The sequence below is a fragment of the Oncorhynchus gorbuscha genome, linkage group LG01, assembly GCF_021184085.1.
Source record: "Oncorhynchus gorbuscha isolate QuinsamMale2020 ecotype Even-year linkage group LG01, OgorEven_v1.0, whole genome shotgun sequence".
NCBI lineage: Eukaryota > Metazoa > Chordata > Actinopteri > Salmoniformes > Salmonidae > Oncorhynchus > Oncorhynchus gorbuscha.
The window spans coordinates 74,449,187-74,517,473 of NC_060173.1; the positions used below are offsets into that span (position 1 = coordinate 74,449,187).

General features: G+C 42.7%; 2 protein-coding genes and 1 long non-coding RNA gene across 3 annotated transcripts; 2 read left to right on the top strand and 1 right to left on the bottom strand.

Annotated features, from left to right (window-relative positions):
- Positions 1–4,791: 4,791 nt before the first annotated feature.
- LOC124015900 lies at positions 4,792–12,088 on the bottom strand. Its single transcript, XR_006835254.1, has 3 exons — positions 11,945–12,088; positions 6,215–6,306; positions 4,792–5,953 (listed from the first exon to the last, which is right to left on the bottom strand). It is a non-coding gene; the product is annotated as an uncharacterized LOC124015900 (long non-coding RNA).
- LOC124015806 (C-X-C chemokine receptor type 4-like) lies at positions 6,859–8,838 on the top strand. Its single transcript, XM_046331324.1, has 2 exons — positions 6,859–6,942; positions 7,253–8,838. Exons 1-2 carry the CDS (start codon positions 6,925–6,927, stop codon positions 8,306–8,308), a joined length of 1,074 nt encoding a protein of 357 aa, XP_046187280.1. The 5' UTR covers positions 6,859–6,924; the 3' UTR covers positions 8,309–8,838.
- A 9,145-nt stretch (positions 12,089–21,233) lies between the features above and the next one.
- LOC124042002 (aspartate--tRNA ligase, cytoplasmic-like) lies at positions 21,234–49,384 on the top strand. The gene is made up of 18 exons (XM_046360259.1): positions 21,234–21,387; positions 28,901–29,003; positions 29,215–29,244; positions 29,417–29,474; positions 30,128–30,220; positions 34,045–34,147; positions 37,201–37,303; positions 37,596–37,676; positions 42,215–42,274; positions 44,166–44,277; positions 46,089–46,223; positions 46,891–47,038; positions 47,234–47,380; positions 47,550–47,592; positions 48,195–48,275; positions 48,381–48,492; positions 48,655–48,726; positions 48,901–49,384. The coding sequence occupies exons 1-18, from the start codon at positions 21,365–21,367 to the stop codon at positions 48,990–48,992; spliced, it is 1,596 nt and encodes a 531-aa protein (XP_046216215.1). The 5' UTR covers positions 21,234–21,364; the 3' UTR covers positions 48,993–49,384.
- Positions 49,385–68,287: the final 18,903 nt, after the last annotated feature.

Below are 68,287 nucleotides of genomic sequence, written 5' to 3' on the forward strand. Positions count from 1 at the left end.
TTGCCAATATAACTGAGCTGAGTTTTCCACAAATTGCACCTCATGAAACAATTAACCAACCAAAGAAGAAGCTCTGACACATTGAAGGGCTATGTTTGTGTTCCATAAAAAGACATGTTGATGTTCAATGAGCAGTAAACCATCATTTACCTCCTGTTTTAAATGGCCTAACTTACCCCTATTAAATCATCAACCAGGTAGACAGGACACTGGTCAATGAGCAGTGAAACCAAATGTATTATTTACACCAGATCTATATTTAGTCAAAAACAATCCTCGAAGGATTCAGGGGAGCAAGCAAGGAAAATAAACCCTCCATATCAGCAAAGGGATCTTAAGTATTTAGCAAGAAAATATTTCTATTGTGCCTCAAACTCTGGGAAAATAAACCAAAAGCCAGCAGATTACAAAGCCCTCGGGCCCAGAGTGAGATCCTTTAGGATCTGTCCACAGAGACTACAGAAGGAGGAAACTATACCACTGGGGGAGGGAGGGTTGTTTACTTTGCTTAAAAACCCACCAATTGTATTATTCCCAAGGGAAACTACCTTAATCTTCAAGAAAAGTGTTGTATCATCCCACTGTGCATTTCTGCTAGTTTGAGATCAAAAGAGGACGCCTAAAATCAACTGTCGCATTCACATCAAAAATGTTTTTGTGAAATAATGAACATTACCAATAATCAGTCTGAGGAACTGCTTTTGTTCCTCCTCAAACACAAACCCCAGCTGGCAACCGATTCCTACTGGCTCCTTGGGAGCACCAGACGACTGAACGCACTATAATTAGGAGTACAGTTTCACTTGGGGGCTCATAATTATTGCTCACTTCCTGTGAAAGAGAGCAGAAACGAATCAGGTGCCTGTTTTACTTTCTATTACCCTTTCCTAGAGACAACAGGAAAATAAAAATAAAACAACCATTTGTTTTGTTCTCGCTTCAGGCAAGAAGGACCGTCTGTGTCGTGTTTCAGACTTTTAAGGCACCAGAGCAGAAGTAAAAAGTGTCTCTCTAGCTAGGCTGATATCCATCCTTTGGTTCTTTGTTTTCTAGTATTTGGGACAGATCCATGCCATAACATAGTATATTCCAACTATCTTCTCATTGAAAGGGTCATGCCTTGACAGGAATTATCATACTGTATATGTTGCATTTCCATCAGAGTTAAATAGTTAATGGGCTCAGTCCGACCGTGATGAGTGGAGCTATAAATCAGGCCTAAAAGCAAATGCCAGAGGTGACAGATCTGATGTAACGTTGTGTCTTTGCAGAGAGGATTATTAAAAATGCTCCATCTACGTAACATTTATAAAGCTAATGAAGATCTCATCTTCATGTGAAACAATTTGCTAATAGTCAGATGTATCCATGCTCACCACATGATTCCCATGTTTTAAAGCTAATTTTGTTCTCATCCGAGAGAAAGGAAAGTGACAAGCAATCTTAAATCAAAACACTTTTTTTGAAATAAAAAATGTTCACTCTGCTATACTGAAATACATCTATTCCCTTTTCAATTAATAAAGCATCATTTGATGTATTGTGTAACAATACACCAATTAATAATGAAGATGTGAATGTGCTCAATAGTGAGCCTTATCTGCATGTTGATGTCTCACTGAGTGCTAATACAGGGGATTTGAATTAAGTCTGGATTAACAGAAGGTTTATGACTTGATCTCCTCAGACTGTCTATAAACCTTATCTACTGTCATCTGGACTATTGTTCCTCTTATCTAAGTAGATCAGGGCAGTGCTGACCTGCCTATACATTGGATGGGGCCTTCCCTCTCTTCTAAAAGCTACCCGGGCCATATGGATATCTCAGACCAGTGAAAGCTTGAAGGGCAGCCTGTGGTGATCCCTTTCGTTGCCTTCTGTCACAAATAGGTGCTGCAAAGAGCTCTCCTGCTGCCCATGGAAAGAGGAGCACTGAAGGAGAATCACTCAGACTGATGGGGAGCTATTGAATTATATGCTAAATCACCTGTCCTTCATTAGCAGTGGTTCTCAATCCTGGTCCTGGGGACCCAGAGGGGTGCACATTTTTGTTTTTGCTCTAGCACCACAAACCTGATTCAAATCATCCGTTTTTAATTTGAATCAGCTGTGTAGGGATAGGGCAAAAACGAAAAATGTGCAGCCCCAGGACCAGGTTTGAGAATCAGTGTTCCAGACAAAAATAACTAAATTATAATTATTTTATAAACCACTGAAATTAATATTTACATAGAGAGGGATAGGCCTAAATGCAGAATTATTTGAGCTGCATGGTCTATTTTTGTAATATCAACTGTAGTATTTGAGATCTCACAAAAGAAGACTGGGTGTTGGTTAAGGCTATTGCACACCGCAAACCACAGTTTAGCCGTTAGGAACAAAGGAAAGGGAACCCGTGTTGCATTTATCATGGACACACATGAAAAACACCCTTCCCTTATAAAACATAGCACTACATTTCTCAACCACTGCTGTGGCTTATACTTGGGCTCCAAGCCAATTGGATATACACTTCCCCAACAGCCTCACGGGAAGTGACACCTATTTCAATTTTATTGGCTCATGCCTTTTTTCAAACTTCTACTACTCAGTGAACCCATGTCAGGTCACATTTGTGTCAACAAGGTTTAGTTAATTAGAATCCATTAGCTACAACACATGCAGCAGCTACTCTTACTAGGGTCCACACAAAATGTACAAATACATGATAAAGTACAGAACAGTAATAGACAAGAACAACATACATTATGTCACAAAATTCAATAAAATAAAAAAAGACTTAGATATACAAAAGACAGCAAGAAACAACAAAAATACTATTTACACAGTATTCATATACACATACTCGTATTCTTGTATACAGTACAGTTAAATTAGATATTTAGAAAGAGGAGTGGTACTGTGATACGATATATTTTTTATTTGTTTTTTAAAACTAAACTTGCTTTTTGCCTGAGTAACCTCTGGTGGCAGAGCATTCCACAAGGGCTTGTCTCTATACAGAACTGATAGATGTAGAGGAAGAGATGTTCTGAAAACCTACCACTTCCTGTTTGACCCCACCTTTACAGAGGAAGTTGTGTTTGCTGACTTTATACAAGCCTCTTTATATTTCTGTATGAGAAGCGCTAAATGACCGCGTATAAGCATGAAGCGAAGGATGGACACAGTCATCACTTGACCTTTCACTGCCAGTTCTGATGTAGGCACCTGCTATCACAGCAAAATGCAGTAATGCAGTACTTTTCAACAATGAGTTACGCCGACTGCGTTAGTTTATTTCCAGTGAGCTCTTTCACCAATATGTTGCATATTACCGATTTGTAGATTTAAACAATGAATCAGAGGCCGTCTTTGATTTGAAGTAGACTGTCAACTCTGTGACAGGAACCATGCTAAACATCAGCTAAGAGCCTGTCTGGCTGTTCCTTGGCCAGCAGCAACAACGAGCTGGCTTGTAAGAATTATATACTGTTAGACAGGTCTCACCCTAAACAGGTGGTGAAACGAAAACCTCTTTTTGTTCAGACAAGTTTGGGTGCGTTCCTCCTGTCACAAAAAGTCTGTTGTTCATAAAACAGCAGAATACGGCAGAATACATTTTTTTTTCTAAAGAGAATCTGCTCTATTGATAAAACAGAACTTCACATGCAGAGTCTGTGATGTAGCTGTAAACAACCCCCCAGCTCTAACCACACATATGCATCTCCCCACCGGAGACCGGGGTTCTTCTATCCTCATCCTCCCACTATTTCTCCCACCTGCCCGTGTCTCACCCTCTTGTTTCACAACTGTCTGAAACATTCCAATTCATACCTAAGGTTTAAGTTGTTGTTTTTCTTCAACAGAACTTCAGAAATAAGTGATGTTTCTGACAGACAGGTGGTTCATATACTGCAAAGGCCCTGCTGACCAGCATATTGTGACCAATGATGTCAGTGGAGGAGCTTTCCTAAAGTCAATACAGTCACCCCACACCCAAGTAGGACGTTTCTGAAGGTGCCTTCCTCAGATAAGGACAACCTTTGTCCTTAAAGCGGGTCTATTGTTTACATTTTTAGGGCTTTCTATAAACACAAGCATTCAAACATGCATTCCGGAAGCTTTCTGAACAAAAAAAATTCTACACAAGAAGAATGTAATCTTTAAGATATTTCAAAGTGCCAATTACATTTTTTTGCTGGCACCCTCCTACATGAATTCCGATTAACTTCAGCTACTTGGAGCTATGTAAAGCCAAACATGTTTGTTTTTATGACTAATTGTCTACATCACCACTGTTCATATGGGTGAGGTGTCACCTACTCAGGTGTCAGGTTCTATTCACCCCATCTCTCTTTACAAGGAGACAAACGTTTGCACAAAAGCACAGGGAGCAGGCCAAAACAAGCACGAGGAGATCTCTCATCCCTACTACCTCCTACTAGATGGCAAACAGCTTCCCCCTCCCCCAAGACTCCACAGACCATGAAGAACACTAGTACCCCGATAAAATCATTTTAGATACTGGAGTTGTACATTCCAATAGGAATACTGAGAATGCCTTAATGTTCAGACATGTTGAAACGAACAACAAAATAAACCAGAGACTTTAACAGATGTTGTACGTTGGTAAATCAACCTATCGGAAAAGAGAACACGAATAAACAGAGAGAGGAAAGCTCTGTAAGCTCTGTATTCCTAATGTTTCAGTATAGGAATCGAATGGGTATGTACTTGCATTCGAGACAAATATCCATAGAAGTACCATATTGCGTAATTAATCAAAACACTTTTATTGAAGACCCACCCATTTAAATATGCTGCAACCAGTTGGCATTCCTTACAGACAGATGAAAAGCATATTTCAAAAACTCCTTATTTTTGGGGGAAACCCAAAAGTCAACAACAAAAGGGTGTACCTCCTTTTCTATGTGGTAACAAAAATGGTGAAGGTGATATTGGAGTGCTTCAATCATGCTGAAAATGTTCTCTGCTAACTTGCTGTGGGCCATGGATGAGTTGTGACTGGAAAACAACCATTGTTGACTCAACCTCTACAAGACTCTGCTTATTCTTCTATTTATCTCCCCTGCATTCTTACTTCATTTTAATACCCATTCTTGACTGAAGAGCCCTCTTACGGCTGTTCACACTTCTGATTTGCATTGTAAGTAGCTCATAGGTATTTTGTATTCTGATTTCCGAATGCTATCTACAAGCTCCTGCAGCTTACATTGGGGTTTGCAGACCTGCAGACTTTTCCGCAGTCTTTTGGAAGAGAAAAACATTAGAGATTGTGCAAAAAAGAAAAGTGCACGCCAATAGAAAACAACAAAGAGAGTGAAAATATCAACTACATTTCTATTTTTTTAAAGGATCTAAACAAACATTATATCTCTCAATCTAGCATTAGGGTCTCTAAAACCAAAGTGGTTTGATTTACATTCAAGAGTCACTAGAAACAATGTGGGCAAGAATAATGTATTTCACAGTCATTTCTGTGTTGTTCCATGCATGGTGGAGTATCTACTAAAACACGAGTGTACATAAAATGCAATGAATAGTTGGGTAAACATTTGTACTGGAGGCACAAAACGTGTTTCTTTATCTTCTGTGAGCCCTAGAACAAGGTTTTCAAGTCTGCATTCACTTCCCCCCCAAAGGAGGACTCCGACAAACTGTCAAATTCACTATTTCTTTTCTGACGGTATGCTTTCGCAATAAAAAATCTCTGCAATCTCTATTCATCATTGCGTGTGGCGTGAAGTGGTTTTAGAGTGTGGGGTTTTATGTAGGAAGACACCACTTCTACATTTAATCCATCAGCACTTCTTCAACCACAGATTTCGATTTCAAAGGGACAGAAAACAACTGTTTGCCAGTGGCTAGCTTTGATAAGAGCAGGGCATCCTTTCCCATACATTGGGCATTCTCCCTCTCTCTCCGGCCCCTCTCCTCAGGAGTACGGGACCTGCAGAAAACAGAGTTGAACCAAAGTGCAAAAAAATATATTAGAAGGGTTCCTAATAAAACTGCTTCCTCTTCTCCTCCTATCCACATCAACTGGTGGTCTCCACTCTGCACTATGTATAGTATCTGATGTGATTAGTGTGGTGCATAAAAACACTTGCTTTTACAACCCACATACATTGAACTGGTGAAGTGGATGGAGTCATTCAATCAATCAGTCATATCAGATTTCAAAGAGGATAACTTTGCATACTATACTCACCTATTTGGTTACAGAGTGACCATTTTCTTCACTAAAGTTCATAGTGACCTGCCCCCTTGTCATCACCTAACCCTTGCTGGGGATTACTTCAACTGAAATAAGAGATGGTGAGAGTACTTTGGTTGAAAAAAGGGCGAGAAGAACGGAGTTCAGGGTTATGATCTGTCTTGGGAATGAGTACATAAGGGAGAGAGGGATATTTCAAACCCGTTGGGTCAATCAGCACCTGAAAAGTGTAGACACAACAGTAGCCTATTTAGAAAGTGACAACCTGTGGAAAGAGCCGCGGCTGGGTTTGGGGAAAACTGTTATCAGACAAATCACATCACAACAAATACCTGACAGCACTCCAAATCAATGTTGAGAGGAGCATCGTTGATTTATTGTGAGAAAAATACATAGCTGCACCGTGCACGGAGATTCCAAACCCAATTTACGCGTCATTCAAAATCATGCGTAGAATCGGTCCAATGTAAAATACGGGCTACTTCGTTTTCTCATAGTCTATGCATTTAGGGGGCGTCGGCCACTTCTGTGGTATAACCCTAAAAACTACATGGTGTCACACGCCACCAAGGGCTCCGCCTGTGGGAGGAGCGCAAGGGGGTATTGCAAGGGGAGTAGGCTATTTAGGCGCATTCAAATCTTCAGGTCACCAAAGTTGCTCATACACTGCACCCGCAGAGAAACAGTGCTCTCTTTCAGTCACGATGTCTTCTTATTACGAGGTGAGTTTACCATTTCAGTCATTCAAAAACGTAGCTAATACTCTCTATAGATGTAATATAGGGATAGGGCTATATATCGTTTTCCTGTAGAATCAATTAGACAATGTTTCTCAGATTATATCATCAATAATTGACCGCTATTTTTGTGTGTATTTAATTTTCTCCAAGTGAATAATGGAAGTTTCTCAAATATAGCAGATGTAGCCCAAAATAGGCATACATTATATTTTCACAAACAGCAAATTATTCGATTTAATAGACTTATTATAAACTATTATACATTCACACTTTCTCCCCCTTTTTTTTGCAGACCATCATTTTTTACAACGACAACAGCTCGGAAGAATCAGGGGATTATGACTTGAGCTATGAGGAGCCGTGCAACAGAGTCAGTGGTGATGATTTTCAAAGGATCTTCTTACCGACAGTTTACGGAATAATATTCCTGTTAGGAATCGTCGGGAATGGACTGGTATTGATAGTGATGGGCTACCAGAAAAAGGTCCAAACGAAGACTGATAAATACAGGCTGCATCTCTCGGTGGCCGACCTCCTATTCGTCCTCACGCTACCTTTCTGGGCGGTGGATGCGGCCAGCAGTTGGTACTTTGGAGGTTTCCTCTGTACCACTGTGCATGTGATCTACACCATCAACCTGTATAGCAGCGTCCTCATTCTGGCCTTTATCAGTATGGACAGGTACCTGGCAGTGGTGCATGCCACCAATAGTCAAACCACCAGGACGTTTCTTGCAGACAGAGTGATCTATGTAGCTGTATGGCTACCTGCTGTGATTCTCACCTTGCCTGACATAGTGTTTGCCACAGCTCAGAATAGAGTCTCCAGAACCATCTGTCAACGCATCTACCCCCAGGAAACTAGCTTCTATTGGATGGCGGGGTTCCGTTTCCAGCACATTCTGGTAGGCTTTGTCCTTCCCGGGTTGGTCATCCTCACCTGCTACTGCATCATCATCGCCAAGCTGTCTCAGGGGTCCAAGGGTCAGGTGTTGAAGAGAAAGGCTCTCAAGACCACTGTCATCCTCGTCCTGTGCTTCTTCAGCTGCTGGCTGCCATACTGTGTGGGGATCTTCGTGGACACCCTGATGTTGCTCAATGTGATCTCCCATAGCTGTGCCCTGGAGCAGAGTCTGCAGACTTGGATCTCAATCACAGAGGCTCTGGCATACTTTCACTGTTGTCTCAACCCTATCCTTTATGCTTTCCTGGGTGTTAAATTTAAGAAATCTGCCCGGAATGCACTGACTGTCAGCAGTAGATCAAGTCATAAGATACTGACAAAAAAGAGAGGACCCATTTCATCTGTGTCTACTGAATCTGAGTCTTCAGGTGCCCTGTCCAGTTAACAGTCACCAACCAATGACTTTTAACCTTCAGGTTAAAACTAAGCTATATTTTCAGGGACAAACTACATTTTGTACAGTTTTTAAAGATTTGTCTATTTGTAGTTGCCACTTGAGTTTTCGTTCTCCCTAAATCAAATTGTTGTATGTAAATAGACGATTTAAATCTACAGGCAGAGCCTGGTGGCCATTGACTTGTCAAATGTATATATTACTCCTGCTACATTTCCTTGCAGATCATTATAAAGGATGCATTGTTCTAGCAATATGATGGGACATGCAATTCTTCTTCATACCTGCTATGGGATACTATCTGTTTTCTTCTAAAGATCTGTACATAGTTGTTTGCCCTTTGTGTTCGCACTTAAGTTGTGCGATAAGAAGTTACTATTTATTGCTGTCGCTCATGCTGCACGTTTTTTTATTATTTTTTTGTATTTTGTTATTAAGTGTTTGTATCATTTCAAAGTCATTGCATTTTTGTGTGTTCTCAAATGTTCTAAAATAAAAATAAAATGAGAAAGGACATGTGATGGCTGTGTGGTGTTGATTTCTTCCCCCAAAAATGTTCTTCCAAGTGGGTGACTGATGTCCCCTGGGGGGGGGGGGGGGCAAAGGAGAGGTCTGAGTAGAGGGGGGAGGTGTGTCAGGTCTCCAACACAAATGCCTCCACCTTCTCTGACTGAGGAGGACTGAGAGCCTTGTAATTGCAAGGGCATCTGTGCACTTTAACATCTTAATCAGCCGCGGCAGTACAAAAGCTCTGAGGTTGAGTCAAAATGAGCACCCATATGGCTTCCGCTGGAGTAAGAGAATAATGGGTGTTTAGTTTAGTTTGCCTACAATGTTTTCATAAGATGGACTGCACCCCCTCCCCTAATAATGTACCGAGCGCGTAATGGCCCAGTGTGTTTCAACTCAATGATGTCATTTTTAAACTATCTGAGTTTATGATTAGAGATGCTGAACGACGTCCACCAACCAATCCCAGATTGGTGCTTTGTTGATGTTGACAAACAAAGATTGAGATTAATAATTGATTTTTTGAAATCTAAAGGCTAAAGTAAAATTGGGATAGTAATACAATAAGGGAACACACTGATTATGTAGGCCCATAGAATTTGAAACAAATAAGCAGACAGACATGTTAATCGTTCCTAAGCCATTGATGAATGGTGAATGTATTCATTTGAAATGATGAAAGGCTGATGATCAAGTTGGAGACTGGAGGCAGCCACAACAAAGGATGCCATGGCGAATGAAGTAGCTGTATGGCTTCACTGCATTATGGTGTTCACAGTCATTTCACCAGAGTCCAAATAGGAGGCATTACCATATCTTTACATTAAAAAGGTATCAAATACCCCCATCAGTCCCAGAAGCTTATTTTTTTGTCTAGGTTTTTATAGTCTGCTCACAATAAAACAGGATGCAATGAGAAGTGCTTTTTCATTTGTTAATGTGTTGGAATGGTCCACCTATTAGCATGAGAGCTCAGCTGCCTGAATGAGCTGAATGGAGAATTGTGCCATTCACACTCTATTGAGTTCAGATGTGCTCACCACTTCTGCTTCTTAACCTTCACCTGGAAACCTCTATATCAGTGGTTCCCAAACTGTGGGGCGAGGGGTGGACAGGGAGGGCGCCTCCCCCCCCATAACAAAAGAAATATACAGATTTTTTAAAGGAACTCAGTCTGGCTTTAAACTTACTCTTGAAAATTGTAATAGTGGAATGCACAAAGTGCAATTTCGAAATTGGGTAGTTCACCTTGTCATGTTAGCCATTGCATACCTTAGAGAGATATTTATAACTTGTCAGAAATGTCCAGATCAACTAGCCCATGTCAGCTAATGTTTGTATATTTAGGATTTTTAGCCCATATCGCTGTAATTAATTTGTTATTTAAATAACACATCAATTCACATTAGACATGGCAAAATGTAGAGAATTGCAGGAAATAAGCTTTAAACCTGCAACATTCTCTCCACCAACAAAAGGGGTGTGAACAGTTTGTGTCATGAACAGTGTTTCCCAATGCTGGAAGGGGGCCCCGAGTTAAAAAGTTTAGGAACCCCTACTCTATATGACAGATCGGAGGCTTCCAGACTACTTTAGAGGACACCCCAACTTCATGCCATCATACAAAGCTTGTCACTGATCAAGCACTTCTGTTCATGCACCATCTAAACATTTTGGTGGTGGAATATCAATTCCTTTGATATGTGATCGGAAATGTATTGTATTGAAATGACATAGAAATTATTTGCTTATTTTGTCAGAAGATCAATTCAGTTTTAATGCGACCATCACGATCATCACTATCCTCTAATTTAGACAGAATAATTTAGATGTACCTTGATTACAACACAAATCAATGACTTGAAATTCAAATATTTTTGGTTTTAAGGTAAACATTTGACAAAATACTTTGAGTCAACATTTGGATAGGATGCTTTGCCCTTTTGAGGGGTTAAAGGCTGAAGCTGTTGACATGCACAGGACATTGTGTCTGAAACTGGGTTCATTATCAATATGCATTCAACTGTTGATGGGTTCCAATCGATGGACATACTGAATAAAAATCAATTCCATTGCAAGATTTTATCCTTAGCTATGGTGAAACTTGTGGGATGACATTATTGGGGAATAGCAAGACCACCTTCATATTAACCTTATGGAAGTGTCACATAGTGTTGTGAGTTGGGGGCTTTGGTAAAACAAACAGACAAGGTACCTCTGGGGCGTTAGCCTATTATTAACGGTTACATTGTTTTAGTTGGGAAGTGACCAGCAGGAAGACTGTTTCCTGCATCAGGAGCTCCTGTGGCCAACAGCCTGTGAAAATACTCATGCTCCCCCAGCAGGGGTGTCAAAGTAATTTAGTTGCCGAGGCCATTAATGTAAAATAAAATGTCAGTGGGGTCACACACTGGGGAAAAACAACGCTGTGTAAATCTGTGTATCGGACCGGGGTCAAACACATAAACTACTTGATACTAATTTATTTAAAATACTTGAGCTGTACCTGATTTAATATGACTGGTACAAAAGATGTGTTCGCTGACAACATCACGAAGACAATGCGCACCTTCAATGGGGCAAAAGTCTGTATGTTGTTGTGATTCTGGTTGGCCAGATAGCTACCAACAATGACAAAAAATACAATGTAGGGGATCTTAAGTGAGTGGTGTCAGATAGTTTAATCTTGTTTTTGACATCATGTCTTGTTTCGAGGTGTTTTGACTGAATTCATGTCAATGCTAATATCGCTAAAGTTTGATAGCTAGCTAACTAATAAATGTAGTGATGTATTTGAGAGACAACAAGTGCTCATTGTGCAAAGGTATTTGTCTTCAAAAAACATCGGAGATGAAATATATCCTACATGACAATTGCACATGGTGATCTTAGGCTTGTTTGCGGCTAATCGGCCATGTAAACCCATTTCATGAAGCTCCCTACTAACAGTTCTTGTGCATTGCTTCTAGAGGCAGTTTGGAACTTGGTAGTGTGTTGCAACCGATGACAACCGATGACAGAATATCTTTACGCACTAACACTACGCGCTTCGCACCGCTTTGCTTTATCTTGGCCAGGTCACAGTTGTAAATGAGAACTTGTTCTTAACTGGCTTACCTGGTTAAATAAAGGTGAAAAAACAACAACAAAAAACTCAGTGGTCTCGTTCTGTGAGCTTGTGTGGCCTACTACTTAGTGTCTGAGCTGTTGTTGCTGCTCCTAGAAGTTTCCAGTTAACCAGGGCAGATCTGGCAGGGCATAAATTCTACTGTCAATGTTTGTCTACAGAGATTGCATGGCCGTGTGCTCCATTTTATACACCTGTCAGCAACGGGTGTGGCTGAAATAGCCAAATCCCCAAAATTGAAGGGGTGTCCACATACTTCTGTATATATAGTTTGGATCACATGTTCAAATCAAATCAAATTGTATTGGTCACATACACATATTTAGCAGATGTTTATGTTCCTAGGTCCAACAGTGCATCTAACAATTTACAACAATACACACAAATCTAAAAGTAAAATAATTAAGAAAAATATCAATATTAGAACGAGCAATGGCGGAGTGACATTGACTAAAATACAGTAGAATAGAATACAGCATAGTCAGAAGTTTACATACACTTATGTTGGAGTCATTAAAACTTGTTTTTCAACTACTCCACAAATTTCTTGTTAACAAACTATAGTTTTGACAAGTCGGTTAGAACATCTACTTTGTGCATGACACAAGTAATTTCCGGTCCGGTTCATTCTTGGGAGCAATTTCCAAACACCTGAAGGTACCACGTTCATCTGTGCAAACAATAGTATGCAAGTAAAAACACCATGGGACCACGCAGCCATCGTAACGCTCAGGAAGAAGACACGTTCTGTCTCCTAGAGATGAACGTACTTTGGTGTGGAAAGTGCAAATAAATCCCAGAACAACAGCAAAGGACCTTCTGAAGATGGAGGAAACAGGTACAAAAGTATCCATATTCATAGTAAAACGAGTCTTATATCGACATAACCCGAAAGGCCGCTCAGCAAGGAAGAAGCCACTGCTCCAAAACAGCCATAAAAAAGCCAGACTACGGTTTGCAACTGCACATGTGGACAAAGATCATACTTTTTGGAGAAATGTCCTCTGGTCTGATGAAACAAAAATAGAACTGTTTGGCATAATGACCATTGCTATGTTTGGAGGAAAAAATGTGGAGGCTTGCAAGCCGAAGAACACCATCCCAACCGTGAAGCACATTGGTGGCAGCATCATGTTGTGGGGGTGCTTTTCTGCAGGAGGGACTGGTGCACTTCACAAAATTAGATGCCATAATGAGGAGGGAAAATTATGTGGATATATTGAAGGAACTTCTCAAGACATTAGTCTGGAAGATAAAGCTTGGTTGCAATAAAGCTTGGTCGCTTGGTCGCAATGGTCACAAATTCCAAATGGACAATGACCCCTACCATACTTCCAAAGTAGTGGCAAAATGGCAGGACAACAAAGTCAAGGTATTGGAGTGGCCCTCACAAAGCCCTGACCTCAATCCTACAGAAAATTTGTGGGCAGAACTGAAAAAATGTGTGCGAGCAAGGATGCCTACAATCCTGACTCAGTTACACCAGCTCTGTCAGGAGGAAGGGGCCAAAATTCACCCAACTTATCATGGGAAGCTTGTGGAAGGCTATCCGAAACATTTGACCCAAGTTAAACAATTTAAAGGCAATGCTACCAAATACTGATTGAGTGTATGTAAACTTCTGACCCACTGGGAATGTGATGAAAGAAATACAAGCTGAAATTAATCATTCTCTCTACTATTATTCTGACATTTCACATTCTTAAAATAAAGTGGTGATCCTAACTAACCTAAGACAGGGAATTTTTACTCGGATTAAATGTCAGGAATTGGGAAAAACTGAGTATAAATGTATTTGGCTAAGGTGTATGTAAACTTCTGACTTCAACTGTACATATGAAATGAGTAAAGCAGTATGTAAACATTATTAAAGTGAGTAGTCTTCCATTATTAAAGTGACCAATGATTTCATGTCTATGTACACAGGGCAGCAGCATCTAAGGTGCATGATTGAGTAACCGGGTGGTAGTCGTCTAGTGATGGCTATTTGGCTAACATTGCTAACAGTCTGATGGCCTTGAGATAGAAGATGTTTTTCTGACCTCGCCTTCTGGATGGTAGTGGTGTGAACAGGCCGTGGCTCAGGTGGTTAACAGTGGGAGTTAATATAAGCTGCACTGTCTGCCTGTCAGACCTCAGAAACAATGTTTCACTTTTGAATTTCAAACTCTGTAGAACCATACAGTGAATGGTGCCCAGACAAGATGAGACAACTTTTTCTGAGCCAGTCGAAATCATGCATCAATGTCATTATCATGGACATATCCAAGTGAATGCCAATAGAAAAAAAGCTTAAACAAACTAAAATTCAGTTAGTGTACTGTCATTCCATGTTCAATATTTGATATGACTGACTTAACTGAAGTTGGCTAGACAGCTAGCAAGTGACAAAAAGTTAACCAAACCTGCATAACCATTTTGTTCAGAACAGATGACCGGTGCTTTTGCATAGCAACTAAGCCAAACGAATGAAAAACAGGGTTGTGTCTGTAGTAACATGACCAAAAGAACTAACAACCATCTTCTGGTGGAAGAATTAAATTGTATAAGTTGACTTAAAATAAATATGTGATAATGGGGATATGCGTTCTATGGAAAATAATGAATGACATGGAAGTTCCAAGAGGAACTGACCTTCCAGAGAATACATATTACCCCAAGTTGATTATCCCTTTATACCATGCCTATAATTTAACTTTAAATGCAGGTAGAAATGTGTTCAAGATCAATTGAAGTAGCTGCCAAGTTTACTAGAGAGCTACAATAGTTGCCATGGTAACCAAACAAACATCATTTCTATTTTAGCTAAGCAAACCATCAGTCCTAGCTTGCCATTATGAAAATTGAATTCAACAATGCCAGTAATGTTTTCAATTCAACTTTTGCTTTCAAAAGCAGCTCAAACGTCACCACAAATACCCTAGTTCGAATCCAGGCTGAATTATATAGGATGGCGCCGGAGGGGATGGCTGCCGTCTAATCGTCTCTAAACCAACCATGCAATTTTGTTTGTTATTTTGCGTTGTTCATAGCTTGTTTTGTACATAACGTTGCTGCTACTGTCTCTTATGACCGAAAAGAGCTTATGTACATCAGAACTGCGATTACTCACCTCAGAGTTTTTATTCAATGAGTCGGGCGGGAAAGGTATACTACAGACACCCGACCAGGCCCAGATCTGCATAATTCGCTGGAGAAGGAAACATAGATTTTGCGAAAAAATATCAGGGTGCCTTGTGAGGATCAGGCGACGTGTGGCTAATCTGCCTTTGCCTTCCGTCCTGCTAGCTAACATTCAATCGCTTGAAAATAAATGGGACGAAATGAAAGCACGTATATCCTACCAACGGGAACTTAAAAACTGTAATATCTTATGTTTCATCGAGTCGTGGCTGATCAACGACATTACGAACATACAGCTAGCCGGTTAAACACTATATCGGCAGGATAGAACAGCAGCTTTTGGTAAGACACAGGGCGAGGGCCTATGCATATATGTAAACAACAGCTGGTGCATGATATCTAAGGAAGTCTCGAGGCTTTGCTCGCCTGAGGTAGAGCATCTCATCATAAGCTGTAGACCACACTATCTACCGGAAGTTTATAAGAAATCCCGCTATGCACTCTGACGAACCATCAAACAGGCAAAGCGTCAATACAGGACTAAGATCGAATTGTACTACACTGGCTTCGACGCTTATCGGAAGTGGCAGGGCTTGCAAACTATTTCACACTACAAAGAGAAGTACAGCTGAGAGCTGCCCAATGACATGAGCCTACCAGACAAGCTAAATAAGTTATACGCTCGCTTCGAGGCAAGTAACACTGAAACATGAATGAGAGCATCAGCTGTTCCAGACAACTGTGTGATCACACTCTCCACAGCCGATGTGAGTAAGACCGTTAAACAGGTCAACATTCACAAGGCCGTAGGGCCAGACGGGTTACCAGAACGTGTGTTCCGAGCATACGCTGACCAACTGGCATGTGTCTTCACTGACATTTTCAACCTCTCTCTGTCTGAGTCTGTAATACCAACATGTCTCAAGCAGACCACCATAGTCCCTGTGCCCAACACTAAGGTAAACTGACTAAATGACTACCGATCCGTAGAACTCACGTCTGTAGCCATGAAATGCTTTGAAAGGCTGGTCATGGCTCACATCAACACCATTATCCCAGAAACCCTAGACCCATTGCAATTTGCATACCGCACCAACAGATCCACAGATGATGCAATCTCTATTGCACTCCACACTGCCCTTTCATATCTGGACAAAAGGTACACCAACAGTTGAAGTCGGAAGATTACATACACTTAGGTTGGAGACATTAAAACTTGTTTTTCAACCACTCCACAAATTTCTGATTAACAAACTATAGTTTTGGCAAGTCGGTTAGGACATCTACTTTGTGCATGACACAAGTAATTTTTCCAACAATTGTTTACAGACAGATTATTTCACTTATAATTAACTGTAGCACAATTCCAGTGGGTTACATACACTAAATTGACTGTCCCTTTAAAAAGCTTGGAAAATTTCATGGCTTTAGAAGCTTCTGATAGGATAATTGACATCATTTGAGTCAATTGGAGGTGTACCTATGGATGTATTTCAAGGCCTGCCTTTAAACTCAGTGCCTCTTTGCTTGACATCCTGGGAAAATCAAAACAAATCAGCCAAGGCCTCAGAATAAAAATTGTAGTCTGGTTCATCCTTGGGAGCATTTTACAAGCGCCTGAAGGTTCCACGTTCATCTGTAGAAACAATCGTACGCAAGTATAAACACCATGGGACCACGCAGCCAGCATAATGCTCAGGAAGAAGACACGTTCTGTCTCCTAGAGATGAACGTACTTTGGTGCGTAAAGGGCAGCATCAGGCCATGGGGGTGCATTGCTACAGGAGGGACTGGTGCACTTCACTAAATAGATGGCTTCATGAGGAAGGAAAATTATGTGGATATATTGAAGCAACATCTCAAGACATCAGTCAGGAAGTTAAAGCTTGGTCGCAAATGGGTCTTCGAAATGGACAATGACCCCAAGCATACTTCCAAAGTTGTGGCTTAAAGACAACAAAGTCACGGTATTAGAGTGGCCATCACAAAGCCCTGACCTCAATCCTATAGAAAATTTGTGGGAAGAACTGAAAAGGCGTGTGCGAGCAAGGAGGCCTACAAACATGACTCAGTTACACCAGCTCTGTCAGCAGGAATTGGCAAAAATGTGATGAAAGAAGTAAAGGCTGAAATGAATCATTCTCTCTACTATTATTCTGACATTTCACATTCTTAAAATAAAGTGGTGATCCTAACTGGCCTAAAGCAGGGATTTTTTACAAGGATGAAATGTCAGGAATTGTGGACAACTGAGTTTAAATATATTTGGCTAAGGTTTATGTAAACTTCCGACTTCAACTGTGTGTAAGGATGCTGTTAATTGACTACAGCTCAGCGTTCAACACCATAGTGCCTTCAAAGCTCATCACTAGCTAAGGACCCTGGGACTAAACACCTCCCTCTGCAACTGGGTCCTAGACTTCCTGATGGGCCCCCCAGGTGGTAAGGGTAGGTAACAACACATCCGCCTCGCTGATCCTCAACATGGGGGCCCCTCAGGGGTGCGTGCTCAGTCCCATCCTGTACTTCCTGTTCACTCACGATTGCACGGCCAGGCACGACTCCAACACAATCACGACTCCAACACCATCATCAGATTGCTGATGACACAACAGTGGTAGGCCTGATCACTGACAACGATGAGACAACCTACAGGGAGGAGGTCAGAGACCTGACCGTGTGGTGCAAGGACAACAACCTCTCCCTCAACGTGATCAAGACTTAGGAGATGATTGTGGACTACAGGAAAAGGAGGACCGAGCACACCCCCATTTTCACCGATGTGGCACTATCGGAGCAGGTTGAGAGTTTCAAGCGCCTTGGTGTCCACATCACTAACAAACTAACATGGTCCAAGCACACCAAGACAGTCGAGAAGATGGCATGACACACCTATTCCCCCTCAGGAGACTGAAAATACTTGGCATGGGTCCTCAGATCCTCAAAAGGTTTTACAGCTGCACAATCGAGAGCATCCTGACTGTTTGAATCACTGCCTGGTATGGCAACTGCACAGCCTCTGACTGCAAGGCACTACAGAGGGTAGTGTATATGGCCCAGTACATCACCGGGGCCAAGCTTCCTGCCATCCAGGACCTCAATACCAGGCGGTGTAAGAGGAAGGCCCTAAAAATTGTCAAAGACTCCATGCACCCTAGTCATAGACTGTCCTCTCTGCTACCGCACGGCAAGCGGTACCGGAGTGCCAAGTCTAGGTCCAAGATGCTTCTAAACAGCTTATAATATAATAATAATAATATATGCCATTTAGCAGACGCTTTTATCCAAAGCGACTTACAGTCATGTGTGCATTCTACCCCCTAGCCATAACACTCCTGAACAGCTAATCAAATAGCTACCCCCCCCCACACACACACACTTCTACGCTACTGCTACTCTCTGTTATAATCTATGCATAGTCACTTTAATAACTAAACCTACGTGTACATATTACCTCAGTTACCTCGACACCGGTGCTCCGCACATTGACTCTGTACCGGTACCCCCTGTATATAGCCCCGCTATTGTTATTTACTGCTGCTATTCAATTATTTGTTATTCTTATCTCATACTTTTTTGGGGGGTATTTTCTTAAAACTCCTAACTGACTTGCCTAGTTAAACAAAGGTTAAAAAAATAGAATCAAATAGAAACATAGAACATGGAATGGATAATCAACGAGGTGCTATGCATTCTATGGAAAAATAATGAATGACATGGAAGGTCTGTTCCATGATTTACAGCATAAAAATAACATGTAAAACAATAGAAAATGAATTCTACCGTGCAACCACGCCACAGACACCGACGTCACGCTTCCAGACAAACTAAACACCTTCTTTCGCTTTGAGGATAATACAGTGCCACAGTTGCAACTCGCTAACAATGACTGCGCCTCCCCTCCTTCTCCGTGGTTGACATGAGTAAAACATTTAAATGTGTTAACCTTTGCAAAGCTGCTGGCCCAGACGGCTTCCCTAGCCGCATCCTCAAAGTATGCTCAGACCATCTGGCTGGTGTGTTTACGGACATATTCAATTGCTCTCTATCTCAGGCTGTTGTCCCACATGCTTCAAGATGGCTATCATTGTTCCTGTGTCCAAGATAACTGAACTAAATGACTACCGACTACTGTCATCATGAAGTGCTTTGAGAGACTAGTCAATAATCATATCACCTCCACCTTCCCGGCCACCCTAGACCCACTTCAGTTTGCATACCGCCCCAACAGGTCCACAGACAACGCAATCGCCATCACACTGCACACTGCCCTATCCCATCTGGACAAAAGGAATACCTATGAAAGAATGCTGTTCATTGAGGGCACTTGGAGTGTGGTGTCAGGAAAACAACCTCTCACTCAACGTCAACAAAACAAAGGAGATGATTGTAGAATTCAGGAAACAGCAGAGCGATCAACCCCCTATCCACATTGAAGGGACAGCAGTGGAGAAGGTGGAACGTTTTAAGTTCCTCAGCGTACACATCACAGACAAACTGAAATGGTCCACTCATGGTCCACTCACACAGACCCAAAACCCTGACAAACTTTTACAGATGCAGAGTCGAGACGCAAGACACAATGCATCACCGGGGGCAAACTACCTGCCCTCCAGGACACCTACAGCACCTGATGTCACAGGAAAGCCAAAAAGATCATCAAGGACATCAACCACCGAGCCACTGCCTGTTCACACCGCTACCATCCAAAAGGCAAGGTCAGTACAGGTGCATCAAAGCTGGGACCGAGAGACTGAAAAACAGCTTCTATCTCAAGGTCATCACACTGCTAAACAGCAATCACTATCTCAGAGAGGCTGATGCCTACATTGAGACCCAATCACTGGCCACTGTAATAAATGGATCACAAGTCACTTTATACAATGCACTCTAAATAATTCCACTTTAATAATGTTTACATATCTTACATTACTCATATAACATGTATACATTGTATTTGATACCATCTATTGCACCTTGCCTATGCTGCTTGGCCATCGCTCATCCATATACTTACATGTACATATTCTCATTCACCCCTTTATTATTGTGTGTATTAGGTAGTTGTTGGGGAATTGTTTGATTGCTTGTTAGATATTACTGCACTGTTGGAACTTGAAGCACAAGCATTCGCTACCCTCGCATTAACATCTGCTAACCATGTGTATGTGACAAATAAAAATTGATTCGATTTGAAATACACTGTGTGTTATAGGAAAATATATCATTATAAACTGGGTGGTTTAAGCCCTGAATGCTAAAATCCGTGGAATTTCAGACCATATATACCATGGGTATGAACAAACATTTATCTTTACTGCATTAATTACATTGGTAAACCAGTTTATAATAGCAATAAGGCCCCTCAGGGGTTCGTGGTATATGACCAAAATACCACGGTTAAGGGCTGCATTCAGGTACTCTGCGTTGAGTCGTGCATAAGAACAGCTCTTAGCCGTGGTATATTTGTCATATACCACACCCCCCTGGCCTTATTGCTTAAATATACCACAAGTATGACAAAACATTTATTTGTATTAATATAGTTAAGTTGTTAAGCAGTTTATAATAGCATGGTGGATGTTTATGGTGTATTGTCAATATACCATGGCTAAGGGCTGTATCCAGGCACTTTGTGTTGCGTCGTGCATAAGAACAGCCCTTAGGCGTGGTATATTGGCATTTTTATATGACCTACAGCCATTTAATTCTACCATGCATATATACTGTGTGTTATATGGAAATAATGCACGCTCCAGAATGACCTTCAAGCCAACCAGAAATCAACTATTCAACAATGCCATGGTATAACGTTCATTAAAATATGTAAATCATTGTTATTTAAATATGTTGGTAACAGTTTAAAAAAAAGCAATAATGCATGCGAGGCAGTGCTATCGTGAATACAGTCACAGGTCAATGGGTTGACTGGCCCTCACTGGTAAATGGGTTGACTGCTCTGGCGCGACAATGCCATTTACCTGGGACTATATTTATGATACAGCACTGCCTCTTGTGCCTTATTGCTTAAATAAAAAGTGTGAACACCCATATTATCGATCTTTCATTATTATTATAAAAAAGGGAGATTTCCACAGCTCTGGCGGAACTATTGTTCTTTGCCACAGTTTCTACCCGGATTGAGTGAAACTCCTTTCCTTTGCATCAGGTCCTTCTACGACCACCAATGCATGTGAACAGATGATGTGGTGACTCTGTCTGAGAATAATAGTCAAGAAACGTTTGATATCTAGCCACCTTAATTTCCCAAAATAACCATAAGTGTCATGACTAAAGACGCTGTCCAAGGGTAAGAGAAAATGATCAGCGTTCTCATTTCTCAATGTTTTAACGTTAATTGCTAACGTTAGCATCTGGCTTGCTAATGCAGGTGATTTCTAAAGCAATTGAATTTATCAGTTTTCTACCAATAAATAAACTGACGTTTGCTAGCTAGGCAATTGCAAACATGTAACTGGCCATTTTTGCATAGAAAAAGTCAAGCATAGCAGCTACAGATAAAGTGTGACAGCTAGCTAACGTTAGCAACTAACGACAGTGAACGAACTTGTAGGAGCTAGCTAGCATTAGTAAGCTAATCATGCATGCATGCGAATGTCTTCTGACCGTGCCATCATGCACCAAATCAAGTTTTGTCACATAGACGTGTTTAGCAGATGTTATTGCTGGTGTAGCGAAATGCTTGTGTTTCTAGCTTCAACAGTGTCATATCTAACAAGTAATATCTAACAATTTCACAATAATTCACACAAATCTAAAGTAAAGGAATGGAATTAAGAATATATAAATATTTGGATGAGCAATGTCAGAGCGGCATAGACTAAGATACAGTAGAATATGATAGAATACAGTATATAAATTAAGCAAAAAAACGGTGTTTATTTTCAGCAAACTTAACATGTAAATATTTGTATGAACATAAGATTCAACAACTGAGACATAAGCTGAACAAGTTCCACAGACATGTGACTAACATAAATTGAATAATGTGTCCCTGAACAAAGGGAGGGGGGGTCAAAAGTAACAGTCAGTATCTGGTGTGGCCACCAGCTGCATTAAGTACTGCTGTGCATCTCCTCATGGACTGCACCATATTTGCCAGTTCTTGCTGTGAGATACTCCACTCTTTCCACCAAGGCACCTGCAAGTTCCTGGACATTTCTTGGGGGAATGGCCCTCACCCTCCGATCCAACAGGTCCCTGACGTGCTCAATGGGGTTGAGATCCGGGCTCTTTGCTGGCCATGGAAGAACTCTGACATTCCTGTCTTGCAGGAAATCACACACAGAATGAGCAGTATGGCTGGTGGCATTGTCATGCTGGAGTGTCATGTCAGGATGAGCCTGTAGGAAGGGTACCACATGAGGGAGGAGGATGTCTTCCCTGTAACGCACAGCGTTGAGATTGCCTGCAATTACAACAAGCTCAGTCCAATGATGCTGTGACACACCGACCCAGACCATGATGGTCCCTCCACCTCCAAATCGAGAGTACAGGCCCCGGTGTAACGCTCATTCCTTCGACGATAAACGTGAATCCGACCATCACCCCCGGTTGAGACAAAACCGCGTCTCGTCAGTGAAGAGCACTTTCTGCCAGTCCTATCTGGTCCAGCGACTGGGTTTGTGCCCATTGGCAACGTTGTTGCCGGTGATGTCTGGTGAGGACCTGCCTTACAACAGGCCTACGAGCCCTCAGTCCAGCCTCTCTCAGCCTATTGCGGACAGTCTAAGCACTGATGGAGGGATTGTGTGTTCCTGGTGTAACTAGGGCAGTTTTTGTTGCCATCCTGTACCTGTCTCGCAGGTGTTGTTACACGTGGTCTGTCACTGTGAGGACAATCCTGCCTCCCCGTAGGGCTGTCTTAGAGTGCGCAAAGCTGTCATCAAGGCAAAGGGTGGCTACTTTGAAGAATCTCAAATTTAATTTGATTTGTTTAACACTTTTTTGGTTACTACATGATTCGAAAATAGTACAAATAAAGAAAAACCCTTGAATGAGTAGGTGTGTTCAAACTTTTGACTGGTACTGTATATATTTGCATCTACTGTGCATTAAACAACTACAATTGGCGGGGTTAAATGTAATGAAGACCATGCTCACGGCAGGTGTAGGCTAGTCCAGAAGTGATTTGACAGCAGAGGGAAGGTGTCATGGGGGCAGCAGAAGTCCCAAAAAGTGGAAACACTGTAATAATGAGTGAAAGTTAGCCTAGGCCTATTCATTAAAGTTAAGAATGAGTATTGTGCCTAATGAATCAGTTCATGTCATTTTACTTTAACTTATTCAATTATTTGTTTTCTGTTAATGATTAGTACTTTATTCGTCTGTGCATGATGGCACCCGTTAACATATTTAGACTGACTCCCTGAGTCTTCCATTTGGAGGAATATGTCATCTGTGAAGCTAGATGGCATTAACTGTATTGCAGCCTGGTCAGGGGTCCTACCACCAATTTCCTCCTCTCCTCATTGTGTTTTAATGCCACTGGATATGTAGATGGGTGTGAATGTGCTTAATTCCCCTCACTCATCCTGGCTATATTGTCTATTGACATATTCGTATGGTTCCCAGGGGTTGCTATGATCGTATTACAGAATTTAAGGATTTGCCACATAATTCAATGTCAGGAATTTTGAGTTTGGGTGAAAGATTTCCTAGTGGTCAATTCCATGTTTAAGACCCCATGAGCACCAATTTGAAGTTTATAGGAGTATATCCATTTTGGTATTAAATGAATGCTAAGAGTCTATATTTTGGGGAAATTAAGGCATAGTTATGTTTTTCAACCATTTTTCTATCCTAAAAATGATTAATAAAGCAAGGCTTTGATATCTGGTCACACAGATGGAAAAGGGTTCTGAAAAACATCTACTAGAAAAAGTCTTAAGGTATTAGAAAGTACATCAAAACACAATAATGTTGAAGTAAAAGCCGGAAGTTATTTCTCTTCGTTGGTTTAGGAATTATTGCCTAGTCATTCTGTTACCAACAGACTGAGAAGACACTTTCTCTACCCCATTAGGAGGGAGGATTATGAAAGTTCACAGAAGTAACAAGTACAGGTAGACCTACCAATTAGTTAAATTGTATTAGTAAAAACTTTGTTCATGAATTATTAAAGCCCCCAAGCATTCTATTTTTAAATCCTCACTGTATATCGAATAAATGAATGTGTGTTTATTTAATGAAAAATAATTCCAAAAGATATAGTTTTAATCATTTATTTCCCTGAGCCTCCTTTGTCCATTGAAATGCTCAGTCTGATTGTGTTCAAACAAATGTAAAGATATTTAAATACAAAGCTCTGATTGGTTGATAGGGTGGTCTAGAGCCCAGTCCCTTACCCGTAGGAACAGTCATTGGTCTATTATAATCAGATCACATTGTGGCCAAAAGTTCCATCTCACCTGAACAGGCTGAAATTCCAGGCATTTATTTAAAACAGCCCTTACACAAAAAGGGCATTATCATAATTTTCACAATATCAGTATTATTTTGATCCCATAGTGTGTATATAAAAAAAAATTAAACTGCGCTGCCCCTTCAAATGATTAAAACTCATCACCCTGTTACCAAATCTGTAGTGACCGAATAATCTGTAACAAAATGACTACAATTGAATTGGCCACAATGGGAAATCATAGTAGTTACAAACCACAGTTGGAGTAGAGCACTGTAAAGAAAAGTTGAGTATAGTGCATTACAGTAGAGCCCACATAAGTACAGTACAGTATAATGTAATGTACTCTAATGATGGGGGTGAAAAATCGCTACAATTACATCTTTTTTTGCTACTGTAGGTAGCGTCAGCTAGCGCTATATGGCTATACCTGCGACAAAACTCAGATATTTTTCATCCTATAGCTTGTTCTCCATCTTTTTAATTGTGAGCCAACATGTTTTTACCACTTTTTTTATCCCCTGATTTATTATGTTTTGTCATTCTCTCTCTTGTCTCTGCAGCAGACATACACTTAGTATACCAAACAAGAACAAGATGGTGCCGACAGATATGGCAGCTCTGCTTCTAGCTCCTATGCAAATTTGCTGTGTATTGTTTTTTTGTGCGTTATTTCTTATATTATTAGCCCAGAACATTTTTTTGTACACACATTTTGCTACACATGCAATAACATCTCCTAAGTATGTGTATGTGACCAATAACATTTGAATTGATTTTGATTAGGGACCCTTTCCTAATATTGATTTGCAACGCCACTTTTGCCTTGGATATATTTATCATATCAAATTGAGACATAAACCTTTTACCTTATCAAAAGTAGACATAATTGCAAATGATTAAATCCTTCCAACAGAAGAAAAAATAATAATAATTTAGTTATAAATTGAACTTGAATTAAATGAGTTGACTATTCACATGGGATGATTTCACTGAACAACAAAAGGGAATATTGAATGATCCCCAATGATCCATTGCATCTCCCAATAACGTTTTCAACATCTGTAAAATGATAGTCTAGAAAGTAAAGTTTTGGTTGTCTTCCCCTCAGACTTCCATGTCTTCTCCCTGGACCTCCTCAATGTCCACCTCTTGAACATCAGACTCTGAGGCCTCATCTTCACTATCACTTTCCAGCCTTGTTGAGGATGGCTCATTGTCAGGCTAAAAAAGCCTAAAATCTACCCAAATGGCCACCAATTTTTCAACCCTTGTATTGGTCAACATGTTGAATGCTTTGGTGTGTGTTCCCAAATATGGACCAGTTGTGCTCTGAGCCAGCTAATGTTGGTGGGATTTGGAGGATGATGTAGGCAACGGGAAAGAGCCTCAGATCCACAAAGATCCTTCCACCAGGTGGCTGATGAGATATGTTGGCACGACTGCCATATTGCAACTCCATCCCAAAGCCCTTGCTTGGAAGTGTACTTCGCCAGACTGCCATGAACCTTGCCCTTATCCAGGCCAAGGTGGCGAGACACGGTAGTGATGACTCCATAAGCCTTGTTGATCTCTGCACCAGACAGGATGCTCTTGCCAGCATACTTGGGGTCCAACATGTACGCTGCGGCATGTATGGGCTTCAGGCAGAAGTCTTCACGCTTTTTGATGTATTTCAGAACTGCAGTTTCATCTGCTTGGCGCAACAGTGGAGTGGGCAGGGCCATACGGATTTCTTCTCTTACATCTGCAAGCAGAGTCTGAACATCAGACAGGATGGCATTGTCTCCCTCAATCCATGCAATGGCTACTGCTATAGGTTTCAGGAGTTTCAGGCTGCTTACTACTCACTCCCAAAATACGTCATCCAGGTGGATCCTCTTGATGGGGCTGTCCATATCGGCAGAAGTTGATATGGCCATTTCTTGGAGAGACTCCTTCCCCTCCAGGAGACTGTCAAACATGATGACATCACCACCCCAATGGGCAGCTTCATTGTGGTGCTCTTATTCTTCTCACTTTGCTTGGTGAAGTAGATTGTTGCTATACCTTGATGACCCTTCACATACCTAACCATTTCTTTGGCTCTCTTGTAGAGTGTATCCATTGTTTTCAGTGCCATGTTGTTCTTGAGGAGCAGATTCAATGCATGAGCAGCACAGCCAATGGGTGTGATGTGAGGGTTGGACTCCTCCACTTTAGACCAAGCAGCCTTCATGTTCGCAGCATTGTCTGTCACCAGTGCAAATAACATCTGTTGTCCAAGGTAATTGATGACTGCCTTCAGCTCATCTGCAATGTAGAGACCCGTGTGTCTGTTGTCCCTTGTGTCTGTGCTCTTGTAGAATACTGGTTGAGGGGTGGAGATGATGTAGTTAATTATTCTTTGCCCACGGACATTCGCCACCCATCAGAGATGATTGCAATATACAGTCTTTGTGAGGAATACCTTTGACCGGTAGTGTAGAATTTTAAAGTGAATAAAAGCTATTAAGATTTCCTTTGCGAAAGAAAACAAGTTGACCGGGAATTGTTAAAAAATACTGGTAGGTGCTTCAGGTCGTTCTTTTAAAATCATGTGCACAACGTCATCTAATGCTGTTGTGAATGTTGTTATATATTGCTATTTATATCACCGTTCTCCCTCGATCAGTGTTATTTCCTGTAGACCATTTACTGTCTGAGTACAATGAAACCTCTTGACTATCACAGGTTGTGTATTAGAAGAATACCTCCTGTCTTGTGACACCTAACTGGTTAGTAATATTATTATCGTGTTCTGTGTCCTAGAGATGAACATACTTTGGCGCGAAAAGTGCAAATCAATCCCAGAACAACAACAAAGGACCCTGTGAAGATGCTGGAGGGAACGGGTACAAAAGTATCTCTAGCCACAGTAAAACAGAAGCCACTGCTCCAAAACTGCCATAAAAAAGCCAGACTACGGTTTGCAAATGTCCTCTGGTCTGATGAATCAAAAATAGAACTGTTTGGCCATAATGACCATTGTTATGTTTGGTGGAAATAGGGGAAGCTTGCAAGCCGAAGAACACCATCCCAACCGTGAAGCATGGGGGTGGCAGCATCATGGTGTGGGGGTGCTTTGCTGCAGGGGAGACTGGTGCACTTCACAAGATAGATGGCATCATAAGGGAGGAAAAGTATGTGGATATATTGAAGCAACATCTCAAGACATCAGTTAGGAAATTAAAGCTTGGTCGCAAATCGTTTTTCCAAATGGACAATGACCCCAAGCATACTTCCAAAGATGTTGCAAAATGGCTTAAGGACAACAAAGTCAAGGTATTGGAGTGGCCCTCACAAAGCCCTGACCTCAATCCTATAGATAATTTGTGGGCAGAACTGAAAAAGCGTGTGTGAGCATGGAGGCCTACAAACCTGACTCGGTTACACCAGCTCTGTCAGGAGGAATGGGCCAAAATTCACCCAACTTATTGTGGGAAGCTTGTGGAAGGCTACCTGAAACTTTTGACCTAAGGTAAACAATTTAAAGGCAAGGCTACAAAATACTAATTGAGTGTATGTAAACTTCTGATCCACTGGGAATGTGATGAAAGAAATACATGCTGAAATAAATCATTCTCTACTATTATTCTGTCATTTCATGTTCTTAAAATAAAGTGGTGATCCTAACTGACCTAAGACGGGCAATTTTTACTAGGATTAAATGTCAGAAATTGTGGAAAATTGAGTATAAATGTATTTGGCTAAGGTGTATGTAAACTTCCAACTTCAACTGTAGGCTTGATACCCTTGTAGTCCTTAATCCTATTGACCAAATAATTTGAAGCAACCTATTAGTTCCCTAATAGTTGTGTCCATTGTTAGGTTGATGAGCCATGTTGCTGTCCAGGCTATGTCGTTAGCAATTAATGTCCACATCCTTATTTGTCTTCACAGTAGACTGATTGTATTCTGTCCAGCTCCCCTTGAGTTATTGAATTGTCAGCATAACACATTGTTTGCAAATAAAGGCACCACTAGTTATCCAGATGAATGCTATCATAACAAGGTTATCCGTATCTACTATTCATTTCGAGGGCTTTTCTCCTTTTGAGAGGATTAGAGAGGAATAGTAAACGCATTGTTCTACTCCCCAGCTCATACCTGCTTTGTGTTTATCCATCTAATCTCACTGTGTGACAGTGTAAACACCTTTCCCCGCTCCATCCCAGAGTTCACATGCTAACTGCTGTGTTTGAAAGCATGTGAAAACAATAGGATTAAAGGTAGACAAACTTAAAAGCCTGTCACTGGGACAGCAAGCCAGAGGTGGTGATGGCTTGAATTAACTGGTCAAAAACTTCCTACAGGAAGCTGGAAAAATAGACCTAGGAAGTGGACTTAAATGTTTTGCGTTCTGGACTTCCTGTTGCAGAGCCGCGGAGGAGGCGGACCAGGCCCAGTCGAAGAAAGGCCTGAAGAAACAGCAGAAGGAAGCAGAGAAAGCGGCGAAGAAAGCTGAGAAGCAGGCCAAGCTGGTCAGTGGGTTTTATCTGCCTCTCTGCCCCTCACAGCTGTTGACGTGACGTGCGGAGGGCACAATCGGGCAAGGGAGGGGGGTTCCATTGTTTATCAGTTATATTTGTCATAATATCAGTCCACTAGCTGTTTCCAATACAAGGCCCTTTATCAGGATTCATCAGGATGTCCCGTTGCATTAACTAACTGTTTTGCCTCTATTGTTTTCAGGCTGCTGACACACAAAGCACAGATGAAGATGTAAATATCCTGGAGGATCAATTCACTTTTTCAGTTTTCAGATGTTACTTATTGATTTACACCTTTTCTATATGGTGGAATGTTAAATGAATATTATATTTTATGCACCTCTGATGTTTCCTTTAATGCTATTGTATTTAAATGCTTAGCAGATTATTTGTTATTTGTGCAGGACTTTGCCAAGGATCGGTACGGTGTCCCCCAGATGGTCCAGTCCCAGCAGAAACTGGGTCAGTACAGTCAGCAACTTCCTCCTCCTCTTTGTTTTTCAAAGCAAACATATTATATACAGAGGATATCTCCATTTCAACAACCATGTTTACTACTACTTGTTAAGTAATATAGACAACGTGATTATATCTGAGTGACTCAGGGACATGGCGTCAGTAGTGGCAGTAGTAGAGATGGCCTAGATATCAAAGATGATTGTGGTGACTAATAGCCTGCCATTGCTCCCAGATAAACGTGAAAGAAACTGGGTCGTCCACCTGTCTGCCTGCTCTTTCAGCTCCAATGGCAGAGAACAAAGTTTGTTTCTCACCTGCATGCCTGTCCTCGGGGATGAGGAACGATAGAGACAGCCAGCCTGCCTTTCATGTGGGTGGAATCAGGTTCAGCCAAATGGGCGGCTCACAGCCGTCGGGGCGCATGAGGCCGCTCTCTGTCTCAACTAGCTGATCGTAATAACGTTAAGCATGCCTCAGAGTGACACGGCAAAGCAGAGTCCATTTGTCATAAGGCACAGAGAATGGGGCGAATTCTATGCAGTGTTTCATATTTATGACTTTTGTTCTCCTCGTAATATGAGTGTGTGTGGGGGGAAAGGGATATATGGTCTTTTAAAGTTGTATTGAAAGGTGCTCTTTTCTGCCTTGTGAGCCAGACAGGGTGTTGGTGCGTGTCCAGAAGCTGACACCTGAGCAGGCTGACCAGCTGATCTGGGTGCGTGCCAGGATTCACACCAGCAGAGCTAAAGGTGAGATTCTCCATCTTTGTCCAGCTTTATAACACACTTCCTCAGGCCACAGCCATGTTTCTTATCAGTGGTGGGAAAAGTACCCAATTCTCATACTTAATTAAAAGTATAGATACCTTAATAGAAAGCTACACAAAGTAAAAGTCAGCCAGTAAAATACTACTTGAGTATAAGTCTAAAAGTATTTGGTTTTAAATATACTAAAGTATCAAAAGTAAATGTAATTGCTAAAATATACCCAAGTAAAAGTATATATCATTTAACATAAGCAAAGCAGACCGCATCATTTTCTTGTTTTTAAAATGTACGGATAGCCAGGCGTACACTCCAAACTCAGACATTATTTATAAAAGATGCATTTGTGTGTTTGAGTCCGCCAGCCCAGAGGCAGTAGGGATGACCAAGTGTTATCTTGATAAGTGTGTGAATTTGACCATTTCCTGTCCTGCTATGCATTCAAAATGTAACAAGTGCTTTTGGTTGTCAGGGAAAATGTAAGGAGTAAAAAGTAAAATATTTTCTTTAAGAATGTAGTGAAGTAAAAGTAAAAGTTGTCAATAATATAAGTAAAGTACAGATACTAAAAAAAGTACTTTAAAGTATTTTTACTTAAGTACCTTACACCACTGCTTCTAATCTAAATGGCTCTGTAACTGAACCTTAGGGTTTACCAAACAGATCACCAACTGTCCTTGCGCCAAATATCAGGGCCTAAAATGAACTATTTGGTTCACCAGTCACTGTAGCAGGTAGATCAAAAATCTTCCAGTCACTCAGATCTTTAACCAACAAAAAGATTTATTTGCCATAAATTACATTCAAAAAACACAAAACAACAGATGACCATGCTTTCTATTGTTTCTGAAACAAGAAATGTATTCGTAAGAAGTAATGTGGTATATTGCTCAATTTAATTTCAGTTTTTGTTACTGGAGTCTTTTAACCAAAAAGTTCAGCTGCCCCTTTAAGGGCGTGCAGTTACCGTGGTAACGGGTCCACTCGAGTCATTGTGTGTGTGTGAGATTTGAGTTCTGACTAGGGCGTCTCTTCGCTATCAGTTGAAGCAGCAGACTCAAACTAACATTGAAAAACAACCAAGCTTGTGAACAAACAATGTACATTTTCAATGCGTTGGGCCAGTAATCGATTGGTCACTCGTTCGAATCACCGAGCCGACTAGGTGAAAAATCTGTCTGTGCCCTTGAGCAAGACATTTTAACCCTAATTGCTCCTGTAAGTCGCTCTGGATAAGAGCATCTGCTAAATTAGTTAAATGTAAATAGCCAAGAAACACGAGGACAAAGTTTCACTTTGTAAACTTTCAAGTAAATTAGACCAACTTTTATGCCTGTGTGCAGCGCCTCCAAAAATGAATCTATCAGCATTTCACTCAGTGCGCACAGCTTTCCTGCCAAGCAGTGTTACTTTGCGAGGTGGGTTATAGGATTCCTATTTCTTTGTGCGTTAGCAGCTATGAAACAGAACAACAGAAAAACTTTGAGAACGGCTACTGCAGCTTTTTTCTAACCCCGACTTCCACATACTTGACTTTGACCATTGTTATTCTCAAATGTAACGCTCACACTGTGGAGCCCTGCAAGTTGACCACCCACCAACGTGGCTGGTGAAATAGACATTATTTTCATTCAACTCTCCTCAGGTTGGCAAATGTGGTCAACAGCTACTAGAAATGTACACAATTTAGGAAAATAACTGCATGGTACCAGAATGGAGTTTTTCACCTTATTTGCAACCCGGGTGGTGAGGGACCTAGGGGATGGGGGTCGCAGAGTGCAAAGTTTTATATAACTCGCACAGTTACCGGTCATGTCAGGAAATCAGTCATTTGAAATAAATTCATTAGGCCCTAATGGATTTCCCAAGACTGGGAATACAGATTTGCATCTGTTGGTCACAGATACCTTTAAAAAAAAAAAAGGGGGTAGAGGTGTGGATCAGAAAAACCAGTCAGTGTCTGGTGTGACCACCCTTGGCCTCATGCTGCGCGACACATCTCCTTCGCATAGAGTTGATCAGGCTGTTGACATGGGGCAGTGCACTATTATGCTGATACATGAGGTGATGGCGGCGGATGAATGGCACGACAATGGGCCTCAGGATCTCGTCACAGTATCTTTGTGCATTCAAATTGCCATCGATGAAATGCAATTCTGTTCATTGTCAGTAGCTTATGCCTGCCATACCATAACCCCAGCACTACCATGGGACTCTGTTCACAACGTTGACATCCGCAAACAGCTCGCCCACACAATGCCATACACGCTGTCTGCCATCTGCCCCGTACAGTTTAAACCGGGATTCATCCATGAAAAACACACTTCTGCAGCATGCCAGTGGCCATCGAAGGTGAACATCTTCCCACTGAAGTCGGTTACAACTCCAAACTGCTGTCAGGTCAAGACCCTGGTGAGGACGCCAAGTGCGCAGTAGAGCTTCACTGAGACAGTTTCTGACAGTTTGTGCAGACATTCTCCAGTTGTTTAAACCCCCAGTTTCATCAAATGTCCGGATGGCTGGTCTCAGACGAACCGCAGGTATAGAAGCCGGATGTGGAGGTACTGGGCTGGTGTGGTACTCGTGGTCTGCTGTTGTGAGGCCAGTTGGACATACTGCCAAATTCTCTAAAATGACATTGGAGGTTGCTTATGGTAGAGAAATAAACATTAAATTATCTGGCAAAAGCTCTGGTGGACATTCCTGCAATCAGCATGCATATTACGCCGCCCTTTAAAACTTGAGACATCTGTGGCGTGTTGTGTGACAAAACTGCACATTTTAGAGCGGCCTTTTATTGCCCCACAGCATAAGGTGCACCTGTGTAATGAATGATCATGCTGTTTAATCAGCTTCTTGATATGTCAAACCTGTCAGGTGGATGGATTATCTTGGCAAATGAGAAAAGCTCACTAACAGGGATGTAAACAAATTTGTGCAAAACATTTTAGAGAAATAAGCTTTTTGTGCATATGGAACACTTCTGGTATCTTTTATTTCAGCTCATGAAACTTGGGATCAACACTTTACATGTTATGTTTATATTTTTGTTCAGTACAGATTCCTCTGTAGGTATTACACAGGCACATGCAAGTTCCTTTTTGAAAAGTTTGAAAACTCAGACCAAAGCTTAGTTATTTAAATGGCACCACAAACTTGGATTAAATGTAGTCATTTTCCGAGTTTTCTGAGTTTGAGGCTATAATACAATGAACTCAGTGAGCCTTGCCTTAGTCGGATCCCATCCAGAATGATTCGAAACATCGAGCACGTACACATCTGTGATAACAATATGCTAATCAATAAACCATCATATTGTGATGATCTCGTGGCGGCTTCCTTCCAGGAAAACCCCTCCATTCATTCAACTCTACAGTGAAGGATGTCCTTGAGAGCAGAATAACATCCTGATTTACACTGGGATGAAGTGAATGTTTTTTTTGTAATCGGCCCTCCTCCAGTCAATGAACAGAGGAAACCACATCAAAGCACTTGGGTGGTCTCTGATGTTGGCATGATAGTTTAGGTGTGTGGTTTGGGAATTGGCTCTCGACCCCCCCCCTACACTTTCTTTAAAGGGTCGTCCGTTCACTGCTCTCTGACCGTTACCTGGAAATGCATTGAAAATGTGTTTTTTTATGGGCGAGAGGTGGTATCTAAAGCAGGTATGACCTCTGCCATGTTGGCCTGAGATAGTGACCTGGCATTGTGTAGAACCATGGCTCCTTTTTTGACACGTGCATTAGGAGTTGCTAGACCCAATTAGATGTACCCAGCTGATGTCTATTGTGTTGTTGTGGTCATTATAGGGAAGCAGTGCTTCTTGGTCCTGCGTCAGCAGCAGTTTAACGTGCAGGCCCTAGTCGCCGTGGGGGAGCGTGCCAGCAAGCAGATGGTGAAGTTTGCCGCCAAGTGAGTACAAGACTGCATTTCCTGGTGGCCCCCGACAAACAATGGTGGGAAAAGCTGGATCCTAATGGGCTCCCGATTCATTTTCACACATTCTGAAAGAATTGTTAATTTTTCCGCTCCCGACAAAAGGGTCCACTTTTTCAGATGGGATACAGTACACAAGTGTTTAATGGAGCCGTTCCTGCCCAGATAAGAGTAGATACAATATATACAGTACATCAATGTTGAAGAGGTAGTTAAGAGCCTGAGCATCATTAGTCATTCTGGGGTCAGAGTCAAATTAGTCCATTACTGGAGCTTTTTATGAAAAGCATAACAATAAGAGGATACTGTACTTTTCCATACCAAGCATGTGGTATGTTCTCATCTCTTTCAGTTGACTTGATTGCACCTGACAGTAATGAATGACTCTTAACACTCGTTACAAACTATGAAGTGTAAACGGGAGGACGAGATAGGTCAAACGCCACTTGTTTTGTGATCAGTAAATCAGTCCAATAAGCTTGGAATGTGGAAACAAACGTCAAAACATCAACTTTACTGGAGACGCCTTGGAGACAATGTCGCGTTGGCTAGCAAAGAGATTTGTGGTGGCTAATTAACGGTAAATAAGTGAATTGTTTAAAGTTAGACCCACGTTTAGCCAGCAAAAATTATTAACAATTAACAATCACTCCTACACTCTTATTCTAGCTACAATAGCGCTGTTTTGCCTATAACATGTCTCCAAAAATGGCAGTGTCTCCAGTTGTTTACATGTAGTGATTGTGACGCACCTTCCATGCGTATTTGGGGCGGCAGGTAGCCTAGTGGTTAGAGCGTTGGACTAGTAACCGAAAGGTTGCAGGATTGTATCCCCAAGCTGACAAGGTACAAATCTGCCGTTCTGCACCTGAACAAGGCAGTTAACCCACTGTTCCTAGGTCGTCATGGAAAATAAGAATTAGTTATTAACTGACTTGCCTAGTTAAATAAAGGTAATAAAAATGAATTCCACTTAATGTCACATGTTTGCCAGACCCCAGAAAAGCTCTTACCAGGTCTCAGCCACTTGTTGGTTTCCTGCTGAACTAGGTCTATGTCAGGCTTAGACTGGTAAGGAAGGAAACTGACCACAAATAAAGGCCACACAAGTTATTTAGGCCAAGCCTCAAGTCACACTGGTCCACCTCATTGACGGAAACTTCTGACCAGCCTTGTAAGTTGTATCAGAGTGGTTTGACCACTCTGTTTCCTCTCAACCTTTTGTGTGTAATGATACAATCTGAAGGTTGCTTCAGAGCTGGCTCGTATTCATTAGTGCAGGCCGAAGCAAAACTCTTTGCAACCGAGAACAAAAACATGCGTTTCTTATTGGACAAATTCAGCAAGGCCCCTGTTTTGGCCCATTTGCTTTCGCTTGGTTTCTAGTGAATACGACCCTGGTTTTTATTTCTTTAAGGACATTAATGCTCTGGCTTGATCTTGTCTATCAGATTGTGTGTTTCATAGAAATCCTGTGGTGCGATTCCTCAAATGATTTGGTTCCTTTTTCCTTTGCTTGTGTAATGTCATGTGGTTTGATGTGGCAGTTGATTGTATTGCACTTATTGCATGCAACCACTTAACCCATGGATGGCTCCTTCCCAAATAGCACTCTGTTCCCTGCATAATGTACTACTTTTGACCGCTCTGATCAAAAGTAGTGCACTATATAGGGAATAGGGTGCCATTTGGGATACTACCCATTTGATCCATTACTAAGCATCAGTCACAAACCAGCTTCTATCAAAGCACACTCAGCATCTATCAAAGCACACACTTGGCCCTAACAAGTTGTTCAAATCAAGCCTCTTAATGTTCTATGTTCCTTGAATTCTATGGACGCTTAGTAAGCTTTGCATTACAGGAGTCCTTTCATATTCATAAAGGTTGATTGAGGTTAGTGGTGATATATAGAGAAGAGCTTGCAACACCTGTCACATATAGTATTTAAACTTCCCCATACAGAGTTAAATTAGGGTTAGGGTATCCTCAGCGTCCCCGTCAACAATTTCCTCTACGTGTCTCGTTTTACTTTCTCTTACTAGAGCGCGTGAAACAATGTATTGAAACGTTTCACATATCTTTATAATATATAGTCCGTTGTTCGCTAAGACTATAGTAAGTAGCCATGTCTGAGCCAGAGCGGTCCATAGGATCTCCCTTTTCTGTATTGTGAAGGCAGCTTGATGTACAAGTACAGCCCGTGGACAAGACACTAGTCCGGTCAATCAAAAGCCTTACTTGTATGACTCATTAGTTGATGGGCAGTGTTTATTGTCCCCAGGCAGGCTGGTAGGATGTTTGAGGGAGGAGGTTATTAATGTGGGCTTTATTTGTCTAGCTGATCCTCGTAGTGGATGTCTGTGACTGAGGCAGCTGCAGAGGACTGACTGGGATCACCATTCACCACTGTCCTGTCTCTCGTTACTGCTTTTTAATGAGAAGAGGTGAAGGATTACACTGGGCTTGTTCCATCTGGCCCCATGCTATGTGACAATTGGTATTGATAGCTCATCATATTTCTATAAGGCTCTGTTGGATCTAGAACATTGAGAAAGGACAGTGGTGGCCTGTTCCGGTGTTCTCTCAACATGTCTTTTAGATAGTTGATTAACCTCTGTCTTATTGTTGTGTGGCCACTGGTGTTTTACTGTAGTTCATATTGGTGTCTCATTATGTTAATTTTTATTTTTATTTTTTTACACGTTCTCCCAATAGACTGATTCAATCAAAATATATCTGTCAATATGGTCATATTGAAACCATCCAAACAATGTGATCCTGTGACATTTTACCTCAGGAAGAGTAGTCAGTGTTATGATTTGTTTTATTATTTATTTTAAAAATCTCAGTTCCCCCCCCACACACACACAATTTTCTCAGCTTTTGAAACACTTCTGTGACTGTTTGAACTTCAATCAGGGTTTTGAATGGAAACTTTCAGTTCTCAGCTAGCCTCCCACTTGTTTGACTCCAATTGAACTGTGTAGACTTCTAAGCGCTGTGCTTCTCATCCCCCCCGCCTGTAGCATCAACAAGGAGAGCATCGTGGACGTGGAGGCGATGGTGAGGAAAGTGGAGCAGAAGATCGAGAGCTGCACTCAGCAGGATGTGGAGCTGCACATTGAGAGGGTAGGGCTGTCTGATGCTCCGTCTGACCACACCCACAGTCCAACAGACTTACTGTGACGAAGGGACAGCCATTGACTCTCATTATTAATCAGAGAAACTACCGGTTAAAAGATAACTGTATGAGACTTGATTTGCTTTCTGATTTTGGAATTATGGTACTTTCCTTTCCACTCAGCAGTTAAACATGGAAAGTACCGTGAATGTAGAGGTACTCTAACTGTAAATCTATTTGAACCAACATCTCCCTTCTAAAAAAAAAAATACAACTAAATCTCCTTCCCCCCTGTCTCAGATTTTTGTGATCAGCCAGGCCGAGCCTCGTCTGCCCCTGCAGCTGGAGGATTGTGTGAGGCCGGATGGAGAGGGGGATGAGGTGAGAATGAGGGCCAGGCCTCCTGGGCCTCCCGCAGGCAGCCCTTTGTAGCTGATAAAATGTCAAACTCATTGCATTCAGAGATGATCCTCTCTTCTAATGCTGTTCCAGTTCAAACACAGACACTGGATGAAAAATGCATGACTTGGTCCCCACACTCAATGCCTGTGGCTGTTGTTTTGGAGTTGTGTTGGTCCTATACTGCCATGTTCTCGGTCGGTGTCTGTCTCAAGGGTCGCCTCTCTCTAGTGTGGTTCAGTTCAGAGACAGCTGAAGGGTGTCGGTGTTTATGCCATAAGCGAAACCCAGCTACAGATGTGGCCCAGGTGTTGTCTGTCCGTCACTAAGTTACAGCACCTGCCGTTGGGGAGGAGACTCTGGGCTGGGCCTGTCTGTTCTGTCTGTCAGTTACAGCACCTGCCGTTGGGGAGGGCTGGCTCTGTGTCTCCCTGTCTGAGCAGGATGTGTGAACTGTGTTACATTTACATTTAAGTCATTTAGCAGACGCTCTTATCCAGAGCGACTTACAAATTGGTGCATTCACCTTATGACATCCAGTGGAACAGTCACTTTACAATAGTGCATCTAAATCTTAAAGGGGGGGGAGAGGGATTACTTATCCTATCCTAGGTATTCCTTAAAGAGGTGGGGTTTCAGGTGTCTCCGGAAAGGCTGTTTTAAACCCACGTGAGTTCCAGGGAAGCCTGACAATCTTGGGCATTGTGTTCTAATATTTAGGAGCTTCTGTGCTCCTTTAATCTTTTATATGATTGTAATTGGTTGTATTCAAACAGTTAATTGGTGATTGCATTGTCTGTGTATCTGTTGGGGCGGTATGTAAATTGTAGTGGATCTAAGGTGTTGGGTAAGATCTAGGTAATATCGTCCCTAAATAGCTTCTCAAAGCACTTCATGATTACAGAAGTGAGTGCTCCGGGGCAAAAGTAATTTAGTTCAGTTACCTACTCTTTTCTAGGGTACAGGGACGATGTCGGACATCTTACAGCCAGTGGGGATAACAGACTGGGACAGTGAGAGATTTGAATATGTCCGTAAACACTCCAGCCAGCTGGTCTACGCATGCTCTGAGGACGCGGCATGGGATGCCGTCTGGGCTGGCAGCCTTGCAAGGGTTAAATGTCTTATTCACGTCAGCCACGTAGATTGGGAGCACACAGTCCTCAAGAGTGGCAGGGGCCACGTCGGTGGCTTTGTTGTTTTCCTTGAAATGGGTGAAGGTGTTTCGTAGGGTTGGGCACTATCCAGATTTTCATACCGTCCTCCTCACATACCGGGATTTATGGTATTACCGGCTTAGTACATAAGGGGTCGCCAAAAACGCAACAGCCCATTGGGTGTCTATTTCCAGAATGCTAACAAAATTAGCACATGTAATAGCGAATTTCCATGGAGGCTCATAGCTTAATATGCTAACGAGCTCAAACTAAAATAAACAAAATGCTAAAACAGGCAATCCAGTTTATAAAGTTACACATATGTAGGTAGGGTCTAAAGAGTTTGGTCATATACAAATGAATGTGAACGAGAGACATTGTGCTATTGAACAAAGTCTTGACACATGCTTGTCTGAAGGAAGAACAGTACAGTGTACACGCTTTGTCTGCGTGGAGTATGGAGTCGTTAGGGCAACGGGCCTCCCGGCTCTGCTCAGAGAAGAGGCCCCCCTCTTCAGACAGGCCGAGAACAGAGAGGAGAAAAAAACTCAAGGAAATCAAGCAATGGCAGCTGTACAGATAACTCGTCCAATGGGCTTGGACTTCTCAAACACGGCAGAAAGTGAACACTATATATTTATTCAGCAACTTGCTTCAACTTAGAGGTCGTGTTAACGCAGAATTCTGTGTTTTTTCCACATAGGAAAAACAAAATATAAAACGCAGATCTAAAATGCTGCTTGTCATTTCTGCTCATTTTGGCCTTCAGTTGCACTTCTCTACTCAGATGAGAATTTACAAACGGGCATTCGATCAGCAGACAGCGCTCTGACTGATGTGTAGCTACTTTTCTCTGTATATAGTGTGTGTATCCAGTGTATCCAACCTACTTTTCTCTGGTAAAATGAAAGATTAACTTTAAGCAAAACATTGGAAATGTATTGACAGTGACTAAGGAGCAGAGTAGGGTACTGGGCAGAGGCCGTCATGATATTTCTAATGTTTATCATATAAAGAATGTAGCATTGTGCCCTACATTCTTTATATGATAAACATTAGAAATATGATGGCCATGCATGTGGCTGCCAGCCAAATACTGTGGCTTACGGTAACAAACACCACAACCACGCTGATCCTCAACATGGGAGCCCCACAGGGGTGTGTGCTCAGCCCCCTCCTATACTCCCTGTTCACGCATGACTGCGTGGCCACACACGTCTCCAGCCTCAATCATCAAGCTTGCTGACTACACAACAGTGGTTGGGGTGATTACCAACAACGATGAGACAGCCTACAGGGAGGAGGTGAGTGCCTTGGTGGAGTGGTGCCAGGAAAATAATCCCTCCCTTCTCGTCAACAAAACGGAAGGAGCTGATCGTGGACTACAGGAGTCAGCAGAGAGTGCACGTCCCATCCACATCGACTCGGACGCAGTAGAGGGTCAAGTTCCTCGTTGTTCACGTCACTGTGGACCTGAAATGGTCCCTTCACACAAGTGTGGTGAAGGCGCAACACCGCCTCTTCAACCTCAGGAGGCTGAACAAATTCGACTTGTTCCCTAAAACCCTAACCAACTCCTACAAATGCACCATTGAGAGCATCATGTTGGGCTGCATAACTGCCCGGTACAGCAATTGCACCGTGTGCAACTGCAGGGCTCTCCAGAGGGTGGTGCGGTCTGCCCGGCGCAACATCATACGGCACACTGCCTGCCCTCCAGGACAACTTCTGCACCCGGTGTCACAGTAAGGTCAAGAAGATCATCAAGGACCTCAGCCACCTGAGTCATGGCCTGTTAACCCCACTACCATTTAGAAGGCGGCAACAGTACAGGTGCTTCAAAGCTGGGACCGAGAGACTGATTAACAGCTTCCATCCCCAGGCCATCAGACTTTTATGGCAGACATATCAGTGTGGATGACGGATCACCACCTCAAGCTAAACTTCGGCAAGACGGAGCTGCTCTTCCTCCCGGGGAAGGACTGCCCGTTCCATGATCTCGCCATCACGGTTGACAACTCCATTGTGTCCTCCTCCCAGAGCGCTAAGAACCTTGGCGTGATCCTGGACAACACCCTGTCGTTCTCAACTAACATCAAGGCGGTGGCCCGTTCCTGTAGGTTCATGCTCTACAACATCCGCAGAGTACGACCCTGCCTCACACAGGAAGCGGCGCAGGTCCTAATCCAGGCACTTGTCATCTCCCATCTGGATTACTGCAACTCGCTGTTGGCTGGGCTCCCTGCCTGTGCCATTAAACCCCTTCAACTCATCCAGAACGCCGCAGCCCGTCTGGTGTTCAACCTTCCCAAGTTCTCTCACGTCACCCCGCTCCTCCGCTCTCTCCACTGGCTTCCAGTTGAAGCTCGCATCCGCTACAAGACCATGGTGCTTGCCTACGGAGCTGTGAGGGGAACGGCACCTCAGTACCTCCAGGCTCTGATCAGGCCCTACACCCAAACAAGGGCACTGCGTTCATCCACCTCTGGCCTGCTCGCCTCCCTACCACTGAGGAAGTACAGTTCCCGCTCAGCCCAGTCAAAACTGTTCGCTGCTCTGGCCCCCAATGGTGGAACAAACTCCCTCACGACGCCAGGACAGCGGAGTCAATCACCACCTTCCGGAGACACCTGAAACCCCACCTCTTTAAGGAATACCTAGGATAGGATAAGTAATCCTTCTCACCCCCCTTTAAGATTTAGATGCACTATTGTAAAGTGACTGTTCTACTGGATGTCATAAGGTGAATGCACCAATTTGTAAGTCGCTCTGGATAAGAGCGTCTGCTAAACGACTTAAATGTAAATGTTTTAAACAGCCACCACATGACGACCTCTGCCCAGTACCCTACTCTGCTCCTTAGTCACTGTCAATAGCCGGCTACCACCGGGTACTCTATCCTGCACCTTAGAGACTGCTGCTCCATGACCATAGTCTTGAACACTGGTCACTTTAATAATGTTTACATACTATTTGTATATTTACTGCTGCACTACATTGTATTATAATATATATTTTTTATATTGTGTTCTATCCTGTTCTATTTTTAAACCTTATAGACCTGCTTTGTTTAAAAACAAACAGACATAGATATACACTGAGTGTACAAAACATTAAGAACACTTTTTCTTTCTAAGATGTAGACTGAACAGGTGAATCCAGGGTGCGCAACTCAGTATTTGGAAGGTGTTCCTAATGTTTGGTACACTCAGTGTACTGTAGGACACACAGAACATTTGATACATTTTGAATATCACACCGTAGGCACAGTTTTCACACTTAGCTTGTTCCGATGTTCTTCAGATGTGTTAAATACTTCAGTGTTTTGTAATGTGGTGAAATTATTGTTGTGTGTCTCCTCAGGACGGAAGAGCGACGGTCAACCAGGACACCAGACTGGACAACCGAGTCATTGATCTCAGAGTAAGTTCTACACTATCACTCATAAGCCAGTGTTACCTTCTTCGATGACAAATTAATTACACAAAAACGAAACATGAGTTTTTTTTTAAGACATTATATTTGTATCAACAGATATTGTAATGATGAGATGCCATTTGTGACAGAATCACGGCATATGTCCCTTTTCGCAGGAAGGCACTGAGTTAGCCTGCTTGTAGAGTGGAGTATAGAACTGCAGGAATTCGGGAAGGAAAGGGTTGCTAGAGGTCTCATTGTTGTGCCCTGTTCTGAGGCGCCCACACTGATGTGGCAGCAGCAGGAAAACAGCTTTAGCGCTCGCCTCAGACTGGCTTTGTCACAACACCTGCTTCTACACAATGTCTCTTTGAGCTCATGGACTTGGGCCTGTTATCACAACCACACTTAAATGAACAGTAAACCCATAAAGCGGTTTTCACACAGACCCCAAACCCGGCTCAACAATCAAGGGTCAAAAGTAATGAAACGGCTCCTAACACACCAGGCTCGGGTTTTCCAAGTTGTTGTGAAAATGGAAGGAAATAGATATACTAGCTAGACATTTTTGCTGAAAATAAATTTCTGCACTCTAATGAAGGACAATAGCAGTAAGTCACAATCTGAGTGGTGGCATGTGACCAAAACCACAAGCCATGGCCCGTTAGACACTTGTTTTGAGAGCTTGAATGTCAACGAGAGTGACGCACTGAGCTATTTTGCTCTCACTCTCTTTTATACCCTCCACCCTGGTGTGAGGATGTCGAAAGAGAAGTGATCTATGATGACACCACAGCTCCGCCCATCTGCTCACAGTAGAGGTGTTTTGCACAGGAAATCCTTGAGTTATGTAAATACTTTTGATATGTCAGTTCCTACTCAGGCTATCATAGCAGTTGGTTGGCTCGCCGGGTATGGTATTTGTCTAGTGTTTTTTTCTAGGGTTCTTCAGAAGTGTTTTTATTCATCAGGGCAGTAGTTATTTTCTGACCTCTGTCCACTATACATATAATCCATGAGCTGGGGGAGTGTTCATGGACTAAAATATCAGTTGACCATTTCTAACAGGGCCCTGAACTAAAGTCTGACTGGCCCAGAGTCATTGTCTGACAATAGGATAGTCACACAGAAAACTCCCGTTCAGGACTTTGGGAAAGTCTAGAAGATAGAAATGTGAGCCTTTTTTCAATCAGGAGGTTCATCAAAGTGCCTGACCCTGGCTTTATGTAGATGCATGAAGCCAGATAGAACTGGTTGAATAAATCCTTACTAATAACACCAGTCATATTAAGAAATGAGTCAACTTAGAACTAAGAAAGAACACACCTATTCACAATGCTGTTTGTAGCCCAACGGTCATAGGGTTGGGGGGGTTTTAACGGTTCCTCTGCTCTTTCCCAGATGTTCTGTGTAATACCCAGCTCATTGACGTGCCTCATCACGAGTTGTTTTGATGATTGGGTTATTTTCTATGCAACTAAGTTTACCTCTGTGTACAATCAGATTGCTCAAAGCTGATTTTATATGTGACTATATGTTTGTATGTGAATAGATAATTTCAGATGAACTTGTTTGCCAATGTTAGGTTTTAAAAAGAGAACAAAGCTTTATATCTCATGTTTATTTTCTAAAGGCTGACATTAGTGTGAAATGCACCCTACTCTAACTTGAATCAACGGCAAAAAGTACAATTGAAAAAGTAAAATAAAAAGGTAAAATTGAGTGTTCCATTTGGAAATAGGCCAAGCCTTACTATTTCCACTCCCTTTAATGAAATGAAAGGTGTCGAGACTGTATGAGGCAAGATGTGACTCAAAGCAGTGTTATTGACTCATCTTTGGCATTGTGTAATACCTCTGTTGACTCTTGTTGTTTCTGCTTGTTGCTCCTCTGGTAGACAACAACCAGCCAGGCCATCTTCCGCCTGCAGTCGGGAGTTTGCCAGCTCTTTAGAGACACCCTGACCAACAAGGGCTTTGTGGAGATCCAGACCCCCAAAATCATATCAGGTACCACCAACGTGCCCCTGTGTCTCAGACTGGACATGATTTGTCAATTAAAAGTTAAAAGGCAAACAATATTGGCCTTTAGATTCCTACTTGACTTGTATTAAGTACAGGTAGTAGGAAGACAAGGTACTTTTCCACTAGTCTCAAAGAGACATGCTCTTTCATGTTCAGATGGGTTTGGGTAATGGAAGGTGGGGAGTAGAGTGTGAGCAGTGTAGAAATTCAAGCTCAAAAGGCCATTCATTCCTCTATTGATGATAGGGTCTCTAGTTCACATACCCTTGAGATAATTCACAGTAGGATTACTGTCTACCAGTTACCTTGTGGAGCAGTGCCGGCTCGAATTTGTCTGGTCATTCGTGCTCTTATTGATGAGCTAAACTGCACTTCACAAGTGTGAGCACATAATGAGTGAGCGTGTGTCATATTTTGTAGCTATAGAAATAAGCTTTAAACCAACGTAAGACATAACAGTGTTGTTTACTGCTGTACATTCCACCACATCACAACATGTACTACCTCGTGTAGTGTACTGAGCTGGGGTGTAACAAGTGTTCCTTTCACTTCCTCAACTGTAGGAGCCAATGAAATAAGCCCAGCCTGGCATTGACACATTTAAAATTGCCGCCTTTTTAGGTGCAAGCAGCTGTGTATCAACAGTGTTTACTACTCAAAGAAAAAACATATTTTCCTCTGCCAACACCCATCACACGTACACTGTACAAAATGTACTCTGTGACCACCCTTCTGTAAAGGACAACACCTATCACAGGATATACTATGAAGTGAATGTCAAATATGGCTCATACGTGGCTCATACGTAAACATGCTCCAGAAATGTGTCGCCTACTAAGTTTTTTTTATTTTTTAAACCTCCCGCTTTGGGCTGGATGTGTCAATGTTAGTGCTTTTTGAGGTTCTTTCGGTTACAGTTAGATTCTACAAAAAATAACCACGGGTTACTTTATTTTATTTGATGACTTTATTATTTAATTCCTAGTCCTCATCTCTATAGAGCTGCTATCTATGCTGTCTGACAAAAATCACAATTTTAGAAGTTCTTAAAAGTAAACAAGGCATGCTTTTATGACTACTGAATACCAACTATCAATCACTTATATCAGGTATTTTCGGGTAGCGAAGCAACTGCTTTCTGTCCCTCTTGATTGCAAGTTTTCTCCCCCGTCTCCGTGTCTTCCTACACTGTTCTTATTATAGCTCAATACAGACCGCACAAGTAGGCAAACGCGCAATGGATTATGGTCATTGTTGTTACCACGTTTTCTGCCTTAAACTATGTAGAATATTGGCCTGTTGGAAACTACAACTCCCTACTACATATCACAGTTTAGGCTTGATCTGATTTATCTCTACATAAACTGCACATTGAGCTCACAGAAAGAAAAAAACATAATGGAATTCAAATAATTGTACCGAAATCAATCGGTAAATGAGTTTAAAAAACAAAAAAATATTTTAAAAAATGAGAGAGTGAGAGAGCAATGAAGTGGGGCACATATCTGCTGTAATACGCATTTTCCAGGGACCACTTTTGGACCTTACCGCTACTTTTAGAACTACTAGCTAAAAGTACTGTAGAATCTCTTTTAATGGTTAATAATTGTAATCAAAATCTAATCAAATTGTATTTGTCACATGCTTCGTAAACAGCAGATGTAGATTAACAGTGAAATGCTTACATTGTTAGGAAATTTAATTGTCACCAAGGTTAGTTAAAAAATATTATTTTGGGTTAGGGGTTGCTACTCTTCTGGAATAGTTTGACTCAAAGGTATCTTTCTCCTCTCTAGCTGCCAGTGAGGGTGGCGCGAACGTCTTCACTGTGTCCTACTTCAAAACCAGCGCCTACCTGGCCCAGTCTCCCCAGCTCTACAAGCAGATGTGTATCTGTGCTGACTTTGACAAGGTGTTTTGTGTGGGACCAGGTGAGTCAATATCTAGGGCAGAACCTGTGGTCTAGCTGTAATGCTTCCCGCCAGGCACATATACTGCAAGGGTTCCATCCTCGCGTCTCCCCTTACTTCTGTGTTCCTGCTGGACCGTCTCTCCCCTTTTGTTTCAAGCCATCTGAATAAAGTGTCAAATATAAAAAGATATATATTGAAAAGACCATCTCTAAGCCCTTCACCTAACCCCTTTTCACTCCCCAATGAACACTATCCAATAATGGGAATGAATGAAACTGCTGTGTTGAATACATCAGTCGCTAGTTATGTAGTCAACAAACAAACACTATTCAGGAAAAGTGACCTACACAATATTAAACCTGGGCGGATTACCACATAGGAAACATTTATCTCACTGGCTTGTGCTTGGTTGCATAATGTCCCCCGTCTCTTCTCTGTGCGGTAGCTCAACAGGGACATCACCTGGCCAGATCCACACATAACCAGGGGAGTAATGACTTCTCCCCCCACTGCAGTCTCGTATGTCTGGTCAATGTGCCCTGGTCGAAATAGTGCACTATAAAGGGAGTAGGGTGCCATTTGAGACGCTGCCGCCGATGTCTAGTATACCTCTGGGGTGATGGATCTAATCCTCTTAGTGAAATACAATGGCGCTGATAGTAACTGAAGATGTTCTCTGTTCCAGTGTTCAGAGCAGAAGACTCCAACACCCATCGTCATCTGACAGAGTTTGTAGGTCTGGATATTGAGTTGGCATTCAACTACCACTACCACGAAGTGATCGAGTCCATCACCGACACCATGGTGCAGATCTTCAAAGGGCTCAGAGAAAAGTAAGATGTTGATGCACTTCTAACCCATATTTGCAAGCAAAGTGAATGAGTACGGTTGAATCTTTAGAGGGCCCATTACAGGGCTATAACTGGAACACATGGATGATGCCCTATAGAAAGTACACCGCTGAAAGGGCATGGCATCGATGTGTATGTTCGCTCGCTTGTTTGTTTATGTGTGTGTATGTTGTCCAGGTTCCAGACTGAGATCCAGACGGTGGGGAAGCAGTACTCCAGTGAGCCCTTCAGGTTCCTGGAGCCCACTCTGAGGCTGGAGTACACGGAGGGCGTGGCCATGCTCCGGGAGGCCGGGGTGGACATGGGAGACGAGGAGGACCTCAGGTCCGTGGCGGGTCAAGAGTTTGCAGCAGTGTTACGTTTACGCATGTTGTTGATAACACCTTCAAGTAAAGTTCAAATAAAGATGGCTTTGTTTTGTAAGTCTGGAACTGATGTTTTTCTTGTTTATCTTCTAATTGATCTAAAGTCAATTGTTTAACATTTTTCACAGCACTCCAAATGAGAAGTTGCTCGGTCGTCTGGTGAAAGAAAAGGTATGTTATCATGCCATTGACTTCTCGGGGTGACAACACATGTAGTTATATTACTCTCTGTATCTACAGGTAGCTGCCCAAATATTGGAAACACTTGAATAAACAAGGGATACAAAGTGTATTGAAAGCAGGTGCTTCCACACAGGTGTGGTTTCGGAGTTAATCATGTATAAAATGCTGGGTAGGCCATTATTTTGGCTACCGTGGCTATGCCCCCATAGGATAACAAATCACAGGGCACGAGTGGTCACTTAATGGTTTGATGAGCATGAAAATGATGTAAAGCATATGCCCTGGCTGTCTCAGTCACCAGATCTCAACACAATTGAACACTTATGGGAGATTCTGGAGCGGCGCCTAAGATAGCATTTCCCACCACCAGCAAAACACCAAATTATGGAAATGATTTTGTAAGAATGGCGTTACATCCCTTCAATCGAGTTCCAGACACTTGTGGAATCCATGCCGACTCGGTTTCCCTATGCCCTATTAAGACACGAAAGTTGGTGTTTCCTTTATTTTTGGCAGTTACCTGTAGGTACACATGCAGGTCATATCTAGCTGTAAAGCGGACTAACTCATCTCTGTTTCCTTTCTGTTAGTATGACACTGACTTCTATGTGCTGGACAAGTACCCCCTGGCTGTGAGGCCCTTCTACACCATGCCTGACCCCAATGACAAAGTATGCGCGTCACTAAACGCACGCACACACACGCACACAACACATGCTCATGACACCATTGTGGCATTCACTGAACTTGTTATATGACTTATGTTTCCTCCTCAGAAATACTCCAACTCCTACGACATGTTCATGAGAGGAGAGGAGATCCTCTCTGGCGCTCAGAGGATCCACGATGCCCAGCTGCTTACTGAGAGGGCCATTCACCACAACATTGGTAATTAGACAACTCTGCCTTGTTATTCAAAGTGGCAATATTTGTCACTCAATAAATCATGCTTCCTTCCCTCCTCTCAAGCGATTGCTAGAGAATAAGCATATTTTTACTATGTCACAAATACACTGGTGGCTGGTGCTGATATGTAAAGTGTTGATGCAGATCTGGAGAAGATCAAGTCCTACATCGACTCTTTCCGTTATGGAGCTCCCCCACACGGAGGTGGTGGCATTGGTAAGACATTAAATACTTATTCTAAACCCATACCCTCTCAATATGAAATCCAATGTAAATATATGCTAAATATACTCATGGTAAATATAGTCATTATGAAAAACATTGTAAAGGTACTCTAAATATACTCATCGTTAGTGTACTGTGACGGTTACGGTGAGTTCTCTCCCTCAGGGCTGGAAAGAGTCTGCATGCTCTACCTGGGTCTTCAAAATGTCCGCCAGGTCTCCATGTTCCCCCGTGACCCCAAACGCTTGACCCCCTGAACGGCCATCGCCACTGGAGACAGATGCAAGACATGGGGAATCTATATTCATCTCCAAAACACCAGACAGAGTTGAGAAATTAGTGCCACGACACTGAAGTGCTACTGCGATTAACAAATAGAGAATCAAGCCAGGGTACTACTACGGTCAACAGTATTCAGTAATAGAAAATGACACATGAAGAAATAGATTGATAATATAAGGGAGAAAGAATCTTAATACACAATACAGAAGTGGAATATGATTAAGGGATGTGTTGGCTTAGGCTCACCTATGCATTACTTACCTTGTGTTGTATCTCTTAACACTTTTCTATGGGGTTGATCAACTTTGATACCAGTCTTTGTCACACTACAGAGGTATGACTAATAAATAATCATGGTCTGCTGACATTTGTTGTAATTGTTTGATGTTTTTAAAGTAAAAAGTATTAAGAACTTGAAAAGCACATTTAATTTCTTTACGTTCTTTTATGGGAGAAACAACCCCTTTATCGTATTAAACACATTCTTTGCTATAGAGAATGTGCTAAGGTGCTTGCTTTTCTCCACCGATTCATTCGGGCGTTTTTATCACTACAAGCCTGGTTACTTGAGAAACAATGTAGAAGTCTTTTGATTACCTGTGGGGACGGCTGATGTCATGTTTGAAACATATTTCAGGGTTCATTATACTTTTTATAATTGGTGGACATTATAAAGCTCCTTTTGTCAGGAAAAGCACCATGGTGAAATGGCACCTGAAAGGAATAGTGTCTGAAATCAACTCAAGGGAAGAACTCATCAGTAGGCTCATAATTGGAAAAGTCCCTATACTGATAAGCTGTATATGAGAACATGCTTTTTTTCATTACATCCCCCCTCTATTCCATCCTAAATCAGTTAGGTTGGTGATTGGGTTGTAATTAAGTCCCCGTGGAATAATTGCTTTTTCACAGACCGAACTGCAGAACTACAGAGACCTTTTGATATGTACTTGTCTCGATTAAGGAGGGGTTCTGAAATATATATCTCAAGGAAAGTTCATTCCTTTCTACAGTGTATCACATTCAATTTCTAAGAGAAGCGATGTTAGAATATACTGTCATTTGTAATATAGTATCAATGGATGCATACAAGCACACATTTTATTGAGCTAATTTAACATTTAATGTTTTGACAATTCATATTTAATTATGTTTTAAATGTGTACTGTTTCAGGAGAAAAGGCAACGTAAGGACAAAGTTTTTGACAAAAATACTTAGGTCAAGTCACAGGTCATTCAGACAAGCCTGTTGCATTCATAACATCCATTCGGGGAATAATAACTATACTGTGGTATATATATTTAATCTTAATTGAAATTGTGCAGCACTCTCATAAGGTTACCATGTTAACAGCGTCAAAAGACAAAGACATTTTTTGTTTTGTTTAGGAGCAGTGACAGATTGGGCGAATAAATACAATAGAAGGATGATCCACACCAGGTCAAACGTCATCCCCCTGCCTTTGTTCTGTGGAAGCGCCAACTAGTTGCAAGAGGAAAGTAAAGATCTGGACGATGTCAACATAAAGTGAAAGTGCTCCAAAAAACACTCATCTGGGATGACGGAAAGCTCACGTTTTCCGATGAGTAGCTAGGTGCTAAACATTTCAAGAAATGGTTAATTCCATACAGGTTGGTTCAAGAGAAATGTACATTTCTCCAATTCCCTCTGAAATACTGAGGGTTTTCAATGAACTCGCCAGTGTGTAAACGACAGCTCTGATTGCAACATATAGCACGTGAAGCCGTGGGATCTGCGAGTGGAAGAAAACACAGGACCTTCTGTACTGTATGTATAGGCCTACATTTATCAGATACAAGACATGACCAGAAGTATGTGGTATCGGCCAGCACACAATTAGGGCGGCGCACAATTGGCCCAGCGTCATCCGTGTTTGGCAGGTGTAGGCCGTCATTGTAAATAAGAACTTGTTAACTGACTTGCCTACCGGTAGTTAAATAAAAATATCTCATTACAAAATCATGGGCATTAATATGGAGTTTGTCCCCCTTTAGCTGCTTAACAGCCTCCACTCTTCTGGGAAGGCTTTTCACTAGATGTTGAGACATTGCTGCGGGGACTTAATTCCATTAAGCTACAAGAGCATTAGTGAGGTTGGGGACTGATGTTGGGTGATAGGCCTGGCTCGCATTCGGCGTTCCAATTCATACCGAAGATGTTCGATGGGGTTGGGGTCAAGGCTCTGTGCAGGCCAGTCAAGTTCTTACACACCGATCTCAACAAACCATTTCTGTATGGACTTCAATTTGTACACAGGGGCATTGTCATGCTAAAACAGGAAAAGGCCTTCCCCAAACTGTTGCCACAAAGTTGGAAGCACAGAATGATCTAGAATGTCATAGTATGCATTAAGATTTCCCGTCACTGGAACTAAGGGGCCTAGGCCGAACCACGAAAATCAGTTGGCACCATGCATATGGGCAGGTAGCGTTCTCCTGGCATCCACCAAACCCAGATTCGTTAGTCGGACTGCCAGATGGTGAAGCGCGATTCATCACTCCAGGGAATGCATTTCCACTGTTCCATAGTCCAATGGCGGTGAGCTTTACACCACTCCAGCCGATGCTTATCGTTGCACATGGTGATCTTAGGCGTGTGTGCTACTGCTCGGCCATGGAAACCCATTTCATGGAGCTCCCGACAAACAGTACTTGTGCTGACGTTGCTTCCAGAGGCTGTTTGGAACTTGGTAGTGAGTTTTGCAACCGAGGACAGATGATGTTTACGCGCTTCAGCACTTGGCAGTCCTTTTCTTTGAGCTTGTGTGGCCTACCACTTCACGGCTGAGCCGTTATTGCACCTAGACGTTTCCACTTCACATTAACAGCCCTTACAGTTGACCGGGGTAGCTCTAGCAGTGCAGAAATGTATTGAACTTACCTTTTGGAAAGGTAGCATCCTATGACGGTGCCACATTGAAAATCACTGAGCTCTTCAGTATGGCCATTCTACTGTCAATATTTGTCTATGGAGATTGCATGGATGTGTGCTCAATTTTATACACCTGTCAGCAACGGGTGTGTCTGAAATAGCCAAATCCACTTATTTTAAGGGGTGTCCACCTACTTTTGTATATATAGTGTACTTACAAATAGAGATACGCCCTACTATTGAAGTGCATTTGATGTGAAAAAGATGCAAGCACATTATTATTTCAGCTTTTTTTTCAATAGATCAACATTTGACTACACCGAGGCACTTACATACGTGAAGGATAGTACTATGGAGGTGATTATCCCAGTAACTAAGACTACGATGGCAAGAATACCTAAAAGTCCCCCCTCCCACAAGATGTAAAATACACCTGCCGTAAGCATAGACATAGCTACATGTTATTCACATCATTGGTCAGACGACAATCAATAAGGTCCAATTGTTGGAATGTTTCATAAAATGGCACATGAATGGACTATGAACTCTAACTTCATATACAGTGGGGAGAGTATTTGATACACTGCCAATTTTGCAGGTTTTCTTACTTACAAAGCATGTAGAGGTCTGTAATGTTTATCATAGGTACACTTCAACTGTGAGAGACGGAATCTAAAACAAAAATCCAGAATATCACATTGTATGATTTTTAAGTAATTAATTAGCACAACAGTTGATGTTGAGATGTGTCTGTTATTTGAACTCTATGAAGAATCTATTTGGCCTGGTAACTCTAATGAACTTACCCAAAGTTCTTGATTGACTGACCTTCATGTCTTAAAGTAATGATGGACTGTCATTTCTCTTTGCTTATCTGATAAGTTCTTGCCACTACGGGGTGAGTAATTACTGTCCTGATATCTAGACGCTCTTAGGTCATAAGAGACGGTGGCAGAAACATTATGTACAAAATAAGTTTCAAATAACGCAAAAAACACACACAATAGCACAAATCCCGGTGGGGGATATTGTTAAGATATTTAAACAATCAGAATATCCACAAGCAAGGTTCTGGGTAGACAACTTGTTTCATATAACTGTTCCCTTAAATTTGGACCATTTTTATTTTGTAACTCGATGGAATGCATTTAGGGAGTAGGTCAGAGACCTGGCCGGGTGGTGCCAGAATAACAACCTATCCCTTAACGTAACCAAGACTAAGGAGATGATTGTGGACTACAGGAAAAGGAGGACCGAGCACGCCCCCATTCTCATCGACGGGGCTGTATAACACCTCCCTTTGCAAGCCAAATAAATATCTTCTACCGAAGCATGACCTTCATCCACATACCATTTTTATGTTCCATCAACGTCCCACCAAACATATACAGAACATAAGATATTAATGTTGTAGACACGTTTCATGGGAACGTTGCAAGAACATTCCTGACCTATGTCCAGTTTGAGGGATAGGAGAATATTCCATCAACATCCCACCAAACATACACAGAACATGATTGCCATTTTCTCAGAATATAAGATAATAATGTTCTAGATACGTTTCATGGGAATGTTGCAAGAACATTCCTGTGTGTCAGTCATCAGGACCTTTCCAGGCGGTCCCAAAGAAATAGAATGTTCTTGCAACGTTCTCATGAAAAGTGTCTAGAACATTAATATGAGGCATGAGTCCAGGACATCCCTAGCGGAGACCCAGCACCTGGGTAAGGTCTGTTTCACATTAAGGGAATGGTCTGTTAGAAACATTCCTTGTACATCACTGGAACATTCCTATGAAAATGTTAGGTACTAACATAAGGAGACTCTTAATAAAGGAACTATCAGGTCTCAGGTAAGACCCAAGTGCAGACTGTGTTCAAGTAACAGGTCAAGGCAGAAAGGGGTCGATAATCCAGAGTAGTGGGGTCAAGGTACAGGACGGCAGGCAGATCCAGGGTCAGGCAGAGGTCGCTAATCCAGAGTAGGGGCACAGGACGGCAGGCAGGCTCAGAGTCAGGACAAGCAAGGGTCAAAACCAAGAGGACGAGAAAAAGCAGCTGAGACAAAACGCTGGTTGACTTGAACAAACAAGACGAACTGGCAACAGGCAAATAGAAAACACCTGTATAAGGACCCAGGGGATAATGGGGAAGATGGGCGACACCTAGAGAAGGGTGGAGACAAGCACAAGGACAGTTGAAACAGATCAGGGCATGACAGGAACTTTCTCTAATGTTGTGGGAACATTTGTTGTTAGCTAGGTAGCTACATCTGTTATTGTATTTTTGCCAGCACATAATGTATGAAAACAACTTACTAAGACAAGCTATTAAATTGTAGGTATACATTGTACACAATATCTTAACTTGTTTATATATACTACAACAAACAGATGAGAAAGTATAGCGATTGGTTCCCCACAGGACATTCCAGAGCACAGCCCATGGAAGTAAAACCTAAATGTGATTTTAACAACAGGTTATTCGTGTTAAGTCAATTAATGTTAGCTTCTGTAAAGATTAGTATATCACTTACACGTCACATTTTTTGTCTACAGGCAGTGGCGACCAGTCGTTCAGGGCAGGTGGGGCAGATATATTTTTTTGTTTGGCATGTTATTTTGGCATTAATACGTGTCACATATGAGTTTGCAAACAATGTACAAAAAAATCATTGAGTTAATAAAGCTGCAGATAAACATGGTCTCTTTTGATTTCTTGTCTAAAGCCGCTCCAAAATGCAGATGTTTCAGCTTAGCTCAGCGCATTCTGTGGTGGTGGGGCAGCCAGCGGAAAATACAGAGCATAGGGGTTGGTAATGTTCTCTAGTTGCGCTGTGATTGGTGCAGTGTTCAGTCACTCATGGGGACACAACGTCAATGCAGAATCTACGGGAAGAGCTCGAAAATTCAAGCCCCTTGGGTGCTGCCATAGAGTTACATTAGAAGTGCCCATCCAAGAAGGCTCAAGGTCATTGGTCACAGATAAAATGGCATCAAATCACACTATATCTACCGTAGTTTTGATTGGACATATCATGTCAACATCATACTTTCAAAATCCTTTTCAATACTTGTCATATGAAGAGAAATTCTAGATAAAACGTATCAGTGCTCATTGGCCATTGGACATAAACATTACGCCAACAAGTTGGAAATAGCAAATTCAACAATGAGTGGTTTGGAAGCAATCAGTGGCTAACTGCAAGCGTTGCAAAGCAATCACTAGCCTGCTATTCAGTGGAGTGGGTGTGTGGACCAAGTCTGGGTTTAACGTTCTCCTTTCCAAGCTTAAAAGGATAAACATTCACATGTAAAACAATGTGCCAGAAAATATAGAATACATTGGCCATTCTGTCAATCCAGCATGACTTCTGCCCTGTTCAAAACAACTGGAAACTCGGAACTGGGAAATCTCAGACCTCAGTTAGTTCAAGACAACTGGGAACTGACTGGGAAAATATGTGTTGAACGGTCATCCAACTCGGAATTCCAACTCGGGAACTCTAGCCTCTTCAACCTCCGACCTGAAGATCACTAACATCATGATTCAACCTTGTTTTTCCCCCAAGTTCCCAGTTGTATTAAAAGCACCATAAATCCAGAGAATCCCAGACTTTGATGATAAAGTTTGATGACAAAATTTGTCCACAAAAAGGATCGCCATGCCACCTTCCTGTTCAAGTGAGCACAGCACAACAAGGTGAGTATGAATAAATGATTAAATAAATTATGTAATATGCCTGGGAGAGATGCATACTGTAGCTACGAAAGTAATAATAGGTGTATGTTGTGTAGTAAGCTGTTAGTAGCCCATGTGTCTCACCTTAATAATGTGTTCTCTTGCCCCCTTATAACTTAGCCTACTGTTCTGACATGGTGGTGCACATGTAGCCTATAGCCTGTAGCCTGTTTTAGAGAAATGTCATCATTGAATATTGTAAGAACTTTCATTGTCTGCTTATATGCCCTCTTTATTTATCATACGGTTTTGACTTGCTGTACAAGGAGAATACTGTAAGAATGGCCCATGTTCTGAATTTGGTCACTGTGTATGCACACATGACTGTAAGTCGCTTTGGATAAAAGCGTCTGCTAAATGGCATATATTATTATTATTATTATTACATTTCAAAAGTGCTGAATAAATTGTTTTATTGACCAAGTCTTGTGCCATAGTTTGTACATCTCAATTTTCAGTAGAAACCACATTTGTTTAAGCAAGTCAGCCCTATCCACAGTTTTTTTTTAAGTCAGTAAATGAGGCTGAAAGAACTGTTTTGCTGCCAGACAAGACTCAGCTGATAAGGAAGTTCTGCTGTTGGGACAGCTTTATGCAGGACTTAATAGTTTGTGGGCGCCGTTTGTCACCGTTATAGTGCAATTAGTGCATTGTTTAGTGTTGTGTTTTGGAATGGCTTTGATGGGGAATTTATCCCACCAAGATGTACATGCTAAAATCGCCACTGTCTACATAAAATGTCAAAAATACTGCATAGTTTCCTAGGAACGTGATGCAGGCGGCCATCTCTGTCGGCACCGGAAGATCTCTTGAAATTGAGCTCAGGTGCATCCTGTTTCCATTGATCATCCTTGAGATGTTTCTACAACTTCATTGGAGTTCACCTATGGAAAATTCAATTGAAAATTCTACAGCAGCCAATTCTTTTGACATGGCTTAGTTTTTGCTCTAACATGCACTGTCAACTGTGGGACATTACATAGACAGGTGTGTGCCTTTCCAACTCATGTCCAATCAATTGAATTTACCACAGGTGGACTCCAATCAAGTTGTAGAAACATCTCAAGGATGATCAATGGAAACAGGATGCACCTGAGCTCAATTTCCCTTTTGTTGTTATGGGTGTGAAGATTGATGAGGGAAAAAAAATATTTAATACATTTTAAAATAAGGCTGTAATGTAACAAAATGTGGAAAAAGTCAAGGGGTTTGAATTCTTTCCAAATGCACTGTAAGAGTGTGAATTAGACATTTGTCGAAATGTAACGAGTACGTTTGGGTGTCAGGGAATATATATGGAGTCAAAAGTGCATTATGTTCTTTAGGAATGTAGGGAAATAAAAGTAAAGGTTGTCAAAAATATAAATAGTAAAGTACAGATACCCTAAAAAACTACTTAAGCTGTAGTTTCAAGTGTTTTTACTTAAGTACTTTACACTACTGATATACAGTAGTTCATGTGGCCTAAATCTGAATAAATGGATTCATAGTTACTGATTCACATGGTAAATACAAGCCACTGATACTGAGAAACTGTGATATCACAGTGAATAATTGAACCCTTTACAGATTTTGTCATCGGAGAAGAAGAAATTATTCTAGATATCTATAGAAGACCAATTAAAAGACAAAGCTATGGAAACTGCTGTTGACATTCTGTTAAGCAAGTGAAATGCATGTTTGCCCTCTGGCTCAATATCATCAAGTACATATTCCAACTTCCTTTGACTTTGAATCACAGAATTCTGTTATGCAGGTGAATGAGGACCCAAAAGCGACTTGGCGAAAACAGAGTCTTTAATCCAGTAAAGTAAATATACAATCATAAAGCACAATTCCACTCGTAATGACGAGAACAGACTGGAGACTCGATCATGTACTGCAGGTTGCCTCGGGAAGGCACTTGACCGTAGCAGACTCAGACACCTGCTCACCACGCAGCATCTGAGGAAAACACGACACGACAGGGCGATACACAGACACAGCACGGTGAACAATAGACAAGGATCCGACAGGGCAGAAACGGAAAACAAGGGGAGAAATAGGGACTCTAATCAGGGAAAAAGATAGGGAACAGGTGTGGGAAGACTAAATGATTGATTAGGGGAATAGGAACAGCTGGGAGCAGGAACGGAACGATAGAGAGAAGAGAGAGAGGAAGGGAGAGAGAAAAAGGGGAACGAACCTAAAAAGACCAGCAGGGGGAAAACGAACAGAGGGAAAAGCAAAATGACAAGACAATATAAGACAAAACATGACAGTACCCCCCCACTCACCGAGCGCCTCCTGGCGCACTCGAGGAGGAATCCTGGCGGTAACGGAGGAAATCATCAATAAGTGAACGGTCCAGCACGTCCCGAGACGGAACCCAACTCCTCTCCTCAGGACCGTAACCCTCCCAATCCACTAAGTATTGGTGACCCCGTCCCCGAGAACGCATGTCCATGATGCTACGTACCTTGTAAATAGGTGCGCTCTCGACAAGGACGGGAGGGGGGGAGGGAAGACGAACGGGGGTGCGAAGAAAGGGCTTGACACAGGAGACATGGAAGACAGGATGGACGCGACGAAGATGTCGCGGAAGAAGCAGTCGCACAGCGACAGGATTGACGACCTGGGAGACACGGAACGGACCAATGAACCGCGGAGTCAACTTACGAGAAGCTGTCGTAAGAGGAAGGTTGCGAGTGGAAAGCCACACTCTCTGGCCGCAACAATACCTTGGACTCTTAATCCTACGTTTATTGGCGGCTCTCACAGTCTGTGCCCTGTAACGGCAAAGTGCAGACCTCACCCTCCTCCAGGTGCGCTCACAACGTTGGACAAACGCTTGAGCGGAGGGAACGCTGGACTCGGCAAGCTGGGATGAGAACAGAGGAGGCTGGTAACCCAGACTACTCTGAAACGGAGATAACCCGGTAGCAGACGAAGGAAGCGAGTTGTGAGCGTATTCTGCCCAGGGGAGCTGTTCTGCCCAAGACGCAGGGTTTCTGAAATAAAGGCTGCGTAGTATGCGACCAATCGTCTGATTGGCCCTCTCTGCTTGACCGTTAGACTGGGGATGAAACCCGGAAGAGAGACTGACGGACGCACCAATCAAACGACAGAACTCCCTCCAAAACTGTGACGTGAATTGCGGGCCTCTGTCTGAAACGGCGTCTAACGGGAGGCCATGAATTCTGAACACATTCTCGATGATGATTTGTGCCGTCTCCTTAGCGGAAGGAAGTTTAGCGAGGGGAATGAAATGTGCCGCCTTAGAGAACCTATCGACAACCGTAAGAATCACAGTCTTCCCCGCAGACAAAGGCAGACCGGTAATGAAGTCTAGGGCGATGTGAGACCATGGTCGAGAAGGAATGGGGAGCGGTCTGAGACGACCGGCAGGAGGAGAGTTACCTGACTTAGTCTGCTCGCAGTCCGAACAAGCAGCCACGAAACGGCGCGTGTCACGCTCCTGAGTCGGCCACCAAAAGCGCTGGCGAATAGACGCAAGAGTGCCTCGAACACCGGGATGACCAGCTAACTTGGCAGAGTGAGCCCACTGAAGAACAGCCAAACGAGTGGAAACAGGAACGAAAAGAAGGTTACTAGGACAAGCGCGCGGCGACGCAGTGTGCGTGAGTGCTTGCTTAACCTGTCTTTCAATTCCCCAGACTGTCAACCCGACAACACGCCCATAAGGAAGAATCCCCTCGGGATCAGTAGAAGCCACAGAAGAACTAAAAAAGACGGGATAAGGCATCAGGCTTGGTGTTCTTGCTACCCGGACGGTAAGAAATCACAAACTCGAAACGAGCGAAAAACAACGCCCAACGAGCTTGACGAGCATTAAGTCGTTTGGCAGAACGGATGTACTCAAGGTTCTTATGGTCTGTCCAAACGACAAAAGGAACGGTCGCCCCCTCCAACCACTGCCGCCATTCGCCTAGGGCTAAGCGGATGGCGAGCAGTTCGCGGTTACCCACATCATAGTTGCGTTCAGATGGCGACAGGCGATGAGAAAAATAAGCGCAAGGATGAACCTTATCGTCAGACTGGAAGCGCTGGGATAGAATGGCTCCCACGCCTACCTCTGAAGCGTCAACCTCGACAATGAATTGTCTAGTGACGTCAGGAGTAACGAGGATAGGAGCGGACGTAAAACGTTCTTTTAGAAGATCAAAAGCTCCCTGGGCGGAACCGGACCACTTAAAACACGTCTTGACAGAAGTAAGAGCTGTGAGAGGGGCAGCAACTTGACCAAAATTACGAATGAAACGCCGATAGAAATTAGCGAAACCTAGAAAGCGCTGCAACTCGACACGTGACCTTGGAACGGGCCAATCACTGACAGCTTGGACCTTAGTGGAATCCATCTGAATGCCTTCAGCGGAAATAACGGAACCGAGAAAAGTAACGGAGGAGACATGAAAAGAGCACTTCTCAGCCTTCACGTAGAGACAATTCTCTAAAAGGCGCTGTAGAACACGTCGAACGTGCTGAACATGAATCTCGAGTGACGGTGAAAAAATCAGGATATCGTCAAGATAGACAAAAACAAAGATGTTCAGCATGTCTCTCAGAACATCATTAACTAATGCCTGAAAAACAGCTGGCGCATTGGCGAGACCAAACGGCAGAACCCGGTACTCAAAATGCCCTAACGGAGTGTTAAACGCCGTTTTCCACTCGTCCCCCTCTCTGATGCGCACGAGATGGTAAGCGTTACGAAGGTCCAACTTAGTAAAGCACCTGGCTCCCTGCAGAATCTCGAAGGCTGATGACATAAGGTGAAGCGGATAACGATTCTTAACCGTTATGTCATTCAGCCCTCGATAATCCACGCAGGGGCGCAGAGTACCGTCCTTCTTCTTAACAAAAAAAAACCCCGCCCCGGCCGGAGAGGAAGAAGGCACTATGGTACCGGCGTCAAGAGACACAGACAAATAATCCTCGAGAGCCTTACGTTCGGGAGCCGACAGAGAGTATAGTCTACCCCGAGGAGGAGTGGTCCCCGGAAGGAGATCAATACTACAATCATACGACCGGTGAGGAGGAAGGGAGTTGGCTCGGGACCGACTGAAGACCGTGCGCAGATCATGATATTCCTTCGGCACTCCTGTCAAATCGCCAGGTTCCTCCTGAGAAGTGGGGACAGAAGAAACGGGAGGGATGGCAGACATTAAACACTTCACATGACAAGAAACGTTCCAGGATAGGATAGAATTACTAGACCAATTAATAGAAGGATTATGACATACTAGCCAGGGATGACCCAAAACAACAGGTGTAAAAGGTGAACGAAAAATCAAAAAAGAAATAGTCTCACTGTGGTTACCAGATACTGTGAGGGTTAAAGGTAGTGTCTCAAATCTGATACTGGGAAGATGACTACCATCTAAGGCGAACATGGGCGTAGGCTTGTCTAACTCTCTGAAAGGAATGTCATGTTTCCGAGCCCATGCTTCGTCCATGAAACAACCCTCAGCCCCAGAGTCTATCAAGGCACTGCATGTAGCACCCGAACCGGTCCAGCGTAGATGGACCGACAAAGTAGTACAGGATCTAGATGGAGAGACCTGAGTAGTAGCGCTCACCAGTAGCCCTCCGCTTACTGATGAGCTCTGGCTTTTACTGGACATTAATTAACAAAATGTCCAGCAAGTCCGCAATAGAGGCACAGGCGGTTGGTGATCCTCCGTTCCCTCTCCTTAGTCGAGATGCGAATACCTCCCAGCTGCATGGGCTCAGTCTCTGAGCCAGAGGAGGGAGATGGTTGCGATGCGGAGCAGGGAAACACCGTTGACGCGAGCTCTCTACCACGAGCCTGGTGACGAAGATCTACCCGTCGTTCTATGCGGATGGCGAGAGCAATCAAAGAGTCCACACTTGAAGGAACCTCCCGGGAGAGAATCTCATCCTTAACCACTGCGTGGAGTCCCTCCAGAAAACGAGCGAGCAGCGCCGGCTCGTTCCACTCACTAGAGGCAGCAAGAGTGCGAAACTCAATAGAGTAATCCGTTATGGATCGATCACCTTGGCATAGGGAAGCCAGGGCCCTAGAAGCCTCCCTACCAAAAACTGAACGGTCAAAAACCCGAATCATCTCCTCTTTAAAGTTCTGGTAATTGTTAGAGCAATCAGCCCTTGCCTCCCAGATAGCTGTGCCCCACTCTCGAGCCCGGCCAGTAAGGAGTGAAATGACGTAAGCAACCCGAGCTCTCTCTCTAGAGTATGTGTTGGGTTGGAGAGAGAACACAATATCACACTGGGTGAGAAAGGAGCGGCACTCCGTGGGCTGCCCGGAGTAGCAAGGTGGGTTATTAACCCTAGGTTCCGGAGGCTCGGCAGGCCAGGAAGTAACAGGTGGCACGAGACGAAGACTCTGGAACTGTCCAGAGAGGTCGGAAACCTGAGCGGCCAGGTTCTCCACGGCATGGCGAGCAGCAGACAATTCCTGCTCGTGTCTGCCGAGCATGGCTCCTTGGATCTCGACGGCAGTGTTACGAGCGTCTGTAGTCGCTGGGTCCATTCTTTGGTCGGATCCTTCTGTTATGCAGGTGAATGAGGACCCAAAAGCGACTTGGCGAAAACAGAGTCTTTAATCCCGTAAAGTAAATATACAATCATAAAGCACAATTCCACTCGTAATGACGAGAACAGACTGGAGACTCGATCATGTACTGCAGGTTGCCTCGGGAAGGCACTTGACCGTAGCAGACTCAGACACCTGCTCACCACGCAGCATCTGAGGAAAACACGACACGACAGGGCGATACACAGACACAGCACGGTGAACAATAGACAAGGATCCGACAGGGCAGAAACGGAAAACAAGGGGAGAAATAGGGACTCTAATCAGGGAAAAAGATAGGGAACAGGTGTGGGAAGACTAAATGATTGATTAGGGGAATAGGAACAGCTGGGAGCAGGAACGGAACGATAGAGAGAAGAGAGAGAGGAAGGGAGAGAGAAAAAGGGGAACGAACCTAAAAAGACCAGCAGGGGGAAAACGAACAGAGGGAAAAGCAAAATGACAAGACAATATAAGACAAAACATGACAAATTGGGCACGTTACATGCAATTTCCCATAATGTTTTTTGTTGCCTTAACTAGAATTTTCACTACAACAAAAAACAGTCAATGATAGAATCATGATTTACTAAGCATCTGTAGCCAAGACTTACTGTGTGAATAAAGGATGTTATCTGTCGCTTTCCCATAAACACGACATGAGCTGTGGAGTTTTCTTTTAAGTCTTTTGTCACCCCCACTGTGGTCCCGGGGGTTAAAATGGAATAATGTCAATAAAAAAGGTACTTTATATCACATTATAAATGTGTGGAAATGAACCTAAATAGAACATGTAAACTTAATATCACATTGCATTTAATATTTGAATAGATCCATTGTAATTTCCATTAAAAGCAACGGTGCTCTCTGTTCTCACTCGTGTTTTTGTGTGCAGAGGATTGCTTCTAAAATCACCCTTTCTTCCTCAATGACTGCCTAAAGGGTTAGAGAAGCATCAGTTATCATCAACAGGGTAAACATTCATATCATGCCTGTGGCTAAACCCAGCACTTTAAAATAACTAAATAGGCTACACCAGAACCATATATTAAGGGTGTGTTTGTAAATTCAATCTGGAGTGTCAAGAGTGCGCTCTGACACTTCAGATTGTCCATTGGTAAATTAGTTTCGATCTCCGAACGTTCTGAGCCACATTGGATGCTCTGGGCGAGGAGTAGGGTTGATCGGAGCATTCTGAACTCACAACGGCAGTCAAGCTAACTGGCTAACGTTGGCTAGCTACTTCCAGACACAAATGAGAGAACACCTCACTCTGACCATTTCACTCACCCTAGCAGAGTTGGTTAGGCTGTTTTTATGTTGTCCAGAGCTTTGGTGACTATCACTGTGCTGCTGGCAACAATTTAATTACTTTCTTTTGCAGACGTTTACTGACACAGGCTATATTCAATGGGTGTTGAGCGTTCGTAAATTCATCAGTTATTCTGCGCTCTGGCAAACTCTGAGGAGAGTGCTCTGATATCGGAGTAGATGGCCAGAATGAATTTATGTAAGCACCATAAGGGTGCCTTCTTAAATTCACTCAAGCTATCTACTATGATTTCAGAGCACTCTCATCTGACTGTGCCAGAGCGCTGATACATTTACGAACACACAATACCCGTTGAATATGACCGTGGCAGTGAACGTAGTAAAAAAACGCAATTAAATTGTTGCCCCCAGCACAGTGACAGTCACCAACGCTCTAGATAACATGAAAACAGCCTAACCAGCTCTGCAAGGGCAAGTAAAATTATTAGAGTGAGGTGTTCTCTCGTTTGTGTCTGGAACTACTAAAAATGGCGCCTGAAGAAATGGCAGCAGTTTTACGGGGCGCCCAACCAATTTGTCACGCCCTGGTCGAAGTATATTGTGTTTGTCTTTATTTATTTGGTCAGGCCGGGGTGTGACATGGGTTTATTGTGGTGTGTTTTGTCTTGGGGTTTTGTTAGGTATTGGGTGTGTGGCTTAGAGGGGGTATCTAGCAAAGTCTATGGCTGTCTGGAGTGGTTCTCAATCAGAGGCAGGTGTTTATCGTTGTCTCTGATTGGGAACCATATTTAGGCAGCCATATTCTTTGAGTGTTTTGTGGGTGATTGTTCCTGTCTTTGTGTTTGCACCAGATAGGGCTGTTTCGGTGTTCACATTTAATTATTTTTTAGTTTCTTCATGTATAGTTTTTTCCTTCATTCAAATATCATGAATCATCATCACGCTGTATTTTGGTCCGACTCTCCTTCGACGGAAGAAAACCGTAACACAATTGTGCTATTATGTGGGGGTTGTTTGCGTTATTTGTAACTTATTTTGTACATAATGTTTCTGCAACATTTACATTTACATTTAAGTCATTTAGCAGACGCTCTTATCCAGAGCGACTTACAAATTGGTGCATTCACCTTATGACATCCATCTTACAGCAAAAAAATATTCTGGATATCAGGACAACGATCACTCACCTCGGATTAGACAAAGATTTTTTTCTACAACAAGGAGGACGCACGGGACATTCTCCAAACACCCCACAGAGGAAGTGACGCAGGTACAGAGGACAAAGAGCTGGATGCCTCGTCAGGACCCGGCGAAGGCGAGTGGGAAAGCAGCCGTTACCATCAATACTACTCTCCAACGTGCAATCATTGGACAATAAATTAGACAACAGGACATCAAAAACTGTAATATCCTGTGTTTCACGGAATCGTGGCTGAATGATGACATCACCAAATTTCTATCAAGATGTTAAATGTGCAACCAGAGGGAAAAAATTCTAGATCACCTGTATCCACACACTCTCCCTCGCCCTCCATTTAGTAAATCCGACCACAGCTCTATCCTCCTGATTCCTGCTTAAAAGCAAAAATTAAATCAGGAAGTACCAGCCCTGCAATGAACCATCAAACAGGCAAAGGGTCAATACAGGGCTAAGATTGAATACTACACCGGCTCCGACACTCGTCTTATGTGGTAGGGCTTGCAAACTATTGCAGACTACAAAGGGAAGCACAGCTGAGAGCTGCCCAGTGACACGAGCCTACCAGACGAGCTAAATCACTTCTATGCTCGCTTTGAGGCAAACCACACTGAGGTATGCATGAGAGCATCAGCTGTTCCAGACAACTGTGTGATCACGCTCTCCGTAGCCGACGTGAGTAAGACCTTTAAACAGGTCAACATACACAAGGCTGCGGGGCCAGACGGATTACCAGGACGTGTGCTCCGGGCATGTGCTGACCACCTGGCAGGTGTCTTCACTGACATTTTCAACATGTCACTAATTGAGTCTGTAATTGTTATGGGATTTTTATGAATAATGACTAAATGATGTATACGTTTAACGTAGAATTATAACTAACAGAATTCTACCCTGTCTTTATATAATGACAAATAATGTTTGTTCATTAGGAAGGGGTTATGTAGTATAGACCTAGGAAGAAAGGAATGTATGTGTGTGTCGAAAGAGAACGAAGAGGGACATTAACCTATGTTTGAACCGACTCGGCTGTAACTCTGGGGAGATAAGATAGGACAGGGAGAGCCCCTCCAGAGCTCTCGTATCTGGGGGAGACTGGAACTGTCAGCTGAGAGGTAATAAACTGTGGTGAGACTTCATGAGAAATTCCCAAGGTTAGTGTGTATGTATGTGTGTAGGTTAAGAGAATATTATAAAAGGAACGTCTTTGTATATGCATGGCAGACCTCTCTAAATAAACATTCATGACTTTGTAGCTGGGCCTCCGTCTGATTCATTCCAACCAGTTTCCTACAAATCCTGGGTTTCAGGCTGAGTAATCTGAGAACATAATTCTCGTGAGAGTAATACCAACATGTTTCAAGCATACCTCCATAGTCCCTGTGCCCAAGAACACAAAGGCAACCTGCCTAAATGCCCACACACCCGTAGCACTCACGTCCATAGCCAAGAAGTGCTTTGAAAGGTTGGTAATGGCTCACATCAACACCATTATCCCAGAAACCCTAGACCTACTCCAATTTGCATACCGCACCAAACAGATCCACAGATGATGCAATCTCTATTGCACTCCACACTGCCCTTTACCACCTGGACAAAAGGAACACTTATGTGAGAATGCTATTCATTGACTACAGCTCAGCGTTCAACACCATAGTACCCTCAAAGCTCATCACTAAGCTAAGGATCCTGGGTCTAAACATCTCCCTTTGCAACTGGATCCTGGATTTCCTAACGGGCCTTCCCCAGGTAGTGAGGGTAGGTAGCAACACATCTGCCATGCTTATCCTCAACACTGTAGCTCCCCAGGAGTGCGTGCTCAGTCCCATCCTGTACTCCCTGTTCACCCATGACTGCATGGCCAGGCACAACTCCAACACCATCATTAAGTTTGCAGACAACACAGCAGTGGTAGGCCTGATCACCGACAATGACGAGACAGCCTATAGGGAGGAGGTCAGAGACCTGGCCGATTGGTGCCAGAATAACAACCTATCCCTTAACGTAACCAAGACTAAGGAGATGATTGTGGACTACAGGGAAAGAAGGACCGAGCACGCCCCCATTCTCATCGACGGGCTGTAGTGGAGAAGGTTGAGAGCTTCAAGTTCCTTGGTGTCCACATCAACAACAAACTAAAATGGTCCAAACACACCAAGACAGTCGTGAAGAGGGTATGACAAGATCTAAACTAAAAAGATTTGTCATGGGTCCTGAGATCCTCAAAAGGTTCTACAGCTGCAAGATCGAGAGCATACGGACTGGTTGCATCACTGCCAGGTATGGCAATTGCTCGGCCTCCGACTGCAAGGCACTACAGAGGGTAGTGTGTACGGCCCAGTACATCACTGGGGCTAAGCTAAGTTTTGTCCCGCCACCCGCCACCCACCACCCGCCAACCCCTCTTTTACTCTACTGCTACTCTCTGTTCATCATATATGCATAGTCACTTTAACCATATCTATATGTAGATACTACATCAATCAGCCTGACTCACCGGTGTCTGTATGTAGCCTCGCTACTTTTATAGCCTCGCTACTGTATATAGCCTGGCTTTTTACTGTTGTTTAATTTCTTACATTTACATTTACATTTAAGTCATTTAGCAGACGCTCTTATCCAGAGCGACTTACAAATCTTTACTTACCTATTGTTCACCTAATACATTTTTTGCACTATTGGTTAGAGCCTGTAAGTAAGATTTTCACTACAATGTATTCGGCGCATGTGACAAATAAACTTTGATTCGATGTGAAGTAAAGCCAACTTTATTTAGCCAGTTAGTTTCATCAGCTGTCCGGGTGCCTGGTCTCAGACGATCCCACAGCTCACAAAGCCAGATCTGGAGGTCCTGGTGTGGCGTGGTTACATGTGGTCTGCGGTTGTGAGGCCAGTTGGATATACTGCCAAACTCTCTAAAACTACATTGGCGGTGGCTTATGGTAGAGAAATTAACATTCAATTATCTGGCAACAGCTTTGGTGGACATTCATGTAGTCAGCATGCCAATTGCTCTTTGAGTTGAGACATCTGTGTTGTGTGACAAAACTGCACATTTTAGAGTGGCCTTTTATTGTCCCCAGAACAAGGTGCACCTGTGATAATGCAGTGATTATGCTTTTTAGTCAGCTTCTTGATTTGCCACACCTGTCAGGTGGATGGATTATCTTGGCAAAGGAGAAATGCTCACTAACAGGGATGTAAAAAAGAAGTGTGAACAAAATTTGAGAGAAATACGATTTTTGTGCATATGAAACATTTCTGGAATCTTTTATTTCAGCTCATGAAACATGGGACCAACACTTTACATGTTGTGTTGTGTTTATGTTTTTGTTTGGTATAATTGCAGGAAAATAGCTTTAAACTTGTCAAATTATCTCTCTGCTTCTTGCCAAACAGTGTTAAATGACTGGAAATGACCTGGCAACAACAACAAGTGCAACAACAAAAAAATGCTCAGTTCATTGGAAATATGTGTAGAATTGCTGAAAATGTGCTTTACAACAGGAACATTCTCTACGTCGCCAAGATTATTTTCTAGCTAATACACTACGCTAGAGTTTACACTTCCTCTTCCAATGAACTGTGGGGAGGTATAAATAATGAAACTG

What these genes read in the sequence shown, in the direction of transcription:
- LOC124042002 (XM_046360259.1), top strand. Translation starts at nt 21,365, where the DNA reads ATGACTAAAGACGCTGTCCAAGG. An exon ending in CTGAGAAGCAGGCCAAGCTG is followed by an intron (nt 29,004 to 29,214) that starts GTCAGTGGGTTT and finishes TATTGTTTTCAG; the next exon opens with GCTGCTGACACACAAAGCAC. An exon ending in GGTGTTTTGTGTGGGACCAG is followed by an intron (nt 46,224 to 46,890) that starts GTGAGTCAATAT and finishes TCTCTGTTCCAG; the next exon opens with TGTTCAGAGCAGAAGACTCC.